The sequence below is a fragment of the Schistocerca serialis genome, chromosome 1 (genome assembly GCF_023864345.2).
Source record: "Schistocerca serialis cubense isolate TAMUIC-IGC-003099 chromosome 1, iqSchSeri2.2, whole genome shotgun sequence".
Classification (NCBI taxonomy): Eukaryota; Metazoa; Arthropoda; class Insecta; order Orthoptera; family Acrididae; genus Schistocerca; species Schistocerca serialis.
In genome coordinates this window covers 141,633,596-141,705,684 of record NC_064638.1, presented here as the reverse complement: position 1 = coordinate 141,705,684, position 72,089 = coordinate 141,633,596, and positions in this window count along the sequence as shown.

Genomic DNA, 72,089 nt, shown 5'->3' with positions numbered 1-72,089 from the left:
CATATTCACCTACTACGTTTCCTTCTCTCCCTTTTCCTACACTCGAATTCCAGTCACCCATGACTATTAAATTTTCGTCTCCCTTCACTATCTGAATAATTTCTTTTATTTCATCATACATTTCTTCAATTTCTTCGTCATCTGCAGAGCTAGTTGGCATATAAACTTGTACTACTGTAGTAGGTGTGGGTTTGGTATCTATCTTGGCCACAATAATGCGTTCACTATGCTGTTTGTAGTAGCTTACCCGCATTCCTATTTTCCTATTCATTATTAAACCTACTCCTGCATTACCCCTATTTGACTTTGTGTTTATAACCCTGTAGTCATCTGACCAGAAGTCTTGTTCCTCCTGCCACCGAACTTCACTAATTCCCACAATATCTAACTTTAACCTATCCATTTCCCTTTTTAAATTTTCTAACCTACCTGCCCGATTAAGGGATCTGACATTCCACGCTCCGATCCGTAGAACGCCAGTTTTCTTTCTCCTGATAACGACATCCTCTTGAGTAGTCCCCGCCCGGAGATCCGAATGGGGGACTATTTTACCTCCGGAATACTTTACCCAAGAGGACGCCATCATCATTTAATCATACAGTAAAGCTGCATGCCCTCGGGAAAAATTACGGCCGTAGTTGCCCCTTGCTTTCAGCCGTTCGCAGTACCAGCACAGCAAGGCCGTTTTGGTTATTGTTACAAGGCCAGATCAGTCAATCATTCAGACTGTTGCCCTTGCAACTACTGAAAAGGCTGCTGCCCCTCTTCAGGAACTACACGTTTATCTGGCCTCTCAACAGATACCCCTCCGTTGTGGTTGTACCTACGGTACGGCTATCTGTATCGCTGAGGCACGCAAGCCTCCCCACCAACGGCAAGGTCCATGGTTCATGGGGAAGGATGACGTGCTACAGACGCGAAATTTAACCAACAGGAAGAAACTGCTGTGATATGCAAATCATTAGCTTTTCACAGCATTCACACAAGGTTGGCGCCGGTGGCGACACCTACAACGTGCTGACATGAGAAAAGTTTCCAACCGATTTCTCATACACAAACAGCAGTTGACCGGCGTTACCTGGTGAAACGTTGTTGTGATGTCTCGTGTAAGGAGGAGAAATGCGTACCATCACGTTTCCGACTTTGATAAAGGCCGAATAGTAGCCTATCGCGATTGCAGTTTATCGTATCGCGACATTGCTGCTCGCGTTGGTCGAGATCCAATGACTGTTAGGAGGATCGCTGGAGGGTAATACGGAACGCCGTGCTGGATCCCAACGGCCTCGTGTCGCTAGCGTGACAGGCATCTTATGCGCATGGCTGTAACGGATCGTGCAGCCACGTCTCGGTCCTTGGGCCAACAGATGGCGACGTTTGCAAGACAACAACCATCTGCACGAACAGTTCGACGACGTTTGCAGCAGCATGGACTATCACCTCGGAGACCATGGCAGCGGTTACTCTTGACGCTCCATCACAGACAGGAGCGCCTGCGATGGTGTAAACGAGTAACCTGGGTGCACGAATGGCAAAACGTGATTTTTTCGGATGAATCCAGGTTCTGTTTACAGCATCATGTTGGTCGCATCCGTGTTTGGCGACATCGCGGTGAATGCACATTGGAAGCATGTATTCGTCATCGCCATACTGGCATATCACCCGGCGTGATGGTATGGGGTGGCTTTGGTTACACGTCTCGGTCACCTCTTGTTCGCATTGACGGCACTTTGAACATTGGACGTTGCATTTCAGATGTGTTACGACCTGTGGTTCTACCCTTCATTCGATCCCTGCGAAACCTTACATTTCAGCAGAATAATGCACGACCGCATGTTGCAGGTTCTGTACGAGCATTTCTGGGTACAGAAAATGTTCGACTGCTGCCCTGGCCAGCACATTCTCCAGATCTCTCACCAACTGACGTCTCGTCAATGGTGGCCGAGCAACTGGCTCGTCACAATACGCCAGTCACTACTCTTGATGAACTGTGGTATCGTGTTGAAGCTGCATGGGCAGCTGTACCTGTACACGCCATCCAAGTTCTGTTTGACTCAATGCCCACGCGTATGAAGGCCGTTATTACGGCCAGAGGTGGTTGTTCTGGGTACTGATTTATCAGGATCTATGCAACCAAATTGCGTGAAAATGTAATCACATGTCAGTTCTAGTATAATATATTCGTCCAATGAATACCCGCTTATCATCTGCGTTTCTTCTTGGTGTAGCAAATATAATGGCCAGTAGTGTAGAAGGTTAGTAAATACGAGTGATTGTCAAATATAGATGCAGCGCACTAAATAGTATATCTATTTATAAAAAATTAATGTTATTAACATACAAAAGCGGCGCAGAGACTTCCTCCGCTGCCAATACCCCCATTCAGCTGGGTCATCTCCCAATCATTGACGAAATCTCTGGTCAACTGCCGAGTCGTGGCGCCAAGTTGTCGCAGCGTTTCGACATGTTCCCTTCTCGCTATCGTCAGGAAAACGTAACGAACAGGAAACTCTTTCAAACGTTGCGGTAACACAAAGTCACGACTTGGCTGATGAACCGAGAAGATTTCAACAATGAAATTCGTCGAGGAAAAAAGCATACTCCGTATCTTATAAGGGAGAGAAGATTACCTCTCAGTACTTTATCAGTCTTGACTTCGGGTGTCCTTAATGGTTGGTTCACAATGTCGAACACAGGGAGCTTGCTCGTGAGCTATTTGCCCAAGACTCTTATTTTTCTCAGGTGATTATCTATTGACACAACACCGTTACTGAAGGAAGTAATTTTCAAGATACTCTCAGATTAGTTGTCGTTTGGGTCGCTTCATAGTCTATCTACAGTATTATTCCGGGGTCGATAATCTTCAGCAGTGAATTACCAGTATTTACATTGCAAGTGACACACCCTGTTATTTGGCGTAAGTTACATTCTTCAATAATGCGGTTAGCTGTTAGATTCCTTCCTCAAATTTCCCACGGAACAGTTTGGCAATGCATACAGTATTAGTCGCACTCTCAAAATTGTCAGCTGGTCCAGCCCAGGGCTCGTATCCACTACGGGCTCCGTCGACTTCGATGAATATATTAATCAATTTTCGTCAGTAAGACGGAATTATTTTTAACGTCATGCGACGCCACTGCGCTAGCGGGGGACACGCCCCGGTGAGGAACTGGCTCCCATAGCCATCCATCTGGCGCGCTATAACTCGGGAATTAGTCGCGCACGGCCGGCCCGCTTTTTTCATGGAAACTGCTCCGCGTCCGGAGAGTTACGCGCCTTAATGACACCAATCGGCTGCCACGGCGAGGCGCACCGCTCCTGGAGTTACCGGCGCAGCGGCCGGCGGGCCTTCAGGTTTTACTGCGGGTTTGACTGATGTGCGGCGGCCGGCAGCAAGTATTCCCTCGGATTAAACATGCATACTCCTTTTCGCGTCCGACGTCCATCAAAGTTTTTCTCGCTTACGGCTCCACTTACGCGTGACGTGTTTACCGACGGAGGACAAGCGGTTGCGGTGTCCTTCGCGTTCCGAGCGTTGTCGGCGCCGGTGAACCTAAATTCTGAAAAGTTATGAAATGCGAAAACTGTATCGAAAATAATGTAAAACCGATCGTATCTTGTTTACTGACAGGCGTAAATTGCTCAAATTTCGTTGACTGTTGGATCGACTCTCTGTGTAGGTAATGTCACCAGACAAAGTATTTTTAGATTTCCAGAAGGCTTTAGACACCGTTCCTCACAAGCATCTTCTAACCAAACTGCGTGCCTATGGAATATTGCCTCAGTTGTGCGACTGGATTCGTGATTTGCTGTCAGAAAGGTCACAGTTCGTAATAATAAACAGAATGGCATCCAGTAAAACAGGAGTAACATCCTGTATTCCCCACGAAAGTGTTATAGGTCCTATATTGTTCCTGATCTATATTAACAACATAGGAGACAGTGTGAGTAGCCCTCTTAGATTATCTGCAGATGATGCTGTCATTTACCGTCTTGTAAAGTCATCAGATGACCAAAACAGATTGCAAAATGATTTAGATAGGACATTTGTGTGGTGCGAAAAGTGGCAATTGACTCTGAATAAAGAAAAGTGTGAAGTTATTCACATGAGTACTAAAAGATATCCGCTAAATTTCGATTACACGATGTCACACAAATCTGAAGGCTGTAAATTCAACTAAATACTTAGGCAATACGGTTAGAAATAAACTAAATTGGAAAGATCACATAGGTAATGTTGTGGGTAGAGCAAATCAAAGACTGCGATTCATTGGCAGAACACTTAGAAGGTGCAACAGGTCTACTAAAGAGACTGCTTACACCACGCTTGTCCGCCCTGTTCTGGAGTATTGCTGTGCGGTGTGGGATCCACATCAGGTGAGACTGACGGATGACATCTAAAAAGTTCAAAGAAGGGCAGCTCGTTTTGTATTATCACAGAATAGGGCAGATAGTTCCACAGCCGGCCGTTGGTGGCCGAGCGGTTCTAGGCGCTTCAGTCTGGAACCGCGCGACCGCTACGGTCGCAGGTTCGAATCCTGCCTCGGGCATGGATGTGTGTGATGTCCTTAGGTTAGTTAGGTTTAAGTAGTTCTAAGTTCTAGGGGACTGATGACCTGAGATGTGCTCAGAGGCATTTGAACCATAGTTACACAGATATGATACGTGAATTGGAGTGGCAATCATTAAAACAAAGGAGTCTTTCGTAGCGACAAGATCTTATCATGAAATTTCAATCACCCGTTTTCTCCTCCGATTGCGAAAACATTCTGTTGGGACCCACCTACATAGGGAGAAATGATTATCACGATAACATAAGAGGAATCAGGGCTCGCACTGAAAAATTTAAGTGGTCGTTTTTCCTTCACGCCATTCGAGAGTGGAATGGTAGAGAGACAGCCTGAAGGTGGTTTATTGAACCCTCTGCCAGGCATTTAATTGTGAATAGCGGAGTAATCACGTAGATCTAGCTGTACCACTCTTTTAAGCTGATCACATTGGTCGCTTTGGAGCGCTGTTGATAATAACAGAACTCCGTGAACCACCCTCCCCCCAATCGCTGACGTAACTAATGGTAGCGAAGTTGTATAAAGGTGTGTTCAAAAAATTCTAGAACATTCGTAATTTCGCGCCAGTAGTGTGTTGGAGCGAAATGCGGTTCGCATCCCTGTACACGCCTGTGTTGAATGTGTAACTGCCCGAAATTTCATTGTTGTATGTGTGTGAGTTATTGTTCAGTACTGTGTCGCACAGTTTGCGAATTTTGAGATGTGCAGAGTTAGAGGAGCAACGCGTCTGCATTAAAATTTTGGGCGAAACTCAAGAAAGCCTTTACAGAGACGCATCAAATGATGCAGAAAGCCTTTAAAAATGACGCTCTTTCATGGCGCCCTTCGACGTCTAGCGACGACGCTCATGTCAGAAACGTCAATGAAATTGTGCGTGCGAATCGAAGACTGACTGTCAGTGAGATTGCAGAAGAATGTAACATTTCAGATGAATCATGTCATGAAATCTTGATACAGCATCTTGGAATGCATCGTGTTGCCGCCCGCCCCACGACACATGAGTCAATACCAGAAATACCTTCGCCTCAAGGTCTGTGAAGAGCTTTTGGATCGTAGAAATGAGAACCATATGTGCCTTAAGAGAATCACAACTAGTGATGCGACGTGGGTCTACGGTCATGATGCTGAGACTAAGGTTCAATCTTCACAGTGGGTCGGAAAAGGTTCTCCAAAACCGAAAAAAATGCTCGTCAGGTCAGGTAAAATGTCAAAGCCATGCTGATAGTTTTTCTTGACTTTGAGAGATTAGTTCATTATGAATTCGTGTCTCAGGGACAAACCGTTAGTAGATGGTACTATTGGGATGTATTGCGAAGCTTGTCAAAAAACTAGAGAAAGAAACGGCCTGAAATGTGACAATTCATGGCTCATGCATCACTATAACGCACCCGAACTTTCATCTCTGTTGGTGCGTGAGTGTTGCACGAAAAACGAAATCACTGTGCTGCCTCATCCTCTGTTTCTCCAGACCTTGTCCCTGCGTACTTCTTTTTAACTCCAAATTTAAAAACCCCTTTGAAAGAACAAAGATTTGCAACGATAGACGAGATAAAAGAAAATTCGCAGACTGCGCTTCGCGCGATCCAGCACGGGGCGTACCAAGACTGCTTCCGCAAGTGGAAACGGCGTTAGGAGCGGTGTATCAACTGTAGTGGAGAGAATTTCGAAAGAGACCGTGCACAATAAGTGAAAGGTAAGCGCAGACAAATTTTGTAAACAAAATTCCGGAATTTTTTGAACAGACCTCGTATAAGTATGTAGAAATAATGGCTACAAAAATTTGTGGTAAGGTCTTATGGGACCAAACTACTGAGGTCATCGGTACCTAAGCTTACCCACTGCTTAATCTTAAACTAAATTACGCTAAAGACGACACACACGCCCATGACCGAGGGAGGACTCGAACCTCCGACGGGGGGAGCCGCGGGGATAATGGCTACAGTATAATACAGTAGTTTAATGGGGTTGTTTGAGTTTTCGCCCCAGATGATAATTAGGCGAAATATTTGTCAGGATTTGTAAGTGGTGGGTCCTTGAGGTACGGCAATGTGCTAACACGAGAGGTAAGTTCAGTTTTATTAACAAAGGCGGATTATAAACACGCACGCTACGCGCACCCATCATCACTGTGTCTGACTTCCTAACGCCGGCTAATTACAATCGTATCGAAAGGCTCCATGGTGAGCTAAGAAAAGAGATATATTCACGCCCGAGGCCACTCCAGTTAACACGGCGCGCTGCGGACGTCGACCAGCGACGTACTTAGGGTCGCAGTGCGGCGAGACGCGCATCTACTGACCAAGCAAATTGTCACCATTCCAGACAGGTCGGCTGGCGAGCGCACGTACCGTATGGCTGCACGCAATCCATACACCCTTACAGCAGGCAGTTGACAAAAATGCTCAACAAGATGCACTTTATTCAAAGACAGTAATTGCACTGAGGTCACCGCGATTCATTATGGTTCGATTGACGTAACGAAAGGTAGTACATGGTTCTTGGTACAGTGTGTGGCCTCCACGGACGGCACTGCTAGCTCTCAAACTTGCTTCCTTGCTAGCCATAAAGTTGGTAAGGAGTTTTTGTCGTAGGGCGTACCATTCCTCCACCATCGCGGCTGACAGTTGTTCGATCATCGTCGATGTATGAGGACGGGTTGCGTGGCTCCGCAACACATCCCACACTTACTCGATGGCATTTAAGTTTGACGAACGGGCAGACCAGTCCTTGAGCCGAATACCCTCTTGTTCCATGAGTTCCTCCAATTACACTGTTCCATGCAGTCCCGCACTGTCTTCCATAAAAATGCACTCCAAAAAAGATCCACACGTGGTAGGAGTACAGGGTCACAATAACGTTGACCGACGAGTGGAACTAAGTCTAAACATTTGTAGGCCAGTACGCCCAGGCGACATTCGTGGGCCATCAAAAAGAACGTGTTTTACAATGTTCCTGGATCCATTTCTTGTTCCCAGCTCTCGCGGTGCGATGGTACGTAACGCACCTGGAACACTATCGAACGTGTTTGTTTTGCTGATAAAGGTCTTATGGTGTGGGGAGGCATAATATTGATGGGCCTACTGACATCCAAATCTTTCAAGAACATGCACTCACCGGTCAGCTTTATTCTGAAACTGAACTCCTTCTCCATGAGCGTCTTTTCAGGAGTGCATTCACATGACTTCACTTTTACGAATGACAGTTCACCACCGTATCGAACAGTGCTGGTGGAGCACCTCTTCGAACGAGAGGGTATTCGGCGAATCCACTTGCGCCCACGACTTAAATTCCAGCTAGTACGGGTGGGACGTGTTGGGGTACGTATTATAACACGTTAATAGGCAGCAACGGCTATGTATCTGCGGTGAACCAAAGAGGTGAAGCAACGGGACTCTCTGCCACAAGAAGCTTGTGGCCAGCATGGGAACACGTTGCAGAACATGCACTGCGTCCATGGTGATCACACACGCTATTAAGAACCAAGTGCGATGTTTTGTAACGTCCAGGGGACTATTATGAATTGCGGTGACTTCTCTTTGAGTATTGTCTTTGCATAAACGTGCCATTTATAATCGTCTCATCACGTGTTTCTTTCAGAGTACCTTCTTTACTATTCTGTATAATTTCTTTCTGTGTATGGTCCAAGTTTCATCGAGTACATTGCTTGGCAGTGACTCATCATAGGAAAGTGCTTCCATCCTTAAATTTTGCCCACCAGTGTACGAGTCCATTGTGGTGACTCACTGCAGTAAGACGGATGGACATGAAGATGAGACAGAATGGCAGAAAGGAACTATCGTGTTTGATCCACATTATCAGTTAAATTGCCTGATCTGTCGCTGTAACATCGTGGACTGTCCATTTGGCTACAAGGTATAGCGTAGGTCTACCACTTGCAGCCATGTAACACGGCGTAAGAACGGTGTCATAATATACTTATGGCAAAAATCGCAACACCAAAAAATAATTAATGTAGAGTGATGAAATTCCGGGAATACATTTATCTAGGTAACATATTTGGTCATAACATATTTAGGGAAAAATCACAACACCAAAAAATAATTAATGTAGATTGACGAAATTTCGGGAATACATTTATCTTCTAGGCAACAAATTTAAGTGATTAATACTGGAATATCAGAGCTTAATGTAAGGTTTGACTGGAATACTCTCTTTCAAATTCTGAAGGTGGCAGGGGTAAAATAAAGAGAGCGAAGGCTATTTACAATTTGTACAGAAACCAGATGGCGGTTATAAGAGTCGAGGGACATGAAAGGGAAGCAGTGGTTGGGAAGGGAGTGAGATAGGGTTGTAGAATATCCCCGATGTTATTCAATCTGTATATTGAGCAAGCAGTAAAGGAAACAAAAGAAAATTTCGGAGTTGGAATTGAAATCCACGGAGAAGGAATAAAAACTTTAAGGTTCGCCGATAACATTGTAATTCTGTCAAACATAGCAAGAACAGTTGAACAGAATGGACAGTGTCTTGAAAGGAGGATATAAGATGAACATCAACAAAAGCAAAACGAGGATAATGGAATGTAGTCGAACTAAATCAGGTGATGCTGAGGGAATTAGATTAGGAAATGAAACACTTAAAGTAGTAAAGGAGTTTTGCTATTTAGGGAGCAAAATAACTGATGATTGTCGAAGTAGAGAGGATATAAAATGTAGACTGGCAATGGGAAGGAAAGCGTTTCTGAAGAAGAGAAATTTGTTAACATCGAGTATAGATTTAAGCGTCAGGAAGTCGTTTCTGAAAGTATTTGTATGGAGTGTAGCCATGTATGGAACTGAAACATGGACGATAACTAGTTTGGACAAGAAGAGAATAGAAGCTTTCGAAATGTCGTGCTACAGAATAATGCTGAAGAATAGATGGGTAGATCACATAACTAATGAGGAGGTATTGAACAGAACTGGGGAGAAGAGAAATTTGTGGCACAACTTGACTAGAAGCAGGGATCGGTTGGTAGGACAAGCTCTGAGACATCAAGGGATCACCAATTTAGAACTGGAAGGTACCAGAGAGTAAAAATCGTTGAGGGAGACCAAGAGATGAATACACTAAGCAGATTCAGAAGGATGTAGGTTGCAGTAGGTACTGGGAGATGAAGAAGCTTGCATAGGATAGAGTAGCATGGAGAGCTGCATCAAATCAGTCTCAGGGCTGAAGACCACAACAACAGTGTAAGGTGAGATAAGCCATTGTAAATGTGAAATGCTGGTACATTAATGACCCATGTAACCGACTGAACATTAGAACGTGCATGCATTGTGTTGTACAGATGCCAAACCTCTGTTTGTTGGTTGGAGTCCCACGCCTGCAGCAATTGGTCGGTCAGTGCAGGGACGATCAATGCTCGTTGTGGATGAAGCTGGAGTTGTCCGATGATGCGTCATATGTGCTCGATCGGAGACAGATTTGGTGATCGAGCATGGCAACATGTCAACACTCTGTAGAGCATGTTGAGTTACAAGAGCGGTATGTGGGCGATCGTTAGCCTGTTGGAAAACGGTCTCTCGTATGGTGTTCATGAATGACGGCACAACAGGTCGAATCACCAGACTGACGTACAATTTTTCAGTCAGGGTGCGTGGGATAGCCACGAAAGTGCTTTTCCTGTAATCCGAAATCTCACCCCGGACCATAGCTCCAGGTGTATGTCCAGTATGTCTAACGCGCAGATAGGCCCTCTATTGACCTCCTTGTGACCAACACACGGCCATCACTGGCACCGAAGCAGAACCGGCTTTCATTAGGAAACACAGCAGACTTCCACCCTTCTCTCCAAAGAGCTCTCACTTGACACCACTGAAGCCGCAAATGGTGGTAGTGTAATGTCAGTGTAAAGCGTGCTGTAGGGCATCTGGGTTAAAGCTGTCGTTGAAGTAACCGATTTGTAACAGTTCGTTGTGTCACTGAGGTGCCAACTGCTGCTCAAACTGCTGCTACAGATGCATTCCAATACGCCAGTCATACACTGAACCCAGTGGTCTTACCTCTCGATAATGCCACATGGCCATCTCGAGTCTGGGCTTCTTGCGACCATACATTCTCCTGACCACCGCTTCCTGCAGTCGCATACAGCGGCTACATTCCTGTCAAGTCTTTCTACATTATCGCAGAACGAACATCCAGGTGTTGATAATGGAATCTTTGTCTACTTAAAGGCATTCTTGACTAACATCAACTCACCACATCTGACTCAAAGGCAACTAACGCTCAAGACAGATGCAGCGTGTATTTAAAGTAAAGCTGAGTTGCATCCTCATAGTGGCGGTACTAACGCCTCTCTATGGGACTAGAGGGAAATCTGAACAGACATCGTCTTTCAGATGTAGAAACACGGCTACCACCTTTCGTTTACATCAAAAAACTCTTCTTGATGTTACGATTTTCTTTTTCCATCAGGATATATTGAAAGATTCCTACTATGTTCCTGGCAGGGTAAACTAAATGAAAGATATCTATTATTAATGGATATGGGGCTAAAATTCTGGTATGGTCACCAAATGATGGATACCCATTATGAACCTGACAGGGTCGCCAGACCAAAGATACCTACTATGATCATGGCAGAGTGAGCTAAATAAAAGGCATCTATTATTAATGAGTATTTGCTCAACATACTGGTAAAGTAAGATAGATGAAAGGTACCTATTATTATCCTGGAAGGTGTGTTAAATTAAACGAGTGTGCTAGTATATTGGGAGGAAGCAAGTAAGCTATTGCTGTTACATTATACTAATAATCAATGCAAGGATCGCCAAGTGCCTGAGCATAGTTAGCAGTGGGGCTATGTTCATGTCACCCCAAGTACTGTTATCCAAGATGGTGGCGATGACGTCATCCAATATGGCGGCGATGACGTCATCCAATATTGTGGCCATGACGTCATCCAAGATGGCGGATTTTGCGGGAAGTATGAATTTTGGCGGGAAGATAGGACAATTGGGCTACGTCCACTAACCTAACCCCCCTCCTCTCCCCTTCCCCAGAAAAATGGCGGGAAGTTCAAATTCGATCAGGATAATGCATCACACCATGGTAACCTCTACTAACCTACGAAAATTGTGGGAAAATAGGTCACCTGGACTACCTCCACTAACCTAACTCACCCGACTGCCACCTCTTCCTAGGAATTGGTGGGAAAAGGACTCAGCCTGTGCTGGGCTGCTGGAGAGAGGAAGGAGTGTACTTTATTTATTTTGGAAAAAGTTATTTATGGATGAAGTATACTTATTACACTGATACAAAACACATGTTATGACATGATTGGAGTCACGCCACACTGCCTACAGACATGCAAACCACTAAAAGACTCTGCAAACATGCCTGCTAATTGTCAACTGTCGAAATCATGCACAAGTCTTTATTTAAACAATTTGAGCCACTACCACCATCCATTGTGTTCGCCACAAGGCCCATAACCCAACTGACCTATTACACAGTACCAACGCCAGAGGGCACTCTCAACCCCCCAGGGACGTAATCCAAGATGGTTGGGGGCAAATGGAGGAAAACGGTGTCCTCGCCATGGGGTCTGGACTCCAACTGACCTAGTACACAGTACTGCCGCCAAAGGGCGCTCTCATCTGTGACATAATCCAAGATGGCTGCCAGCTTTCAGTGCTTATAGCGATTTGAGCATCACTGCTTTCAATTAGCACTTGGAGCTCTGATACTTTCCCAAGACCCCTACGACAATCTTCAACTGTTACATCAATAGTTTCTTTATCTACCTTCTTCCAATATTCGACCTGCACATTTTGAGACTCTAGCGCTTTTTGTGTTTCCCCGAGACACTCTAACCTAAAAAACTGCCCAGTCTACATTATACCACGTGGCCTCCACTACCAAAGTAGCCGCCTCAGCGGGTAATAGATTCCTGGCCTATTTAGCAGAACCCTGAACACCACCACCATGTGATGCAAATCGTGGAATCTGCAACCTACACGGTCGCAGAATCGTCTGAGCCTCTGATTCAGACTCTCCACTCGGTTCCATACCAGAGGTCTGCAGTTGATCATGTCGACTATGCTGCATGTGGTGAGCTCTGCTTTCATCTCGCAAGCACGACTGGCAGCCTTTACATTTCAGATAGCCGCTCTAAACCAGACGGAACCTCTCTCTATCCAAAGCGACATCATTGGTACCGACGTGAGCCACTACCTGCAGATGGCTGTATCCTGTGCTCATCGTGGCATCCGGAAGGACCCGCTCCACGTCTTGAATGACTCCACGCGTTATGTACACGGAGTACGCACAAACGTTTATGGATGTTCACTGCGCTTTCTTTTTTTGCAACCAAGAATTCGTTGCATCTAACGAATTTATTGTCCCTCGTACATTGCACAGTGAGACTAATGTGATCACAGTGCTTTTAATGTCGATGATTCGTGGCTTGTGAAGTGTGGTATCGATAGCTGCGATGCCACGGCGTAGGTGCAAGTTCTTAGGTTGGCACTACGACACCGACACAGACGACAGCGCCCTCTAGCCGGCGTTGTGCAGCTCTACGAGCGCCGCTCCGGATTCTGCCCAGTTGATTCCGAGGAGACGACCAAGCAACATTGTTTCTATTTCATAGAGGGCGAGCCACTACAGATTTTGCCTTTGTAGCTTCTAGCCGATGTTAGATTTGATGGATGAACGGCTTCGGACATACGTGCTCATCTTTACGCAAAGTAAAAGAGTTATAACCTAATTACAGTACCAAGTGTTCTACCTCTACTGCTCCTCCTACCTTCCTACATTCGGCCTACCCTTCAGTTTTCAGGAGCAGACCCACGCGCCGCCTTCCAGGCGGGATACAAAATGAAGGACATTTTCTCAACTACATTAGCTGTTGTGAAGCGTAAGCATCTAAAGGAATATTGCCGTGATTTAGTGGCATTCGGGATAGTTAGTCACTCCCCACTCTCCAGTTGGCGCAAGGCTGGCGACGCATTCCTGGCCCGGCAGAGAGCGCTCGAAGCAAAAAGAGTAAGCCACCACAGCGCCAACGCGATTCGACGAGCTGAACAGAGTAACAGCAGGAAGGAATTTGGTGTGTGACAGCGGAGCAGCCACTACTTGAAGACGGCGCCAGGGCCGTGTGCAGCAGCTACCGGGAAATACTTTGGGCGGATGGGTGGATGCGCCGTCTGGTGTTGTCTTCATCCCGAAATGGCTGCTTCCTGGTTGGTTTAGCCGGCAAGCAGAAATACTGCCCGGTCTTCGGGCGTACGCGAGACGAATCACGGTCAGCAAGTTGGCAACGCAAGGGACGGCCCTGCATGGGAGGAGGATGGGCAGGCCGGTGTTGTTTCTCGGTCCAGCAGTTGGCAGAACAGCAGCGAGATAGGGAGCGTATGCCTCGAATGGCCAGTCGTGACTGACTGCTAGCAACCTGTGATTGTGGCCCCGTATGAATGACGGGGCGGCCGTCGTTGTCGTGGGGAGGTCGGTGTAGTGTGAAGCAGTGGAACAGCATCAACTGGGAGAGGCGTCCGAGGAAGTGAGGGCTGGTTGGCGGCTGATGGGTGAGCGATACCGAGGGCGAGAAGTACAGGACGTCCGTTGTTGCCCTCGTGTCTGGAAGTCTGTTCATTGCCGTCCCTGGAGAACACGGGGTCGATTGTCGTCCTGGACTGTGTGTGGCCCTAGCAAACAGCGCTTCACAAGGACGAGTGCAAGTTGTCAAGATTGTCCGCTATATGGCCGAGCTTGTACAGGAAACAGAGCAGGCACTAACGCTACTTGGCGTGGATGGGCAGTGGGTCTGTACAATGTTGACCATATTTTACACTGCCTTTGACTGATTTCGTGTGTGATTTGTTATGCCTGATAGTGAATCTCCTGGGAAATGATGATTAAATAGAAACCCTTAGCTGCCGACAGGTGTTGTTATACATCAATCGGGACAGTTGAAAAGGTGTGCCCCGACCGGGACTCGAACCCGGGATCTCCTGCTTACATGGCAGACGGTCTCTCCATCTGAGCCACCGAGGGCACAGAGGATAGCGCGACTGCAGGTACTTATCCCTTGCACGTTTCCCGTGAGACTCACATTCCAAACTGTCCACAACCTACATTCGTAGTGCTCCTAATAGATATTTACCCATTCACTCATTACTCGCAGCTGACTAAGCTCCGAGTCCGGTAAGAGTTCGGGCACAGCGTGTGCATTGGGAAATATGATTTCGTGCAGTCCTTGCAGCAGAATAGGGCGAAGCAAAATTTATTCATGTGCTTTACATTTGCACTTACAAGATAAAAAAATTGTGGCGCAGATTAGTAGTGATGATTATGTTGTTAATTTTGATGCTCATTTCATTGTTTCATTTTGTGGGGCTTCTGAGCACGACAGATTATCCTTTGCATTTGATTGTTAGGCACTAACGTAATTAAATTCGCTTTTCTGATATCATTAAGGTTGATCATTTAATAAAAATGGTTCAAATGGCTCTGAGCACTATGGGACTTAACATCTATGGTCATCAGTCCCCTAGAACTTAGAACTACTTAAACCTAACCAACCTAAGGACATCACACAACACCCAGTCATCACGAGGCAGAGAAAATCCCTGACCCCGCCGGGAATCGGACCCAGAAACCCGGGCGCGATCATTTAATATAAAATTTTACTTCATCATTGTGAATTGTAATTCTGTGGTTTAGTCTAATGTCATTAAATTTTGTTGTCTTTAGTATTATTAGTATTGTCCTTTGCTTCTCTAGATCTTGACCTTTAGTTGTAGGTTTTAATTATTTAAGGACTAGTTGTTGTTGCTCTGTATTATTTGGGAAGCCTGCAGTGATATTCTTGAATACCCGACTTGAAATTTGCTATGCTCTGTGTTGCTTAAGTATTTCTACATCTACATCTACATCCATACTCCGCAAGCCACCTGACAGTGTGTGGCGGAGGGTACTTTGAGTACCTCTATCTGTTCTCCCTTCTATTCCAGTCTCGTATTGTTCGTGGAAAGAAAGATTGTCTATATGTCTGTGTGGGCTCTAATCTCTCCGACCATGAGGATGGTCTCTTCGCGGTGAAGGTATGTTCTCGAAACTTCAACAAAAGCCCGTACCGAGCTACGGAGCGTCTCTCCTGCGGAGTCTTCCACTGGAGTTTATCTATCATCTCCGTAACGCTTTCGCGATTACTAAATGATCCTGTAACGAAGCGCGCTGCTCTCCGTTGGATCTTCTCTATCTCTTCTATCATACCTATCTGGTACAGATCCCACACCGGTGAGCAGTAAAATTACTTTCAAGGTCCTATATTTACAGTAAACTATATTACTGGCTGCAAGTGTTTATTATGATTCTATTGTGAATAAATTGCGTCGTCCAATAAAAGAGGTATACACACCCACAACTCCAACACACGTGCACTCCTCAGTCTGTGCTGTTGCTAATCCTAACGTACGAGGTGATTACTCTTTCTTTTAGTGAAACCGGAATCAACAAAAAAAAGAAAGATACCTTATTTTACCAGTGCTGACGTTGCATGATGTTTTCTCGTACACCGGTGGCTTCTCCTTTCTTCTTGGCACAACAGATGAGAGCAGGAAGTTACATCAGGAGCAACTGAAGTTGAAGGAATTATGCAGTAGGAATTTTGCGCCGAAGGAAGACAAAATTAGTGCAGATCAAAGCCTGAGACAAGTGCACGAATTCACCCTATCTCCATGGCGTCAGATCCACAATAGCGTCAGCGTCCCCTCCAAATACATGCAAACCAAACTGTTGTCCTACCTGCTAAGGAACAGATTTTCATAAATCGCCCACGAGCAACGAAACCATTTGCGGTCATCACATTAGCATAATCTACTGGTATTTGTTGTGAGACTGCTATCCTGGACACTTTGAAGACCCAGAATTGTTTAGAGCTAATGAGAGTTGCATCTTCTGGATACAATTTTCAGTTCATGCTTTATGGCACTTTAATGGTCGCTGCAATTACATGACTATATTCTCCTACTGGACTATACAGAGGGATCGATGTCAGTTCGTCAACACATTCATTATACTGGTTTCCATCACCGCAAATTTTCAAGAAAACAAGCCATTACATCTCGTTATTGAGAAACTCGCAAGGTGACCTGTCTTCAGTACCTCCAAGTTGGCAAAGACTTACGAGATTTTGTCCAATGAAAACCTTTTCTTACCATTTTTTCGTTGTAGGATGGTCGAATGTCTTTATGGAGACCCAATAGCTCTCGATACATTCTAGATCTGTTTGTTGACACAGCACACGAAGTGGAAGGATAAATTTGGCTATCTGTGGTTGGATGGCTGCAATTGGAGTGGGAGAAGTGGTTGGGGCTTCATTCAGAATGGACTCGGAGGAATGTGTTCGCGTTTTAGAAGAACGCATGTTGATACTGCCAACAGTTTCATCTCTTTATGCAGTAGAAGAGATAACTATCACTCATTTCATGTACGTTAACTGCAATGTCCAAACATCAAAAACATCCAAATACGTCTGAACAGACGATGTTGAAGTTAGAGTAGCCCAGAACTAAATTCAGTCGAGATGTTTGGATACTGATTGTCAGAGACAGTGATATGCGACTGGTAAGTACTAGACAGAGTCTTGGAGTACACGTTTTTGCCGTGTGAGGAGCATTAAGCCGACGGTGGCATTTTTGTAGATCCCTCCTCTCCTAGGTTTCTCAAAACTTCAGCGAAGTGTTGGAGAATGAGAGGTGGTAGTCCTCGTATTAAAAAAAGTGTAACTAACTTTTAAATTTCATCAATAACATAGTTATTTGTTCCTATTTTTATATACTTCATTTCTAAATTCTAGCGATGTAACAGTCTTTTAAAATCTCCTATAAAATGCGAACTGGAATACGGGGATTATCTACAACAGTGGCATATAGTGCGTTTCGTCCCCAAATTAGATGTCCAAGCCTGTAGCTGCGCGGTCTATGGGCACATTGCCACGGTTCGCTCGGCTTCCCCCCGTCGGAGGTTCGAGTCCACCCTCGGGCATGGGTGTGTGTGTTCTCCTTACCGTAAGTTAGGTTAAGTAGTGTGTAAGCCTACGGACCGATGACCTCAGCAGTTCGGTCCCATAGGAACTTATCACAAATTTCCAAAGTTTTCCTTTCCTTATGAAAGTTCTTTTGAAAGTGATCCAGTCTCGTATATCGCATTTCATCTTACTCTAGGAAAATATGTCCGAGAAATCTATATGTTACTAAGAATGTAAAACTGCTTGAAAGTTTTCTCTGTATACACACTCATGCTCATAAATTAAGGATAATGCTGATACATGGTGAAACAAAGCTCTTATGGGTGGTTTGCGGTTGACATTACCGCGGGGTATGATCATGCAGTGCATTTGACCTACGGTCGTCGCACGGTGACACTGGCAGCAGTCCACGTATGCAGAGGTGTAATGGTGCTTGGCAGAGTACGATGGAGCGAGTAAGTGTGCAAAAGTTGCCAGACGTGCTAATGGTGACTGTGTGTTGAAAATGGCTCAAAGAACACATATTGATGACGTTATGAGGGGTAGAATACTAGAGCGACTAGAGGCTGATCAAACAAAGTAGGTCGTAGCACGGGACCTCTGTATGCCAAAAAGTGTGATCTCAGGATTATGGCAACGACTCCAGCAGACAGGAAATGTGTCCAGGTGCTACAGTACGGGACTTCCACAGTGTACAACACCACAAGAAGACCGATACCTCACCATCAGTGCCCGTAGACGGCCACGGAGTACTGCAGGTAGCCGTGCTCGGGACCTTACTACAGCCACTGGAATGTCCTGGAAAGGGACCTGTATGGAGGTCATGGTTTGATGGGGATTATGATTGGTGCACGTACACCCCTGCATGTCTTTGACAGAGGAACTGTAACAGGTCAGGTGTATACGGACGTCATTTTGCAACAGTATGTCCGCATTTTGAGGCGTGCAGTGGGTCCCACCTTCCTCCTGATGGAGCGGCCATCGCGGTGGAGTACCCTGAAACAGAAGATATCAGGCGAATGGAGTCGCCTGCCTGTTCTCCAGACATAAACTCCATCGAGCACGTCTGGCATGCTCTCGGTCGATGTATCGCTCTCGTCTTCAAACCCCTACGACACTTCAGGAGCTGATCCAGAGTATGCCAACCCGTTGTGCGGCCGGTGTACGTGTGCATGCTAATCATATCCCATATTGACGTCGGGGTACATGCGCAGGAAACAGTGGCGTTTTGTTTGCACATGTGTTTCGGGACGGTTTTTCTCAACTTATCACCAATACCGTGGACTTACAGATCTGTGTCGTGTGTGTTCCCTATGTGCCTATGCTATTTGCGCCAGTTTTGTGTAGTGTCACGTTGTGTGGCACCAGATTCTACAGTTATCCTTAATTTATGAACATGATTGTAGTATAACATCTTGAACTGTTAAAGAGGTCTTATAAAGCACTAGAGAAGAACTAGTGCGATACGCACACATAAAAATAAATATACATCTCGTTACCAGCGAATTCAATTCCTTTTGCACAAATTGAGTTGGCTGTGGTGAGCAGTTGATTGTGAAGGATGATGAAGCTCGCGGGGATGGGATGGGGGGTGGGGGGGTGGGGGGGTGGAGGGAGCAGTAGCAGACGATGACCCGGTGACAGGACGAGGAGTGGCTTCTCTCAAAGAGTAGTAACGAAGACTGATTTCTGCGGAGAGACAGCTGTTGACAGGCACGATCGTGTTGGTCTTCTTATTTTCATTCTGTGAACGATTTCGTCAGCTGCGCCGTTAGTACTTCACGACAGGCGACCGCCTTAAGCTAGAGACGTACATATCTTCAAAGTTTCTTTTTTATTTCCTACTCACTCATTGAGCTTTTTCCTCGGTAATGTTCACTCACTAGAAACATCCGAGTCTCCAAGAGAGCTACATTAACATTTTGGCTCTTCCTCTATACCGCAAATGTTTTATCGCTGCAGACGTAACAACGGTATTTTAACCGAGCGAGGTGGCGTAGTGGTTAGCACACTGGACTCGCATTCGGGAGGACGACGGTTCAATCCCGTCTCCAGCCGTCCTGATTTAGGTTTTCCGTGATTTCCCTAAATCGTTTCAGGCAAATGCCGGGATGGTTCCTTTGAAAGGGCACTGCCGATTTCCTTCCCAAACCTTCCCTAACCCGAGCTTGCGCTCCGTCTCTAATGACCTCGTTGTTGACGGGACGTTAAACACTAACCACCACCACGAACTGTATTTTAAATCCAAAATCGACTTAGGATTGCGTTTATGAAATAGTGCATATCGCTGTAAGAGCATAGCGAAATCAAACACGCTTTCATACTCAAACTTCTTTACCTCATCTTAGCAATTTGTCTTCTATTTTGCAGCTTTGTGATTTTTTCTGGAAATGTTTTATAATTCAACTTTTCGACCCACTGTGTGCATCTTGGCACTTCTTCTCGCTTGCAAAAAGCGTTTGGTTCCACCTTTTCGTTGAATTTCTGATCTGTTTTTATGTTTTGCGCTGGAATATTTTCATGAAATGTTGATGCTTAACGTTCAACTTACTTGTCACTGTTGTAAATTTGTTTTAACGAACACATTAATTACGTTCACTCAAAATAAGCTACATCATGATTTGTGGTCAGAGCAGTTCTAGCGTATTTTCTGTATCATACCACTCCTGAAGATACCCTTTGAGACTCTCTTTCCAAAGGTCTTGAAGCAGTAACACGGTCTTTAGGAAACGTAAAACTCCTGTCTAAAGACCAAAATGTTTCCTTGTAATCTCAGGCGTCGTTTGTGGGTGTCGCACTGTTTTCAGCTTCCTTATACCTTTTACCCCATCACTGTACGATACGAGTTCACTTTAATAAACAGTTAATATGATTAAGGAAAACTGAGATTTATGGAAATCAGGAGCATAGACAAAAGGAGAAAGAAGAAATTCATTGTCAGGAAGGAACGTTCTCGACAGAACGTATCACCGGGTCGTCGTCTGCTACTCCTCCCTCCCCCCCCCCCCCCCCCCCCAACACCCATCCCATCCCCGCGAGCTTCATCATCCTTCACAATCAACTGCTCACCACAGCCAACTCAATTTGTTTGTATATAGTTACACGAAAGGCAGCCCAAGGTAAAGGGAGTTATGTAACAAGTACCTGTGCACTTCTGAGTTTTTGATTTCTGCGGGCAAAGACAGTTTCTTTGGCAGTTTTCATATCATAAGATAAGCCTTCTCTACGAGGCCAATGTAGCACTGTATGTTCCTACTACGAATTTGGTGTCCAACCCCCCCCCCCCCCCCACCCCGCCACGGTAGCTGAGTGGTCAGCGCGGCAGAATGTCAATAATGTCAATCCTAAGGGCCCGGGTTCGATTCCCGGCAGCGTCAGAGACTTTCTCCGCTCAGGGACTGGGTGTTATGTTGTCCTAATCATCGTCATTTCATCTCCATCGACGCGCAAGTCGCCGAAGTGGCGTCAAATCGAAAGACTTGCACCCGACGAACGGGCTACACGACGGGAGGCCCTAGTCACACGACATTTACTGCTTTCGTTACATCAGCGGAAAAGAACAGTATTACATCAGTACACTTACTTTTAATCTGAAAATGAGAATTTTTTATAAAAACGCTTTCTGCTTCGAAAACCCCATGTGTCATGTGTCATATTCATTAAATCTTTCTTCATAATTTTGTGTGTAAGAATATACAAACACACAGGTTCGGAATAATTCTTTAAGAATTATTTGAGTTAACGTAATCTTTTTTGAACAGATATTTTCTAAGCTGCCCGATCTATTACTTATTTAAAGTGATCTCATCCATTTTATTTTCAACCATTTCACAAAAACTCTGAAAGACAGAGGATGGTGCACTCAGCAATGTAAACGTGTCCATTTTACATCTCGTTTATCATGTTTCAAATTGATCAGTCACACTGTTCAGTTCGTCTCAGAAGTGAAATGCTATTGCAATACGGCGATGCGTATGTGGAACCAAGAGAAATGAGTCATTACTGTTTCAAAATGTATACAGTAAATGATTCTGTACCCAGTTACCGCTTGCGAACAACGTAGATGACCTTTGGGTCAATCTGCGAGGTTTTCAGGAAGTACTCTTTGCATTCCGAATGAGGTGAAAATCAGGTCACATCCCACCCCGCGGCAAGTTCTGGGCCGCATGTCTGGAGACGTGTTCTGGCGAGCTTACAACTAGTGGGCGGTTTCGTTTGGGGTCTGGTGGCGCGGTTAGCAGTTTGCAAAATGTTCAAATGTGTGTGAATTCCTAAGGGACCAAACTGCTGAGTTTATCGGCCCCTAGACTTACACACTACTTAAACTAACTTATACTAATAACAACACACACACCCATGCCCGAGGGAGGACTCGAACTCCGGCGGGAGGGGCAGCCAAATCCGTGAGATGGCACCCTAAACCGCGCGATCACGCCGCGCAGCTAGCAGTTTGCAGCCCTGCGTGTTGTTGAGATGCAGTTTGCTGTGTGCAGGAAAGGCACACTTCCGACGTGACTTTTTTTTAATCGTTCGTAGTGAGCGTGTCGTGCACGCGTAACTACACTACTGGCCATTAAAATTGGTACACGAAGAAGAAATACAGATGACAAACGGGTATTCATTTGACAAACATATTATACTAGAACTCACATGTGATTACATTTTCACGCAATTTGGGTGCATAGATCCTGAGAAATCAGTACCCAGAACAACCACCTCTGGCCGTAATAACGGCCTTCATACGCCAGGGCATTGAGTGAAACAGAGTTTGGATGGCATGTACATGTACAGCTGCCCATGCAGCTTCAACACGATACCACAGTTCATCAAGACTAGTGACTGGCGTATTGTGGCGAGCCAGTTGCTCGGCCACCATTGACCAGACGTTTTCAATTGGTGAGAGATCTGGAGAATGTGCTGGCCAGGGCAGCAGTCGAACATTTTCTGTATCCAGAAAGGCCCGTACAGGACCTGCAACATGCGGTCGTGCATTATCCTGCTGAAATGTAGGGTTTCGCAGGGATCGAATGAAGGATAAGGCCACGGGTCGTAACACATATGAAATGTAACGTCCACAGTTCAAAGTGCCGTCAATGCGAACAAGAGGTGACCGAGACGTGTAACCAATGGCACCCCATACCATCACGCCGGGTGATACTCCAGTATGGCGAAGACGAATACACGCTTCCAATGTGCGTTCACCGCGATGTCGCCAAACACGGATGCGACCATCATGATGCTGCAAACAGAACCTGGATTCATCTGAAAAAATGACGTTTTGCCATTAGTGCACCCAGGTTCGTCGTTGAGCACACCATCGCAGGTTCTCCTGTCTGTGATTCAGCGTCAAGAGCAACCGCAGCCATGGTCTCCGAGCTGATTGTCCATGCTGCTGCAAACGTTGTCGAACTGTTCGTGCAGATGGTTGTTGTCTTGCAAACGTCCCCATCTGTTGTCTCAGGGATCGAGACATGGCTGCACGATCCGTTACAGCCATGCGGAGAAGATGGCTGTCATCTCGACTGCTAGTGTTACGAGGCCGTTGGGATCCAGCACGGCGTTCCGTATTACCCTCCTGAACCCACCGATTCCATATTCTGCTAACAGTCATTGGATCTCGACCAACGCGAGCAGAAATTACGCGATACGATAAACCGCAATCGCTACAATCCGACCTTTATCAAAGTGGGAAACGTGATGGTACGCATTTCTCCTCCTTACACGAGGCATCGCAACAACGTTTCACCAGGCAACGCCTATCAACTGCTGTTTGTGTATGAGAAATCGGTTGGAAACTTTCCTCATGTCAGCACGTTGTAGGTGTCGCCACCGGCGCCAGCCTTATGGTAATGCTCTGAAAAGCTAATAATTTCCACATCACAGCATCTTTTTCCTGTCGGTTAAATTTCGCGTCTGCAGCACGTCATCTTCGTGGTGTAGCAATTTTATTGGCCAGTAGTGTATTTTCTGAGACTTTGATGACATGGAAGAGTGTGTCCCACATGGACGTTTGGTCTTCGGACTTTCGTAAGGAGAGTCGATTTGGATACTCGGTACAGAACTTGTTTGTTACTAAGACATCTGGACACCATAACTTTTTAGTTTCATCACACTTCCTGTCAATGTTTTGGGACTTGTATGGATTTTGTTTTCTTTAATTTTCTCCTTTGTTGCAACTCCATGTGCCATGTGTTTTCTGAGCATTCATCTTACATGTGATATTGTGATTTAACCACTGTAGGGGACAATTATACAAATTTGTATTCAAACATTCTCTTAAATCCATTTTTCGTTGCCCTCACGTTCCTATCATGACAAGTTTATTCCGACTTGTGCCTAGCAGTACTATGCTATCACTCCATGCAATCCGTATTAATTGAATTTTTATAGAATTCTTACTGCGGTTAATATCAAATATCACTATGTACAATATACATCGCGATTCTGTGCGTAATTTTCCAGCAAAAAAATGTGGGTGTTGGGGTTGACATATGTGACCAAAGTAATGTTTATTATTCGATGCTTGTATTTGTGACCTGTCGTAACAGGCTAGGTTCCCATATCCATCGCACGACGCGTTGATTTCAAATCTGCACACATGGTGAGATATTTGTTACAACTACTCAGGTTCAAGTAAATAGTTACATTTTGATGTGCTCGCTGTAAATTGTTTCGCAAAATAAATGTTTCTGTATAGAAAATATTCTACAAATGTAGCAGTCAGATCGCATTGCTAGTTTCATTCATGGATTTAAGTATTGTATATGCGAGGGCGTCTTTTTAATTCAGGGCATATTCGAACTTACTTCCAGAGGTAATTCGATTTTCAAAACCTAGCAGCAACCTTGTAGACTAACAGGAAGTGTTGAATGTGCACAAAGAAGGGTAGCACGAATGGTCATATCTTTGCCCGACTCACGAGAGAGCGTCGCGGAAATGGAAAAACTGAAATAGTGTACTGCGCGAAAGCCTACACTTACATGCCGATGGAAAACAAATCGCAACACCAAGAAGGAGTTGGGCGACAAAAACGAAAGTTGGTAGGTGAGTTTGTACATCTGAAAGATGATGTTAAAATTACTAAAGAAAAACTGTTTTGCATCCTCATAGTGGCGCTATAAGGATACAAAATAGTTTTTCTTTAAACACACGGTGTGACGGTCGTGAGCGGCAGTGTGACGGTACGTCACATAAATTGACATTTTAAAAAAAGAAAATGGTTTTTGGTTGTGTGACGTGTGAAGTTTAAATTATTTAAAGACTGCGTACGTGTGCGCGATCTATAATAAATATTAAAAAGTGTAATTATTACCACGAAAGCTTACAAACAACGATGTGATTAACAAAGAACAGTTTTTAGTCTAGAATCTGTGTAATGAAAATGATCATGACCAGAGACTATTGTTTTATTGAACTCTCTCCTATTTTGTTTCGTCTATCGGGAGGCCGCCATTGTATAACCGTCTGGTATTTAATGTAAGTTTGGCTGTAATTTAGCAAAATATACTTGTAATTGTTATGAGAAATTGTGTATTATTGGTTTAGTGGGCACCTCTCATGGTAGTAATCATTAGTTATAATTAACAAATTTATTTTCAGAACTTCGTGTTGTAGGGAGCTCATCTCCCCTAGCAGCATTTGGTCGGCCATTACGCTGACGATATTTTATAATTAGAAATTAATGTCATAATATTAAATGTAAATGTGAGAGATTTCTCTATTTTGCTCTTCCAATAGTTTCAGAGTTAACAGAGTAAAAATAGATTTCATTTATTAATATTTAGACTACTGAATGAGTTCAGTATGTTTTGAGTTCGGCCACTAAACCCCAATGAGATTCTATCCAGTTTTGCCTTGCAAATAAATAATAATAAATAATGAAAAATATTCCATTCCACGAGCAAAACATCATCTGAGTTTCTTTATGGAGTTTGGTGCATAATGACCAGTAGCCCCTTGAGAACCAAATTAATTATTACAGGTTGCGTAAAAGCACGCACCTTTTCTTTTAAAAATAGCAGCGCTCACGCGAACTATCTATTAGAAGGCGGTGAGTCACGCGTTGTGTTTAAAATATTATTTCGCATGTACTTCGGAATAGCCAAGGTCCGTAAGTAAGTTATCGTTGTATTGGGTTCTTTCAAAGCCTGATGCTAGCCCACAATATTTAAGGGGCTCCGGAACGCCCTATACTTGCAATGTTAAAATAACGCTTATAAATTACATCTTTCCTCACAAAGTATTTGAGGTAGGAAGTTGAACTTTTTACAGATTATTTATTGGAATATGGGCTACAACTTAACACAGGGATTTTACAAAATTTTAGTTCAGTTATTAAAGATGATTTTTTTTTCAATTGTAATGAAAATTCACAACATTTTTTTGCAATTTTTTATTTATATATTCAAAAATATACAGTTTTTTGGAAAAAGGCTGTGTTAAATTATGCAGAAGGTACTGTGTAACATTTACTGAAAGTTTGAAACAAATATGTTTGGAAGATCCTTAGAAAACATGTAATTAGTATGAGAAAATAAAAGTTTTGGGAATCGAGCGACAAAGATTGGATTAACTTTTTAGTGCATTCCAGGCCCATAGGATGGATTATCTTCATCCTCTCCAAACTCCTCCTCCAGCTTCCTCTTGTTCCTCCTCCTGTTTACTCTTGGTTGTATTTCTAGATCTTTACAGCCCTGTCTGCAGCCCGAAGGCGTTCCTTGTCTAAAGCAAGCATCGCTCGTTGTTGTGTTCGTAGATTTTGCTACCATTTTCTTCAGTTGCAGTTACTGCAACACTGTTCCAAAAGGTGGTCATGTATGAACACTTATCACATTTCAGTTGTATTTCACTAGCAAGTCCTACGTGCTTTATTATGGAGAGTTCCAGACCAACTTCACTACAATGAATACATCTTACACAGTTTGAAAAAATTCCTTTGAGAACCGACATATCAAATATTTCATTCACATCCGATTCGCCCATAAAACATTCATAGTTTTCACTCATTGAACCAAGCTTCTTCTGTGAAGTATTTTCTTTCCCACTTTGACTGCTATGGGCAGGTGTACTTGAGAGGTTAGGTTCACTCACTTGGTTATCGTCTTTATTGTTTACAGTAATAACACATACCTTTGGCTTTCCAACATTTCTCCTTTTCTTAAAAGCCTTCAGAGGATTTCTAATAACTTTACTTTTACTCATTATTATACTTCAACAAAACAGAGACTCAAGAAACAGAATTAATTGCGAATATTTTCGAGATAACGACAGAGTAAATAAACATGAAACAATCGACAATCACACCAGCGATATATATTGAACCATCACAGGTTAGCCACAACACATACTAAATCTCACATCACTAAAATGTACCTGATGAACACGGACGTTAATAATAACACCATTTGACAGCAGTTTAACAGCGCCACAGTGGGTCACGCCCATGTAGAACACATTTCAAAAAAAATTTAAAAGTAGTTGTAGTCTTCGGAATTGAATAAATTATATATCTATTAAAAGGTAATAGTCTGCAGATTCAGAAAACGCAAAAAAGTAAAAATTGAACTTTTCATGATTTTGAGCCTTTCCGGAGCCCCTTAACAAAATAAATGATATTGCAGTATTTAATAGATATTTATTTTTATTAAATACACGATAAGGAAAAGAACCAAAACTACCCGTGTACCGCGGTAGTAGTTACCTTTGAGACTGATGTTAGTCGAGAATGCCTTTAAGGCGACAAGACGCTGTTATTAACACCTCACTGCGTTTGAACGAGATCGTGTAATTCGAGCCAAGTCTTTCTGCAGTATCGCAGAAGCTGGATGTTCCTTCTGCGATACTGTAGAAAGACTTGGTAGGAATGTAGCAACTGTACATTATTGCTGGCAGCGTTGGTCAGGAGAATGTACGGTCACAAGAAGACAGGTCTCGAGACAGCCACTACCGAGAGGAAAGACCGTGGTGTTCGGCGTATGGATCTGGCGCATCGTAGCGCATCTACAGCAGCAAATTGAGCAGCAGTTGGCACCACAGTGACACAACGAACTGTTAGAAATCGGTTCTTCAAGGACAGCTCCGAACCAGACTCCCTGTAGCGTGAATTCCGCTGATGACAAACCGTCGCCATTTGCGACTTCAGTGGTGGCAAGCGAGAGCTCACTGGAGGGCAGGATGGAGATGTGTTGTTTTTTCTGATGAAAGCGGGCTCTTTCTCGGAACCAGCGATGAGCGTGTGTTGGTTAGAAGGAGACCAGGAGAGGCCCTAGAGCCAATCCGTTTGCATGTTAGACACGCTGGACCTGGAGTTACGGTCTAGGATGCGAGGTCTTATGACAGCAGGAGCACTCTCTTTGTTATGCCACGCACTAACTGCGAAACTGTCTGTCAGTCTCGCGATTCGACCTGTTGTACTGCCATTGATGAACAGCATTCCAGGGTGTGATTTCCAGCAGGATAAAGCTCGCCCATACCCCTGTTGTAACCCAGCATCCTCTACAGTGTCGACATGTGGCCTTGACCGACTCGATCATGAGATTTATCTCCAATCGAACAGATATGGGGCATCATCTGACGACAACTCCAGCGTCATCCACAAACACCATCGACGGTTCTTGTATTGACCGACTGGTGCAACAGGTATGGAACTCCGTCTCACAAACTGACATCCGGCGCCTGTACAGCACAATACATAAACGTTTGCAAGCCGCATTTGACAATTTTGGGCCTACACCGTTTCTTACTGTACCAGCATTTCACATTTGCAATGTTTTAACTCGCGCTGTGATCTCGCAATGTTACTCAGACAAATGTACTCCAGAAATTTCATTTCTATACATTGATGATGGTGAGGTCCCATATTCCGAGGAGCTTAGGAGACGATGCGGGAGACCCGTACCGCCGACTAGGCAAGGTCCTAACGGAGGTGGTTTGCCATTGCTTCCTCATTACCTACTATACATTAATTACTCTTATTTTTTGATGTGACAATTTGTTTCCCGTCAATGGAGTTTCAAGACCCAGTTTTGAGTAATCTAGGAACAGAATACGACGCCGTACGTGTCATTATGATGCAAAGATAAGAGTAGACGGACTGAAGTGCATACTTACTCCTTCAGGCGTTTCATACGAAGATGGAACGAGAAGGTATCCTAATATCTGGTGCTATGATATGTCCCCCCGTCATACGCGACCCAGTGGTTTTCCGAAGTCGGGTTTAAATTTAGATATAAATACAGATTATAAGCACTTCATAACATACGGAAATTTCGGAGTCGCAGACAATGTACCGTTCCGCAATCCTAATTATTTGTGCGCTCTCATGTACCGAATCCGCGATACGTAGTTCATGACAGTGACATGTACGCTTCTTGCGGATGCGATTTTAACATCTTGTATTGTATTTCTTCTACACAATGATAAATCATATATCCGTCGAGTTTTAGCGAAAAAAAAACGAGAAAGTGCTGATGCAAATGGACCCTTGAAAAGGATGAGTGTTTTATTGTCTTTCTCATTCATCCTGGATGCGTTGAACTGCCATCTCACAGAATGCTTACGTTAACGATTTGGTCTTACTGCCCCATATTCGGTGAGTCAGTTTATTTCCTTTTGAGGTTGCACTCGTCCGGAAGTCTCCACTGATTCACAGTATTTTGCCAACCTGTGCAGAAAAAGGTAAAAAAAAAACAAAAAACTTATCCTTATTATCAGACAGTGTATCAGTGTCAACGGTGATCCTATCTTGGAGTGTTGACAACAGCCGCTGTTGAGCTTTGTCTATCCTTGGTGTCCTTCAGTACCCTGTATTCTTTTACTCCAAACCGATCCATAAAAGTAGAACATTACACTATATCACCATTCATCACAGTTATACATACAATACAGACTTGTGCAGAAAATGTGACACAGACATTTATATTTCTAATATGGTTAACATTATTAAGAATTTAATAGAGACCGTGATACGTAATGAGGCCTAAATAACGAGGATATGCGGAAACTCATACTGAGGGGAACTTTAAATGAGTAACCTCACGTTTAGAGTGTTTAGGCACCAGATTGCAGAGTAGAATTTAGATTCTTGAATGGGTACGGTTTAGCATAGTAGCACGCTCAACTCGCGACCTTTGCCTTCAGCGGGCAAGTGCTTTTACCGATTGAGCTACCCAAGCACGACAGACGATCCCTCCTCACAGCTTTACTTCACCCATTTCCTCATTTCCTACCTTTCAAGCTGCACACAATTCTCCTGAGAATCTTGCAGGACTAGCACTGCTGGAAGAATGAATATCCTGCATACATGGCCTAGCCATAGATTGCTGGATGTTTCCATAATGAAATGTTCACGCTGCAGCGGAGTGTGTGCTGATATGAAAATTCCTGGCAAGTTAAAGCTGTGTGCCGGACCGAGAATCGAATTCTTCCAGGAATGCTAGTCCTGAAAGTTTTGCAGGAATAAGTCTTCGCAGTTTGGAAGGTAGGAGATACGGTACTGCCGGTACTAGAGCCATGAGAACTGGTCGTTAGTCGTGACTGGGTACCTCAGTCGGTAGAGCACTTGTCCGCAGAAGGCAGAGGTCCCGTATTCGAGTCTCGGTCCGACACATTATCTTAATCCGCCAGGAACTTTCAAGAAGAAACCCCATCTCAATGTTTTAGGGAGGTCCAGAAATACACATGAGAGTGGATTATAATGGTTTGTATACAAGCTAACGTCTTGGCAATCATGTCGCTAGATCATATGTAAGGACTACACATTAAACCCTAATATCCAGTGCGTCTGATGTTTTATTGTCATATATACACTCATGCTCATAAACTAAGGATAATGCTAATACATGGTGAAACAACGCTCTGGCGGGCAGTTTGCAGGTTAAAATCACCTCAGGGCATGGCCATGAGGTGCATTTGACATGCGGTCGTCGCACGGTGGCGATGGCAGCAGTCCACATACGCAGTGGTGTGTTGGTGCATGTCAGAGGACGGTGCAGCGAGTAAGTGTGCACACGTTTTCAGACGTACTAATAGTGACTGTGTGTTGAAAATGGCTCAAAGAACAGATATCGATGACGTTATGAGTGATAGAATACTAGAGCGACTGGAGACTGGCCAAACACAGCAGGTCGTAGCACGGGCCCTCCGTGTGCCACAAGGTGTGCTCTCAAGATTGTGGCAGCAATTCAAGCAAACACAGCAGGTCGTAACACGGGCCCTCCGTGTGCCACAAAGTGTGATCTCTAGATTATGGCAACGATTCCATCAGACAGGAAACGTGTTCAGGCGCTGCAGTACGGGACGTCCACAGTGTACAATACCACAAGAAGGCCGATATCTCACCAGCAGTTCCCCGCAGAAGGCCACCGAGTACTGCAGGTAGCCTTCCTTGCTCCGAACCCTACCGCAGCCACTGGAACAGTTGTCTCCAGACACACTGTCTACAGACGAATGAACAGACATGGTTTATTCGCCCGGAGACCTGCAAGGTGCATTCCACTGACCCCTGGTCACAGGAGAGCCCGTAAAGCCTGGTGTCAAGACCACAGTACTTGGTCATTGGAACAGTGGTCCCAGTTTATGTTCACGGGCGAGTCCAGGTATAGTCTGAACAGTCATTCTCGCCGGGTTTTCATCTGGCGTAAACCATGAACCAGATGCCAACGCCTTAATGTCCTTGAAAGGGACGTGTATGGAGGTCGTGGTTTGATTGTGTGGGGTGGGATTATGATTGGTGCACGTACACCCCTGCATGTCATTGACAAAAGAACTGAAACAGATCAGGTGTATCGGAATGTCATTTTGCACCAGTATGTCAGCGTTTTCAGGGGTGCAGTTGGTCCCACCTTCCTCCTGATGGATGATAACGCACTGCCCCACCGACCTGCCACCGTGGAGGAGTACCTTGAAACAGAAGATGTCAGGCGAATGGAGTGGCCTGCCTGTTCTGCAGACCTAAACCCCATCGAGCACGTCTGGGATGCTCTTGGTCGACGTATCGTTGCACGTCTTCACACGGCGCTTCAGGAGCTCCGACAGGCACTGGTGCAAGAATGGGAGGGTGTACCCCAGCAGCTGCTCGACCACCTGATCCAGAGTATGCCAACCCGTTGTGCGGCATGTGTACGTGTGCATGATGATCATATCCCGTATTGATGTCGGGGTACATGCGCAGGAAACAATAGCGTTTAGTAGCACATGTGTTTCGGGACGGTTTTTCTCAACTTATCATCAATACCGTGGAGTTACAGATGTGTGTCTGTGTGTACCTTAAGTTCCAATGCTATTAGCGCCAGTTTTGTGCAGTGCCGCGTTGTGTGCGACCACATTCTGCGATTATCCTTATTTATGAGCATGAGTGTAGCTTTAAGTTAATGTATATTCCTCTGTGGCCACATTCCTTTGCTTTCAGATGCGAAATATGCTAGTTCTCCTTCGACTGTATGTGAGTGGCACTGTCCAGTCACATTACTGTGACCACCGCCTATGTTCGTCATCAACATGCTACAGCCACCCACAGACGGCAAGTAGTTAGCACTAGCAGTGAAGGGTACATAGTGCGTGCTTGGGGGACGCGGAAAACAGTGCAGCCGTTGTCATAGTGCAGAAACGGAGCCATTTATAGGACGTCGCCCAAAACGGTGTGATGTTTGGCTTTCGGGTCAAGGGTGGAAGCATGTCCTAAACGGGGAAGTATCTAAACTGTTTGCTTGCCGCCGTGGTTAAAGAATACTATGCACGGCAAAACGGCAGTACCACCTCACGACCGTCCAGCGAACGTTACTGCTTATGGACCTCTGCAGCATGTGCCTACTTCATGCACCCATGCCGACTGCTGGACGTCCACTAAGTAGCGATAGGCGGCCTTTTCAGAGGAATCACGTTTTATGCTCCATAGGACGGATGGCTGTTGGCGTGTACGGAGCGAAACGTCTGAAAGCGAACACCCTGAAACAACCGACGGAAGTGTCCAGGCCTCAGGGGGAAGCGTTATGGTCTGGGGAATTTTTTCCTGCAATTGCCTGGGTGAGCTCATCAATCTGGAATGCACAGTGGATCAACATAAGTGTGTATCTATTCGTGGGTACCATGTCCAACCCTTTATGCAGTTTGTTTTTCTTCGGGAAGATGTCATCTACCAACAGGACAATGCAACGAGTCACACAGCTCGCAGTGTGCGTGAGTGGTTCCAAGAGCACCAGCATGAGTTTACCGTACTCCCATAACCACCAAACTCTCCGCATTTAAACGCCATCGAGAACCTGTGGGACCATCTCGACAGAACTGTTCGCGACATGGATCCTCAAGGGCTGGAGTCGGCATGTCTCCACCACATACCTGTCGCTGCCTTCCAGAATCTCACTGATTCTCTTCCTGCGCGTCTCGCAGTGGTCCGCGCTGTAAAAGGTGGTTATTCAGGCTGTTGACAGGTAGTCACATGGATATGACCGGACAAGGTGTTTCTGTTGAAGCTGCCATTAGTCTGTATTGTCAGCAGTATACAGTAAACACTACTGATTCACGCAGATCGTAACAAAAACCAGCTAACAATGTTCAAATGGCTCTGAGCATTATGGGACATAACATCTGAGGTCATCAGTCCCCTAGACTTAGAACTACTTAAACCTAACTAATCTAAGGACATCACACACATCCATGCCCGAGGTAGGATTCGAAACTGCGACCGTAGCAGCAGCGCGGTTAGGGACTGAAGCGCCTAGAACCGCTCGGCCACAGCAGCCGGCAGCTAACAAGGGCATAAAGTAATGTTTTAACGACTGCGGTATTTGGATACGGACGAGGAGGTTCGATAAACTCTAAATGAATAAGTACTGACATTTTAAGCGGTAAAATACGAATATGTCCCTTACTTATCAGCGTATCGTGCATTTGTGATTCGTCACGCTATAGATTACACAATGTTCAGTGAAGCTTCAAAAGCATATAGTAGAATGCCATTTATTAATTTCCGTTGAGCCTCGTGTTAATAAAAACGACAAGTAAAGCCTATCTCACTTTAGATGTGTGTCCCGAAAGAAAAAAATTACGTAACTGTTTTATGTACTGCTGTTTCACAACCACACGTATTACCCATCCAAGCATTTCCTACTTGCGACAGTCACAGACATTTAAGTGGTTTTAGCTGTTTCAGCTGTGGCCGTAATTATCTGTGCCCTAAATCTCCGCCTTGTCCACTACTGACCGTTGCCCCTGCGGAGACGTAAAAGTAAAGAACACGCCGTGTACCTCTGTCTCATTTCTGTCGCAGGCACAACCAGCAGCGCTGACTCTGAGGAGGGACGCTGCAGATTTTATCGGGACATTTTTCCGCGAGCGCTTTAAAAAACGGGTACAAGCTACCGCGAAACTGCCGCAGCTGTTCGCAGAGATGGGAGTTGGAAACAGCCGTTTGTACCCCAAACGTCCGAGTGAGATAAACTCCTGTGACGCGGATGTAACGGTAGGGGGGAGACAAGAACTGTGAGTAAAATGTAAGTGATGAAACTGCAGTGAAAATTTAACCATCTACTTGGGTATCTTCATACTTGTACAGGTTTCGCGAGTTCCTCCAGAGAGAAAAGACGCCTACCATACAGAATAATAAAACTTGGAAACATGCAGAACATATGAATACATTACTTTAAGAGGTCGCTGAAGTAAATACCGGAACTTGGTCCTACTAAAACAGACGTAAGTTGTAAGTGTGAGTATGAATAAGTCGCCAGCAATTACCATCATAACTGCGTTGATAGAAAGAAGTACACAGATTACGCAGTAGTTTAAATTACACGTCGCAGAACGCGAAAAAGAAAATTAGTAGATAATTACAGATCATAATTCCGTAATATAAGACCAGAGGAGAGGAGTAATTATGAGAAAATTTGGATTTGGAAGAAGAATCGGAGAATCATGATCCCCTATATGAATATTAAAAAAAAATGTCATTCAGTGTGAGAAAGCTGAGACGGAGCGTGGTCGATGCGTCGGGAATAGCATAGGGCGCACATAACAAAAAAGGCACAGAAAAAATGTGTACGGGCTACATTAAATATAGAAAAGAAATGAGAAGACAGATACATTTAAGGAAACTGTCCCATGGGTCCTGCAGCATGTTATAGCCCCAGCATAATGCTAAGCAAGAAATAGTTCGCTGAGGTTAAACATTATAAAAAAAATTAAAAATAAAAAACTGAAAAGCCGCGCAACTAACCATCTGAAGAGCAGATGAAGATCAAGCAATGAGGTTTCCAACAGCGTAATGCACTCAACTGAACAAAAGAAAAACAGTTTACTCACGATTTCTGTATCACAACATCAAATACACTACACGTATAAAATATAAAGTAGATGGATGTTTAGTACGCCGGTTGCTCATCAAAATCATGAAAAATTTTCTGGTGACTGGTTAGTAACGACCACCAGACATAAACGTAATGCGCCCCTCATCACACCAGAACTTACATCAAACAAGGTGATTTTTAGGTACAGATAACCCAAAAGCATTTTTCCTCCGCAGATACACCAAAACACTGTGTACAGCTAACGATACACAAGAGCGCAGCGGAGTTACAACCAAGTCCAAATCTCGAACTTTGACAGAAAGTACAATAATGCCAAGCTTGTCGTGAACCAGCGTGAACAGAGAGATGATATCTGATGCGAAATACAAATGCACATGCAGGGTCGATCTATTAGATTTCATAAATGACATCGACCCTATCTGAACAGCGTGGTACACTGGCTTTTAACTATACGGGCTCCACCAATTTCAAGCACGTGTTGCGAGACCAGCAGGTGGGGACCAATCGCGCGAGTCGATACGCAGTATACATTATCTGTATCGGCTGCACTGTCCATAACAGTGTCGTTATCAGGCGGAGATACAAGACACTCGCTACAAGAACCCCGATCAAAGTTACTGTTCCCTCCCTCAACTGTACAAACGCTGATATACGCAGTTTCCCAGGTATTCTTCCCTCTTAGTATCGCTCATTATATGATAACGAATAATTCCAAGAAATTATTTCCACATGTTGTCCACATAGCAAGTGAGTACCCACAAGACAGCGTTGCTGGTTTATTGTTCCGTAATAACGTGAACCAAGCTACTGCACTTATCACACTAATCTGAGGGCTAGTGTCACACCTTTAGTTCTGAATGAATAGATGGGCAATGTAACAGTAGATTATTGCCGCTTTCTTACAGTAACCCTTATTAATGTTTGGCCTCTTCACATGGCTGAAATATGGTTTAGATCGCATTGCCCTGTTCTGTCGGTAGTCTGCTACATTTTCACGATAAAATGCTAGAAGAGATATTAAGCCGGGTAATTTTAGTAGGGCTGAAGTCTCTCGCCTAGATGACTTACTGCAGTGGCATCCAGCCATTTCACGACTTTGCACTCCATAGAAATGACTTTGACATTACTGCAACTCTGCCTCTCGTATCGGATGATTTCCACGTGCTTTGGATAATGTGGTGTAGCATCTCTATCTAAGTGGACAAGTTGCACGTGTCCGGAAAGTTGTCCAGCAGGTAGAACCAATCGCGCTGATTTAAAGATGACTGAACATGGTATCTGCGGCGTCATACCACCTCCTTCAAACTGACGATACTTTACGCCACTATCCAGTGCTCAACAATCAATTTCTTCACACCCTGTTGCATAGTAAGATTTCCTTCGGTTTTGGCTTACGTAGAATGTTGTCAACAGATTCTTGGCCGTCTGCTCATAGTGTTTTATTGCTGCCTCCATGTTGTCCTTGTTAGGGATTTCCCTTGTTTCCCGTCGTATGCTCTAATATGGTTACGACTGCTCTCTTTGTAGCTAATGAGAAGTTATCGAATTTTGGCATATCAGTGTGCCTACGCTTAAGTTAAAAAAAAAATAATGGTTCAAATGGCTCTGAGCACTATGGGACTTAACATCTGAGGTCATCAGTCTCCTAGAGCTTAGAACTACTTAAACCTAACTAACCTAAGGACATCGCACACATCCATGCCCGAGGCAGGATTCGAACCTGTGACCGTAGCGGTCGCGCGGTTCCAGACTGAAGTGCCTAGAACCGCTCATCCACTCCGGCCGGCTACGCTTAAGTCATACAGCGAAAGGAAATCGGCAACTTCCTTTATCACTCTCTAGCGTGATCCGAAGTGTTCAGCACCATCACTATGCTTTAGAGAAATATTTTCAATTAGGATGAAGCAGATGACGATGGGCTTCGAGGATGAGGGCTAGGACTGTTGCGAATCGGATATATTCCCTATTGTGTAACTGGTATTCCACAAGACTTGGAGTACCGATTCGTTATTTCCTAATACGTTTCGTTCCTCTGGTATTCTTTCCCGCCGAGCAATTTGCGTCCGAAACAAAGCAGCTGGGCGTCTTTCACATTTCAAATTGTTACTTTCGGTTTAGCAAATCTGTATTGACACGGAGTGTGTTGACACTGTAGCGGAGTATGGGAGAAAGATAAGAGAGGGTGAAATTTTTACGTGCTTATGATAAATCCCTTTCATCAAAAATATTTCTCTTCTTCATGCCTCCTCTGTGTTACCACAAACGACGTGTTACTGACGTCTTTTGTTCCAAGATAGCAGTACACGCGAGGTGCTTATTTGCTTCTACCGCCCTGAGTGGAATGCGTAAGTTATAACAAATGGTCACCAACCTGCAGTCTTCTATAGTTGTTGTCCCCTGCGCAGAAAACAACACGTAGGTCGTGAATCCGCGTAATCTTGAGGCTGTAGGAAACTCTTAACGAGGAACTGTTGTTTTATAAACGATTAATTTACAATCAGTTTGTTTCTATGGGATGCCATTCGCTTTTTAATTAGAACACCAGAAACCACACAATTACATTCCACTTCAGAGTCACAAGTACTTGCGATTCATCAACAAAATAATTAACTGCGTATTTCTGCAGTTACAATCACGCTGTTCTCGACTAGACATTGCAAGTTAAGTCGTAACTGATACCGTGGCAGACAACATGTCTGTCCTCCGAGGTTTCCCAACTACACTCCTGGAAATGGAAAAAGAACACATTGACACCGGTGTGTCAGACCCACCATACTTGCTCCGGACACTGCTAGAGGGCTGTACAAGCAATGATCACACGCACGGCACAGCGGACACACCAGGAACCGCGGTGTTGGCCGTCGAATGGCGCTAGCTGCGCAGCATTTGTGCACCGCCGCCGTCAGTGTCAGCCAGTTTGCCGTGGCATACGGAGCTCCATCGCAGTCTTTAACAATGGTAGCATGCCGCGACAGCGTGGACGTGAACCGTATGTGCAGTTGACGGACTTTGAGCGAGGGCGTATAGTGGGCATGCGGGAGGCCGGGTGGACGTACCGCCGAATTGCTCAACACGTGGGGCGTGAGGTCTCCACAGTACATCGATGTTGTCGCCAGTGGTCGGCGGAAGGTGCACGTGCCCGTCGACCTGGGACCGGACCGCAGCGACGTACGGATGCACGCCAAGACCGTAGGATCCTACGCAGTGCCGTAGGGGACCGCACCGCCACTTCCCAGCAAATTAGGGACACTGTTGCTCCTGGGGTATCGGCGAGGACCATTCGCAACCGTCTCCATGAAGCTGGGCTACGGTCCCGCACACCGTTAGGCCGTCTTCCGCTCACGCCCCAACATCGTGCAGCCCGCCTCCAGTGGTGTCGCGACAGGCGTGAATGGAGGGACGAATGGAGATGTGTCGTCTTCAGCGATGAGAGTCGCTTCTGCCTTGGTGCCAATGATGGTCGTATGCGTGTTTGGCGCCGTGCAGGTGAGCGCCACAATCAGGACTGCATACGACCGAGGCACACAGGGCCAACACCCGGCATCATGGTGTGGGGAGCGATCTCCTACACTGGCCGTACACCACTGGTGATCGTCGAGGGGACACTGAGTAGTGCACGGTACATCCAAACCGTCATCGAACCCATCGTTCTACCATTCCTAGACCGGCAAGGGAACTTGCTGTTCCAATAGGACAATGCACGTCCGCATATATCCCGTGTCACCCAACGTGCTCTAGAAGGTGTACGTCAACAACCCTGGCCAGCAAGATCTCCGGATCTGTCCCGCATTGAGCATGTTTGGGACTGGATGAAGTGTCGTCTCACGCGGTCTGCACGTCCAGCACGAACGCTGGTCCAACTGAGGCGCCAGGTGGAAATGGAATGGCAAGCCGTTCCACAGGACTACATCCAGCATCTCTACGATCGTCTCCATGGGAGAATAGCAGCCTGCATTGCTGCGAAAGGTGGATATACACTGTACTAGTGCCGACATTGTGCATGCTCTGTTGCCTGTGTCTATGTGCCTGTGGTTCTGTCAGTGTGATCATGTGATGTATCTGACCCCAGGAATGTGTCAATAAAGTTTCCCCTTCCTGGGACAATGAATTCACGGTGTTCTTATTTCAATTTCCAGGAGTGTAGTTTTCACATTTACAAACCATCGAAAATTAAGTCTCAACTGATAATGAGGCTGACATGTCCGTACTCCGAGACTGCGGAACGAGCTCTGATCTTACAGCCGAACCACCCTTCGCACGCCATCCAAGTTAGGCGCGATCCGAAGATCGCCGAAGTGCTTCGTCTGCCTTTTCGTTTTGCAGTTGTTTATTGTTCTGCTGGTTATTAATACTTGTGAAATAACGGAATGACAGCACGCTATTGAGAGATGCTTTCATTTGACATCTTCGACTAATATTAGTAACAGAGGATTGTCATTTTGGCGAGCAACTTCCGAATCCAGGAGCCAATCGCGGAGAAGAATAACAATTTAGGCGGTCTTTCTCACCATACCCGTACCGAGCAAACCGTCTGTCATCGGTACCTCAGACCACATGACGTCATCTTGCCACAGCTGCCTTCCAAACTGCTCTAAAAAGAGCTTCCTGTAGCCGAATATGATGACTGTAAATCCAGATATATTACAAGCGTAATAAGATGAAACTAAAAGGTAAAAAAATGTGGATTCAGTATTTTACATTCGTGAGTATGATTCACAGTGAGTAAATTAAAGTGCTAGTATTCATTTAATAAATACGGAGTTTTCCATGCTTTCAGTATTGTCCTTCATATTTGTTTACTGTATAAATATCAGTATGAGTTTCTGCTGAAAATAAAAACTACACGACTCAGTATTCTTTAAAATGCAGCTTTAGCGTTTATCTTATAAAGACTCCCACGTGTAAAGTGTTTTATTTGATTTTTGTGTTTTTTTTTGTATTTCCGTTTTTATCCCTTTTCTGCTATGGAAACAGCGTAGAAGGCATACTCCTGGTCAGGATCAAGTTACAGTTCCTTACTTAAGGTGCAGAACGCTATTGTAACGTAGACAGCTGTCATACGCTAGGGGAAGTCAACTGAGCCTATCTCCATGCTCTCACTTACTAAAACTGTCATAAATTACTTTCGAAATCGTCATCAGTGTACGGTCTTGTTAGTATTTTAAATAACTGTCTCCTAGTTATGTTTCTATAATGAAATATAGTGCGGTACTAGTCTTAAACGCCGGCCGCTGTGGCCGAGCGGTTCTAGGGGCTTCAGTCCGGAACCGCGCTGCTGCTACGATCGCAGGTTCGAATCCTGCCTCGGGCGTGGATGTGTAGTTAGCCTTAAGTATTTCTAAGTCTAGGGGACTGATGACCTTAGATATTAAGTCCCATACTGCTTAGAGCCATTTGAACCATTTAGGCTTAAACACCGGAAGTGCATAATTGACTCGAATTACTGAACTACACATAATCGCACTTTGAGATTTCATTGCGGTGTGAGAAACACACGCGCTGTAATCAGAGCTTCTAAGGCGCACTAAATCTATGGGTAAGAGTCTCCTGAATAGACAAGCTCAGCCTCCTGAATGAAGGATCCCAGTGAAGTGCGAGTGGTTGGACGTAATGTGTCTGATTGTGTTTCGTATCTTATTGGACACAATAGGGTATGCAAGACAAGACGTATGGCCAACGTGACGTTCAAGGAAAGCTAGGGTCGAGGACAAAAGAGTGAGAGGTATATGATGACGCTACTCACAAGTTAGAAAAAAAGTCAGATTTATTGAATATCGGTAGTTGATCTAGTTTCTCACGAAACCAGTACAAGTAAACGTTGCATAAAGTGTATATTTAAGGCTGTCATAAAATATATATATATATAAAATATAAATAAAATTAAATAAAAAGTGAAAAGAACGTTTGTAGTATGTAATTGAAGAGAAAAATTGAGATTAGTGTCAACAACAATCCTGGTTACGTAAAGGGTATATCCGGGGCCATTAAATACTTTGTAGTTAGCGATTTGCAATATTTCTCTACTGGTACCGAGTCTCTGAAAGCTTTTAGTTTCGTAACTATATGCTCGGCAGCTGTCAGGGTATACTGAAGGCATTTCCATAGTCAATCTGTAGCAAGAAGTAGAATACTTTACCGCTGGCTCTCTTCGGCTCTTCACATAGATGATGCAGTTCTCCTAGTCTCATGTTTGATGTTGTTAGTCTGTGTAGCCTCACTTGTCAGCTAAATTATATTAATGTATTTATGCAGACTCGCTAGCCAAATAAATTATATTAAAGTGTTGTAGCTAATGTCTGCCTATGTGCAACCAAATAGGAGCAAATTTCGTTTCATCAGGCGCATTTTGCCTCAATCTTCAGTGGTACTGATATTGTGGACAGGTACGTGAGCAGCTTGCGTGCTGTGCTGACAAGAATTATTAGCGGCGTAAGCAAATAAATTGCTTAACAAGTGCAACAGCGAATCACACATGTTAAGAATTCCAACGCATACTGCCACTAAAGACGCCTGAAAAAAGTTGGGTGAAAAGCGCCTCTGAAAACGAAAATTATATTTTTTCAGTTGCTCATCGACATGACTTGAAGATGACTAACATGAAATTTTGTTAATCTGCTTCATTTGGATAGTACGGAACTGACCACGTAGTCCCTTTGTTTCCGATGCGTTTATTGTATCATACGGTACACACTGTCTAGAACAGGGGTTCCCAATAAAACTTTCTCGAGGACCACCTCATCGAGCATGATTGGTACCTTGTCATATCACAGTATCAAGTACCTAAAAAAGCCAAATTAAGAGTCTTTTAATACGTTTTCTATTTTTGGTACTTAGAAAAAACATTGGCATTTTCATTGTTGAAAAAATATTGAGCTTAAAACTTTTTCAATTTAGCCATCATTGTTATTGTTAAATTTTTGATTACTGCTCAAAATCTTTGTCTTCAAATCTGGGTGTTTAGTATAACAAACTCCTTAAAAAACACTGAGTATGAACTGAAAATGATAGGAAAAAATTAAAACTGAATGACTTACTTGCTTGAACATCAAATGCATTATCTTCCTCTTCATCTGTAGGCCTTCCTCGTTTTAACGAACCACTTTTTAACGAACGGTCCCCTTTTAATTACGTGAACTGTAGCTTCCGCGAAAAACAACGCTTTACAAACACTACTGTTTTATTACAGAATGTTGAATATGTAAACAACACGGTCTGTGAAAGCACTGGCAATAAATTAACAATGGCCAATTGTCGTCTGAAATGCGAGTTTCTGTGTAAAGTGACTGTCAGTTGTCAGGAGCAAAGAGGCACCGCGCGCAGTCTAGCGACATACAGCAGAACTATTTTCCTCTATCCAATTCTACACTCCTGGAAATGGAAAAAAGAACACATTGACACCGGTGTGTCAGACCCACCATACTTGCTCCGGACACTGCGAGAGGGCTGTACAAGCAATGATCACACGCACGGCACAGCGGACACACCAGGAACCGCGGTGTTGGCCGTCGAATGGCGCTAGCTGCGCAGCATTTGTGCACCGCCGCCGTCAGTGTCAGCCAGTTTGCCGTGGCATACGGAGCTCCATCGCAGTCTTTAACACTGGTAGCATGCCGCGACAGCGTGGACGTGAACCGTATGTGCAGTTGACGGACTTTGAGCGAGGGCGTATAGTGGGCATGCGGGAGGCCGGGTGGACGTACCGTCGAATTGCTCAACACGTGGGGCGTGAGGTCTCCACAGTACATCGATATTGTCGCCAGTGGTCGGCGGAAGGTGCACGTGCCCGTCGACCTGGGACCGGACCGCAGCGACGCACGGATGCACGCCAAGACCGTAGGATCCTACGCAGTGCCGTAGGGGACCGCACCGCCACTTCCCAGCAAATTAGGGACACTGTTGCTCCTGGGGTATCGGCGAGGACCATTCGCAACCGTCTCCATGAAGCTGGGCTACGGTCCCGCACACCGTTAGGCCGTCTTCCGCTCACGCCCCAACATCGTACAGCCCGCCTCCAGTGGTGTCGCGACAGGCGTGAATGGAGGGACGAATGGAGACGTGTCGTCTTCAGCGATGAGAGTCGCTTCTGCCTTGGTGCCAATGATGGTCGTATGCGTGTTTGGCGCCGTGCAGGTGAGCGCCACAATCAGGACTGCATACGACCGAGGCACACAGGGCCAACACCCGGCATCATGGTGTGGGGAGCGATCTCCTACACTGGCCGTACACCACTGGTGATCGTCGAGGGGACACTGAATAGTGCACGGTACATCCAAACCGTCATCGAACCCATCGTTCTACCATTCCTAGACCGGCAAGGGAACTTGCTGTTCCAACAGGACAATGCACGTCCGCATGTATCCCGTGCCACCCAACGTGCTCTAGAAGCTGTAAGTCAACTACCCTGGCCAGTAAGATCTCCGGATCTGTCCCCCATTGAGCGTGTTTGGGACTGGATGAAGCGTCGTCTCACGCGGTCTGCACGTCCAGCACGAACGCTGGTCCAACTGAGGCGCCAGGTGGAAATGGCATGGCAAGCCGTTCCACGGGACTACATCCAGCATCTCTACGATCGTCTCCATGGGAGAATAGCAGCCTGCATTGCTGCGAAAGGTGGATATACACTGTACTAGTGCCGACATTGTGCATGCTCTGTTGCCTGTGTCTATGTGCCTGTGGTTCTGTCAGTGTGATCATGTTATGTATCTGACCCCAGGAATGTGCAATAAAGTTTCCCCTTCCTGGGACAATGAATTCACGGTGTTCTTATTTCAATTTCTAGGAGTGTAGTTTTGCGCTAGAGTGTGCTAGTGTCAGTTGGCTCTAGAAAGACGTTAGACGCAGAAGTTAGCGTTCGCTAAAGCTCTGCTCATACAGAAAGCGGCCAAACAAACAATCTGTTATCATACGAAGTATATTTAATATACTTTTTATTGTAATAGCACCTTGCGGACGCCACTGGCATAGCTCCCGGACCCCTGGGGGTGCGCGGACCACCTATTGGGAACCACTGGTCTAGAAAGTAGAGCTCCACTGTCCGTAGTGTGATGCAGCAGTACACCTGTTCGACGCCCGACTGGCGGCTGACCGTGTGTCTGACGTCACTCGGATGCTGTGGGCGAAATTCAGCGACCGGTCGTATTCGATCGACGAAATGCCCGAGCAGTGAGTGCGTAAGGTAGAGTGCCAGTTGACATAAAGAGGGCCTGGAATTCATCAGCAGAGGTTGCTGGAGGACACGACGAATGAGTCAGGTAAATGACACGCCGGGCGAACGCACACCCCATGGAAGCAGTGGCACCGTTCAACCTCGATGTTCCTTGCTACATGTAGCCGGTCGTTGTCCTACTCAAATGTAGCAGTTGGTGTCGCTTGTTAGCGAGGCAACAGCTCGTCCTTTAAAATCTCCCTTCTGTAACGACTGCAGCTCAGAGTGACCTTAATATGTGGTGTATTGTATCAAATGCCAGACCAGGCGACCACACTCAACGTTTGTCCCCTCCATCGGTTCACAACGCCGGCAAGAGGACTGCGGCCACGACTTCGCCGCCTGACACGAATACGGCCGACACTGTAGGTCAGGCCGAAGTGGTACTCAGCAAAAAACTTCTCCCGCAGAGCGCTATAGCGACAGTGGCCGCGCACTCGTTACAGTAAGAGGTGATTGCGGCTTTTGTGTTACGGAGTCAAAAGCAATGAAAAGCGTCCTGCTTCTGAAGCCTGCAGCAAGCGTCGACGGGAAAGGTCAATACTCGTTTCATTGCTGCAACGTCCAGCCAGACGACGCTGAATGGACCGCAATGGCCAGGTGGACAGGACTGCGGTCATCCTACACTACGTGGTCCAGTGTCTGCTAACCGCTGTATTCGACCCTCTTCCATTCACTACGCAAGTCATTGTGACATTAGCAGTCCCTGAACAAATTGCAATACGGTTCTCTGTAATATCCATTTGCCAGAGGACTATGATTCTACACCGTCAGAACTCACTAACGTATTTCGCGCTTTGCTGGCGACAAGCATAGTCCAGTTTGCTATCACGATCCCAACTAGTGAATGATCTTCAACTACTGAGCTGGCCACAAGTAACGTCGCTCTGGACCGAGGTTTACTCTGCTCTCCCTGCAATATTAATTGCTGGAGCACTAGTGCAGCTATCTTTCGAGCGTCGGTTTACCCATTACGACTGGATGCAGAATTTTCACAACCACTAGCACTTTTTACAGCTGCTCAACATACAATGTTTTTGACATTTCTTGCATCAGCGGTTATCGAAACTTCCTGACAGATAAAAGCTGGGTGCTGAACCGGGAGTCGAACCCTAGCTCACCTTTCACGTGTAACAAAACACTGAATCGCAAGAGAAACTGTTATAGGCATGCGTATTCAAATACAGAGATATGTTAACTAAAAGAATACGGCGATGCGGTCGGCAACATGCAGGAATTTCAGAACCAGGTACACAGAACACCTCAGAGCACTGAAAAGCAATAGATCACTCTCAACATTTGCAGGCCACCTGATAGCACACAATCACCACCCAACAAACATTGAAGCTGACTTACATATCCTTAAAACCAGTAGCAGCTTGTACCAAAAATTAACCATAGAAGAAAACTATCACATCCAATAATCAGTAGCCCAAGGAAAGAAAGTACTCAATGAATACAAATCACTGTGAAATAAAACCCTCTTTCCCACAATAGATGAACTACACAAATAACACCCACACCTAAACAACCCAGGAAAAGAAAAATCTCCCTCCCTCCCTCTCTCAAGAAAACCAAACACCACAGATGCAAAATACACTTAAAACTGGCGCGCCTCACCGAGCCAATCACGCTACGAAACAAATGAACACCACACAGGCACAATAACACGTAATGGAGGCGAAAACTCTGCCAATGGTTTGAGAAATCGGAGAGAGTGCAGTTTCAAGCGACCATAAGCCATGAAATCTGCCTATTCACTTAACCAACAACACATGAGAAAGCACCACCATAATAAAACCGTAAGTTACACATGAAAAACGTGGTATATATTCATTTTAGTTTATAAATACATAATAAACAGAAAAATGAGAAATTCCTTTTGCTGTTTTGCAGATGAGAAGTTGTATATTGTGTAGCAGAATAGCTACCAAAACAAATGTCCAATAGTATTATGTAAGGTATGTAAACTAATCCATAAATCCACTCTTTTTGCCAATTAGCTATAAACAGAACTTTGGCATAATGTTATAAACAACACATAGTGCATCAGGTCGTTAATAAATATCTCAACTGTGAACTATGAACAAATGGTGTGTAATATTATACAACAATTATTCATTCACAATTGTAAATATTAGGTACCAAAAGTTTCGCTAAATGTTAATATGTAACAACAATTTTACAGTTAAAGAATGAAAAGAATCCACTGAAGATAGCAGAAAGTGTGGTGAAACATGTCTGGGCGAAACAAAAGAGAAAAAAGGTCTCTTACATAAGGCGGAATTCCTCTTCCCATTATTGAGCATATCTGGAGTGCCGTTTAACGTGCTGTTCAGTAGAGGTCTCCACCCCTTCGTACGCTTGTGGATTTATGGGCAGCCGTGCAGGATTCATGGTGTCAGTTCCCTCCAGCACTACTTCAGTGGTTAGTCGACTCCACGCCACGCCGTGTTGCTGAACTTCTGGGTGCTCGCGGGGGCCTTACATGATACCAGGCAGGTGTGTCAGTTTCTTTGCCTCTTCAGTGTATTACCGAGAAAGTTGCTGGAAGAACTGAAGCTGTGCCCACTGGTCGTGTTTCGCGCATTCCCTGCCAGTTCAATTCTTGTCCGCGGAACGGAAGGTTTCGCATTCGAGTCCCGGTTCAGCGCACAGTATTAATGTCATGACGTTTCAAAATAGCACATACTCCACTGCAGAACGAAAGAATCGCTCTGGAAATGATTTTTCATTGGTATATTTTTATTATAAATATACTTCATGCGTTGTTGCCGACCGTTTGTAGGCGCTTCAGTCTGGAGCCGCGCTGCTGCTACGGTCGCAGGTTCGAATCCTGCCTCGGGCATGAATGTTTGTGATGTCCTTAGGTTAGTTAGGTTTAAGTACTTCTAAGTTTAGGGGACTGATGACCTCAGATGTCAAGTCCCACAGTATATATATATATATATATATATATATATATATATATATATATCTATAGGGTGAGTCACCTAACGTTACCGCTGGATATATTACGTAAACCACATCAAATACTGACGAATCGATTCCACAGACCGAACGTGAGGAGAGGGGCTAGTGTAATTGGTTAATACAAACCATAAAAAAATGCACGGAAGTATGTCTTTTAACACAAACCTACGTTTTTTTAAATGAAACCCCGTTAGTTTTGTTAGCACATATGAACATATAAACAAATACGTAATCAGTGCCGTTTGTTGCATTCTAAAATGTTAATTACATCCGGAGATATTGTAACCTAAACTTGACGCTTGAGTACCACTCCTCCGCTGTTCGATCGTGTGTATCGGAGAGCACTGAATTACGTAGGGATCCAAAGGGAACGGTGATGGACCTTAGGTACAGAGCAGACTGGAACAGCACATTACGTCCACATGCTAACACCTTTTTATTGGTCTTTTTCACTGACGCACGTGTACATTACCATGAGGGGTGAGGCACACGTACACACGTGGTTTCCGTTTTCAATTACGGAGTGGAATAGAGTGTGTCCCGACATGTCAGGCCAATAAATGTTCAATGTGGTGGCCATCATTTGCTGCACACAATTGCAATCTCTGGCGTAATGAATGTCGTACACGAAGCAGTACATCTGGTGTAATGTCGCCGCAGGCTGCCACAACACGTTGTTTCATATCCTCGGGATTGTAGGCACATCACGGTACACATTCTCCTTCAACGTACCCCACAGAAAGAAGTCCAGAGGTATAAGATCAGGAGAACGGGCTGGCCAATTTATGCGTCCTCCACGTTATATGAAACGCCCGTCGAACGTGAACCTCACCCCTTATGGTAATGTACATGTGCGTCAGTGAAAAAGACCAATAAAAAGGTGTTAGCATGTGGACGTAATGTGCTGTTTTAGTCTCTTCTGTACCTAAGGTCCATCACCGTTCCCTTTGGATCCCTACGTAATTCTGTGCTCTCCGATACACACGATCCAACAGCGGAGGAGTGGTAGCCAAGCGTCAAGTTTAGGTTACAATATCTCCGGATGTAATTCACAGTTTACAATGCAACAAACGGCACTGATTACGTATTTGTTTATATGTTCAGATGTGCTAACAAAACTAACGGGGTTCCATTTAAAAAAACGTAGGTTTGTGTTAAAAAACATACTTCCGTGCATTTTTTTATGGTTTGCATTAACCAATTACACTAGCCCCTTTCCTCACGTTAGGTCTGTGGAATCGATTCGTCAGTATTTGATGTGGTTTACGAAATATATCCAGCGGTAATGTTAGGTGACTCACCCTGTATATACAGGGTGCTCCATTGATTGTGACTGGGCCAAATATCTCACGAAATAAGCGCTAAACGAAAAAACTACAAAGTCCTAAACGTGTTTAACTTGAAGGGGGAAATCAGATGACGCTATGGTTGGCCCGCTAGATGGCGCTGCTATAGGTCAAACAGATGTCAACTGCCTCTTTTTAAAGATTACCCCCCACTTTTCATTACATATTCGTGTAGTACGTAAAGAAATATGAATGTTTCAGTTGGACCACTTTTTTCGCTTTGTGATAGATGGCGCTGTAATAGTCACAAACATATGGCTCACAATATTAGACGAACAGTTGGTAACAGGTAGGTTTTTTAAATTAAAATACAGAGCGTAGGTACGTTTGAACATTTTATTTCGATTGTTCCAATGTGATACATGTACCTTTGTGAACTTATCATTTCTGGAAACGCATGCTGTTACAGCGCTATCACCTGTAAATACCACATTAATGCAATAAATGCTCAAAATGATGTCCGTCAACATCAGTACATTTGGCAATACGTGTAACGACATTCCTCTCAACAGCGAGTAGTTCGCCTTCCGTAATGTTCGCACATGCATTGTCAATACGCTGACGCATGTTGTCAGGCGTTGTCGGTGGATCACGATAGCAAATATCCTTCAACTTTCCCCACACAAAGAAATCCGGCGACGTCAGATCCGGTGAACGTGCGGGCCATGGTATGGTGCTTCGACGAGCAATCCACCTGTCATGAAATATGCTATTCAATACTGCTTCAACCGCACCCGAGCTATGTGCCGGACATCCATCATGTTGGAACTACATCGCCATTCTGTCATGCAGTGAAACATCTTGTAGTAACATCGGTAGAACATAACGTAGGAAATCAGCATACATTGCACCATTTAGATTGCCATCGATAAAATGGGGGCCAATTATCCATCCTCCCATAATGCCGCACCATACATTAACCCGCCAAGGTCGCTGATGTTCCACTTGTCGCAGCCATCGTGGATTTTCCGTTGCTCAGTAGTGCATATTGTAGTGACATAACAAGACTGTTACGCCACTTGAGGTAGCCGATTGAAAGGTACGCGTACACACACGCCGACTGGCGTCAATTCTGGAACAGGATAACTATTGAATGGTAGCAAGAAAAGTACGTAGCTGCTTTATACTTAACTTTTATTATGTGATGAATACAGCGTTCTTCTTGAGACATTTATACTATAACTCTCAAAGTAGGTAAGGCTAATGGCGCCTTGCTAGGTCGTAGCCATGGACTTAGCAGAAGGCTATTCTAACTGTCTCTCGGCAAATGAGAGGAAGGCTTCGTCCATCTAGTCGCTAGCTAGGTCGTCGTACAACTGGGGCGAGTGCTTGTTCGTATCACGAGACCTGCCTTGTGGTGGCGCTAGGTCTGCGATCACACAGTGGCGACACGCGGGTCCGACATGTACTAAATGGACCGCGGCCGATTTAAGCTACCACCTAGCAAGTGTGGGGTCTGGCGGTGACACCACACATATTATGCCGGTTTACGTTAGTGAATGACGCTTCGTCGCTAAATAGAACGCGTGCAAAGTATCTGTCATCGTCACGTAATTTCTCTTGTGCCCAGAGGCAGAACTGTTCACGACTTTCAAAGTCGTCGCCATGCTATCCCTGGTGCATAGAAATATGGAACGTGTGTAATAGATGTTGTTGTAGCATTCTCAACACCAACGTTTTGGAGATTCCCGATTCTCGCGCAATTTGTCTGCTACTGATGTGCGGATTAGCCGCGACAGCAGCTAAAAAACCTACTTGGGCATCATCATTTGTTGCAGGTCGTGGTTGACGTTTCACATGTGGCTGAACACTTCTTGTTTGCGTAAATAACGTATGTAACCGGACACTTAGATGATGTCGTCCAGGATACCGAGCAGCATACATAGCACACGCCCGTTGGTCATTTTGATCACAATAGCCATACATCAACACGATATCGACTTTTTCCGCAATTGGTAAACGGTTCATTTTAACACGGGTGTGGTATCACGAAGCAAATACCGTCCACCCTGGAGGAATGTTATGTGACACCACGTACTTATAAGTTTGTGACTATTACAGCACCATCTATCACAAAGCGAAAAAAGTGGTCCAACTAAAACAGTCATATTTGTTTACGTACTACACGAATATGTAATAAAAAATTGGGGTTCCTGTTTGAAAAAACGCAGTTGATATCGGTTTGACCTGTGGCAGCGCCATCTAGCGGGGCAACCATAGCGCCATGTGGTTTCCCCCTTCAAGCTACACGAGTTTCGTTCTTTGTAGTTTTTTCGTTTGATGCTTATTTCGTGAGATATTTGGCCCGGTCACTATCAATGGACCACCATGTGTACTTCATGGGTTTAGACTGGGACTATCACAGAAGGGAAATTTTACTGTCATACTACCTACCTTAAAATATGAGACTATTTGAGCTTCTGAAGCCTGTGTTTCAGTTCTCACAAACGTGGGAATAGGTTAATGGGCGGATGGTTAGAGGAAGAATGTTTTCCCGTTTATGTGCTTATCCGTTAACGGGTCTGACTTCCTCGCATTCTTCTCCACACAGCCGCCGGCGCGGCGCCCGGATCGACTGTATATGGTGTGCTGAACGTAGCGGCGTGTCGAGCCGCGGGTCACGCTGGCAAGTTGGCAGCTCGTTGCCATACGTCAGGCACCGCGGCTATGGCCGCCAAGGACAACCGCTTTCTCTCTCATTGAGCGCAGCTGCCCGTGGGACCGCCGCCACCCATTCATGCCTAGCTGCACGCCGGCCGCATTCGCTAATCAGTATATGAGAAAGTCGCCAACAACCTCCTAGTACGCCATCACTTGTTAACTTTCTGATTTGTGGACTTGTGTCTGTATTAAACGTAACTTTTAGTTCACGAAGGGGTGATGACCAAACAGTGAGACGCACCTATATTACTCACAAATACAATGACAGAAAAAAATTGCAGCACCAAGAAGACGTTGTGCGACATAAACGAAAGTTGGTAGGCGTGATTCTACATCTGAAAGATGATGTCTGTTCAAATTAAGCGCCAGTCGCCTTAGAATGGCGCTAGTAGTGCCACCATGAGAATGCAAATCAGGTTACTTTTAATAAAAGATGTAACGGTCCTGAGCGTTAATTGCTGTAATGATGGGACTTAGGGAAAGGCAGGATTCGGTGTGGATGGGGCCTTACTTAGTTACCGTTGGTTGCTATTATTTTCCCTTTAAATCATGTACACTTTATTTGGAACCAATTGCAAATAAGGTTGACAATAAGGAACAGTTATCAAATTTGACTGTTACGACACAATGCCTAAATAAAAAAATTCTTAAGCAAGTTGCACTCACAGCTGAAGGCCTTATTCACCAGAAATTCAAATTACACTCCTGGAAATGGAAAAAAGAACACATTGACACCGGTGTGTCAGACCCACCATACTTGCTCCTGACACTGCGAGAGGGCTGTACAAGCAATGATCACACGCACGGCACAGCGGACACACCAGGAACCGCGGTGTTGGCCGTCGAATGGCGCTAGCTGCGCAGCATTTGTGCACCGCCGCCGTCAGTGTCAGCCAGTTTGCCGTGGCATACGGAGCTCCATCGCAGTCTTTAACACTGGTAGCATGCCGCGACAGCGTGGACGTGAACCGTATGTGCAGTTGACGGACTTTGAGCGAGGGCGTATAGTGGGCATGCGGGAGGCCGGGTGGACGTACCGCCGAATTGCTCAACACGTGGGGCGTGAGGTCTCCACAGTACATCGATGTTGTCGCCAGTGGTCGGCGGAAGGTGCACGTGCCCGTCGACCTGGGACAGGACCGCAGCGACGCACGGATGCACGCCAAGACCGTAGGATCCTACGCAGTGCCGTAGGGGACCGCACCGCCACTTCCCAGCAAATTAGGGACACTGTTGCTCCTGGGGTATCGGCGAGGACCATTCGCAACCGTCTCCATGAAGCTGGGCTACGGTCCCGCACACCGTTAGGCCGTCTTCCGCTCACGCCCCAACATCGTGCAGCCCGTCTCCAGTGGTGTCGCGACAGGCGTGAATGGAGGGACGAATGGAGACGTGTCGTCTTCAGCGATGAGAGTCGCTTCTGCCTTGGTGCCAATGATGGTCGTATGCGTGTTTGGCGCCGTGCAGGTGAGCGCCACAATCAGGACTGCATACGACCGAGGCACACAGGGCCAACACCCGGCATCATGGTGTGGGGCGCGATCTCCTACACTGGCCGTACACCACTGGTGATCGTCGAGGGGACACTGAATAGTGCACGGTACTTCCAAACCGTCATCGAACCCATCGTTCTACCATTCCTAGACCGGCAAGGGAACTTGCTGTTCCAACAGGACAATGCACGTCCGCATGTATCCCGTGCCAACCAACGTGCTCTAGAAGGTGTAAGTCAACTACCCTGGCCAGCAAGATCTCCGGATCTGTCCCCCATTGAGCATGTTTGAGACTGGATGAAGCGTCGTCTCACGCGGTCTGCACGTCCAGCACGAACGCTGGTCCAACTGAGGCGCCTGGTGGAAATGGCATGGCAAGCCGTTCCACAGGACTACATCCAGCATCTCTACGATCGTCTCCATGGGAGAATAGCAGCCTGCATTGCTGCGAAAGGTGGATATACACTGTACTAGTGCCGACATTGTGCATGCTCTGTTGCCTGTGTCTATGTGCCTGTGGTTCTGTCAGTGTGATCATGTGATGTATCTGACCTCAGGAATGTGTCAATAAAGTTTCCCCTTCCTGGGACAATGAATTCACGGTGTTCTTATTTCAATTTCCAGGGGTGTATTTGTCGATTGAAGGCCCCAATAGTAATAACTCAAAATTACAATATTCTTTTTTTAAAAAAAAAGAGACAATCATCAGAATTTCAATATTAAGAGACAATATCTAATTCAAGATTCTTAAGACAAATTTCATTCACGGCTGGATGCCTTATTGACCAGAAATTAAAATTATTTGTCAGCTGAAGGCCCCAGTAGTGATAATTCAAAAACAATTTGACGACTGAAGGCCTGGATAGTAATTCTTAACAACAGTTCTCCAAGAGATACTAAACTATTTTTTTAAAAAGACAACATCAAAATTTCACTATTAAGAGACAAAATCTAATTAAAATTCTTAAGACCAATTGCATTCACGGCTGAAAGTCTTATCGACAAGAAATTCAAATTACGTGTCGGCTGAAGGCTCCAATATTAATAACTCAAAATTAAATTTTCTTTAAAAGAAATAATCACCACAATCTGATCAAACCAAGAGAGAAGTGGGCCTCAGACAGCGCTCCATGAGTCGGCCTCGGAAAGTCACTCAACTTCATAACCGATGAGACAGGCAGCCCATAGTTGCATTCACTTAATCGGATGGAAACTCAAACCAGTGGCAGTTTAAACGCAGACCAACACTCTTGCAAAATCTACCTAACGTCTGATAACCCATACAATGATGGAATAACCGAGGCAAGGCGGAACCGACGGACAGCACTGAGTCTTCAGAATCCGGCGTTTATAACATCCAGAAGTAGAAGGAACCACTACGACCAAAGCACTCCAACAGAAACAACATATCTGAATCACAATCAAGGAGGCTGTCTAACTACACGCCATACTAGGCAGCAGCTGTGAGGCGAGGAATGGTACGCTGTGACGAAAATACGCTAACCTCCAGGGCAGGTAACTGAGTCGTTTAGCGGCCACTAGGCAGAAAAATACTGCTGGTTGAACTTCATCAATAAATACAAGACATTCAATGATTAATAATAAGAAGTGGAGGATGGCTAACTAATTTCGACAGCTCCAAACACTCCACTAGTTGCTCTTCATCTTAGAGACCCTATGAGCAGCAACGGGCGACGAAATGGTGTGGTCTCAAAATAGTAAAGTGTTCACTACTGGGTTAGTGTTCACTCAACTCAAACGTCCTGGATACAGTGGACAACGAGGCTGTGACCCTCGCAACTACAGCCCCTCGATCCCGCAGTGCCTGCGTGCTGCCAGTGGTCCCGGCACGTCCTCGCACTGCCAGATCTCACTGCTGCTCCGTCCCAACCCAACTCCCGACACACGCAACCCGGAAAACACTTGATGTCCTTCCAAAGATAGTACCATGGTACTAGATATTGATAACCGCTGCTGCTGCCACTCGCAGACAGACAACACTAGCAAATGTAGTGGTGTCAGTAAACAGAAGACGAAAACGAGACGCCACTATCCGTATTACACGATGCGAACTTACCAACGGCACCAATGCAAGCCGCAACGTGGGTCAATTGCATTTGAGAATAGACGTGGTGAGTTGACATTAGTCAGGAATACCTCTTAGGCCACAAAGTCGCTTTTGTCAACACCTCACTGTTTTTCAATGAGGTCGTGTCATAGGCCTACGAGAATGTGGATCTTCCTGCTCAAATATCGCAGAAAGGGAATGTAAGATCGCAAGAAGAACGTGTTCCTGACGACCACGTGGGCTACCGAAAGGGAAAACAGTCCTGTATGGTGTTTGGCTTTGGTGCATTGTACTGTGTCTGCAGCAGCAATCTGGTCAGCATTTGGCACTACAGTGACTCAACGAACTACTGCAAATCGGGTACTTCGAGGACAGATCCGAGCCAGACGCCCTGCAGCGTGCATTCCAGTGACCACAAAACACCCCAGTTTGCGACTTCAGCGTATTAAGCGAGAGCTGATTGGAGGGTAGGGTGAAGGTCTATTGTGTTTCCTCGTAAAAGATGGCTCTCCCTGGATGCCAGTGATGGGCGTATCTCGGTTACAAGGAGGCCAGATGAGGGCTGCAGCGAGACTGTCTGCTTACCAGACACACTGGAGCTACACCTGGAGTTATGGTCTGGGGTGCCATTTCGTATAGCAGCAGGAGCACTCTCGTGGTTATCCCACGCGCTGACTGCAAATTTGTATGTCAGTTTGCGATTCTGATTGTTGTGCTGTCATTCACGAACAGCATTACAGGAGTATTTTCCAACAGGATAACGCTCGGTCACATACCGCTGTTACTACCCAACATACTCTACAGAGTGTCGACATGTTGCCTTCGTCCGATCAATCACCAGATCTGTCTCCAGTGGCGTACATATGGGTCATCATAGGACGATGACTCCATGCATGCTTGCATTTAACTTTCTGGCGGTTACATCGATTATTAATGTACCTCCATGTCACATTTTCTATGGCTTATATCGCGCTTATATTAACTTGTGTCCTTGCAACGCTAATCATTTAAATATTTTACCTAGACAAATATATTCTCGAAATTTCATTAGTCTAAGTTAATTATTTTTCGGTTTTGTGATTTTTTCCGCTAGTGTATATAAAACGGTGACTGGGAATGAGGCACTCGGTCCGCCTCGGTAGCTGAGTGGTCAGCGCGACAGAATGTCAACCCTAAGGGCCCGGGTTCGATTCCCGGCTGGGTCGGAGATTTTCTCCGCTGAGGGACTGGGTGTTGCGTTGTCCTTATGATCATCATTTCATCCCCATCGACGCGAAAGTAGCCGAAGTGGCGTCAAGTCGAAAGACTTGCACCCCGCGAACGGTCTACCCGACGGAAGGCCCTAGTCACACAACATACTTCTTAGCAGATCATGGGCCTTACACCTTACTACAAAAACCTCCAAATGTGGTCGACGTTGTTGATAAGGGTAGGCAGCAACTGTATCGACATAGTGGACTCGATGTCAAGGAGATACTACGTTGTGAGACAAGATGCCAGATCCTGGACAATGTCGCCGACGCTATATGATGAGAGGCTTGAGCAGTGGGCTACCTTACTTGACACTAAAGCACCTCTACTTAACTACAGAATGTTCAAAATTGGTTCAAATGGCTCTTAGCCCTATGGAATTTAACATCTGAGGTCATCAGTCCCCTAGAATTTCGAACTACTTAAACCTAACTAACCTAAGGACATCACACACATCAATGCCCGAGGCAGGATTAGAACCTGCGACCGTAGCGACCACGCTGTTCCAGACTGAAGCGCCTAGAATTTCTCGGCCACAGCAGCCGGGCCGGAATGTTGTGACAGAAGATCTAGAAGCAAAGCCCCTAAGACAACTGAGATCAACAGGTGCGGCATACGAACGGCGAGCAGCGTTTTTTTTTTGGTCATCAGTCTACTGACTGGTTTGATGCAGCCCGCCACGAATTCCTTTCCTGTGCTAACCTCTTCATCTCAGAGTAGCACTTGCAACCTACATCCTCAATTATTTGCTTGACGTATTCCAATCTCTGTCTTCCTCTACAGTTTTTGCCCTCTACAGCTCCCTCTAGTACCATGGAAGTCATTCCCTCATGTCTTAGCAGATGTCCTATCATCCTGCCCCTCCTCCTTATCAGTGTTTTCCACATATTCCTTTCCTCTCCGATTCTGCGTAGAACCTCCTCATTTTACCTTATCAGACCACCTAATTTTCAACATTCGTCTATAGCACCACATTCTCTTCTGTTCCGGTTTTCCCAGTCCATGTTCCACTACCATACAATGTTGTACTCCAGACGTACATCCTCCGAAATTTCTTCCTCAAATTAAGGCCGGTATTTGATATTAGAAGACTTCTCTTGGCCAGAAATGCCTTTTTTGCCATAGCGAGTCTGCTTTTGATGTCCTCCTTGCTCCGTCCGTCATTGGTTATTTTACTGCCTAGGTAGCAGAATTCCTTAACTTCATTGACTTCGTGACCATCAATCCTGATGTTAAGTTTCTCGCTGTTCTTATTTCTACTACTTCTCATTACCTTCGTCTTTCTCCGACTTACTCTCAAACCATACTGTGTACTCATTAGACTGTTCATCCCGTGCAGCAGATCATTTAATTCTTCTTCACTTTCACTCAGGATAGCAATGTCATAAGCGAATCGTATCATTGGTATCCTTTCACCTTGTATTTCAATTCCACTCCTGAACCTTTCTTTTATTTCCATCATTGCTTCCTCGATGTACAGATTGAAGAGTAGGGGCGAAAGGCTACAGCCTTGTCTTACATCCTTCTTAATACGAGCTCTTCGTTCTTGATCGTCCACTCTTATTATTCCCTCTTGGTTGTTGTACATATTGCATATGACCCGTCTCTCCCTATAGCTTACCCCTACTTTATTCAGAATCTCGAACAGCTTGCACCATTTTATATTGTCGAACGCTTTTTCCAGGTCGACAAATCCTATGAAAGTGTCTTGATTTTTCTTTAGCCTTGCTTCCATTATTAGCCGTAACGTCAGAATTGCCTCTCTCGCCCCTTTGCTTTTCCTAAAGCCAAACTGATCTTCACCTAGCGCATTTTCAATTTTCTTTTCCATTCTTCTGTATATTACTCTTGTAAGCAGCTTCGATGCATGAGGTATTAAGCTGATTGTGTGATAGTTCTCGCACCTGTCAGCTCTTGCCGTCTTCGGAATTGTGTGGATGATGCTTTTCCGAAAGTCAGATGGTATATCGCCAGACTCATATATTCTACACACCAACGTGAATATTCGTTTTGTTGCCACTTCCCCCAATGATTTTAGAAATTCTGATGGAATGTTATCTATCCCCTCCAAAGCTCTTTTAAATTCCGATTCTAATACTGGATCCCCTATCTCTTCTAAATCGACTCCTGTTTCTTCTTCTATCACATCAGACAAATCTTCACCCTTATAGAGGCTTTCAATGTATTCTTTCCACCTATCTGCTCTCTCCTCTGCATTTAACAGTGGAATTCCCCTTGCACTCTTAATGTTACCACCGTTGCTTTTAATGTCACCAAAGGTTGTTTTGACTTTCCTGTATGCTGAGTCTGTCCTTCCGACAATCATATCTTTTTCGATGTCTTCACATTTTTCCTGCAGCCATTTCGTCTTAGCTTCCCTGCACTTCCTATTTATTTCATTCCTCAGCGACTTGTATTTCTGTATTCCTGATTTTCCCGGAACATGTTTGTACTTCCTCCTTTCATCAATCAACTGAAGTATTTCTTCCGATACCCATGGTTTCTTGGCACCTACCTTCTTTGTACCTATGTTTTCCGCCGGATCTAAGAACAAAACCAGAATAGAAGCGCATTCGTGGGCCGTGTCTCGGTACACAAACAACGAGATCCGAGATGCCTTGGGCCAGCGGGTGGCTGCGCTCGTCACCGGCAACAGCGATGCTCCTCGGTAGAGGGAAGTCGTTCCCTGCAAGCCGGGAGCAGACAGACAACGGAAGAGGTGTATGCTTCCACAACGCCCTCCGCGGCGCCCAGGACACTGGCTGGATGCGACAGTGGAGCGACGGGGTGATTCGTGGAATGTGGTGTTATTACTGTTTATGATCTGTTTCAATTAGCTTTATTGTATTTAGTAACAGATAGGGGGGTGTACACTGATATGAAAACAGTCGTAGGATCGCTATATGCACGTATAGAAATGGCCATTGTATCGTGTACACAAGGTATAAAAGGGCAGCGCATTAGCGACGCCGTATTTCTCTTCGGATGATTCATGTGAAAAGGTTTCCGACAAGAGTATGAACGCACGACGGGATTTAACAGATTCTGGAAGCGGAATTGTAGTTCGAGCGAGACGCGGGACATTCCACTGCGGAAATCCTTGGGGAATTCAATGCTCCGAGACCCAGACTATCAACAGTGTGCCGAGAAAACCAAATTTCAGACATTACCTCTCATCACGGAGAAGGCAGTGGGCGACGGCTTACATTTAACAACAGAGAGCAGTGGCCTTTGCGCAAAGTTGCCAGTGTTTATAGACAAACAACACTGCGTGAAATAACCGCAGAAATCAATGTGGGGCGCACGACGAACGGATCCGTTAGGACGGTGCCTTTGCTAACAACACGACATCACCTGCAGTACCTGTGTAAGGCTCGTGACCATTTCAGTTCGAACTTGAACGACTGGAAAACCGTGGCCTCATCGGATGAGCCCCGATTTCATTTGGTAAGATGTGGTGGTAGTGTTCGAGTGGAAAACCGTGGCCTCGTCGGATGAGTCCCGATTTCATTTGGTAAGAGCTGGCGGTAGTGTTCGAGTGTGGTATATATCCCACGGAGCCATGGACCCAAACTGTCAACAAGGCACTGTCCACGCTGGTGGTGACTCCACAATGGTGTGTGCCGGCCGCTGTGACCGAGCGGTTCTAGGATCTTCAGTCCGGAACCACGCGGCTGCTAAAGTCGCAGGTTCGAATCCTGCCTCAGGCATGGATGTGTGTGATGTCCTTAGGTTACTTAGGTTTCAGTAGTTCTAAGTCTAGGTGACTGATGACCTCAGATGTTAAGTCCCATAGCGCTCAGAGCCATTTTAGCCACAATGGTGTGGACTTTGTTTACACGGAATGGACTAGGTCTTCTGGTCCAGATGAACCAATCATTGACTGGAAACGGTTATTTTGGATACTTGGAGACCATTTGCTGCCATTCACGAATTTAATGTTGCCAAGCAACGATGGAATTTTTATATATGACAAAGCCTGTTTTACCGGGTCGCAGTTGTTCAGGATTGGTTTGAAGAATATTCTGGACAGTTCGAGGGAATGATTTAGCCACACAGACTGCCCAGGATTAATGCGATCGAACATTTATGTGACGTATAATTGAGAGGTCAGTTAGTGCACAAAATCCTGCTCTGGCAACACTTTCCCAATTTTGGACGGCAGTAGGGGCAGCACGGCTCAATATTTCTGCAGGGGACCTCCAATGAGCTTGTTGAGTTCACGCCACGTCGAGACGCTGTACTAAACCGTGAAAAAGGACACGATATTAGGAGGTATCTCGTGACTTTTATAACCTCAATATACAGACGGTGGACAAAAATATAGAAACACCAATAATCACGTTAGTGTGCCTAATACCATGTAGGAAAACCATACGTAATCATAAAAGCTTCCAGTCGCGTCGGATAGGATAAATGCAGGTCCTGTACGGTTTCCAAGGGAATTTTATACCATTCTTTCTGCAAAATAGCGGCAAGTTAAGGTAACGATGATGGATGTGCATAGCTATAACGAGCCCTTCTGTTCGTGGTACACAATAAAGGCTCCATCATATTTATTCATTTAATCGTATGGCTAGGGCCCCCCGTAGGGCAGGCCGGTCTTTCAATATGGCGCCACTTCGGTGACCTGCAGTCGATGAGAATGATAGGATGATGATGACGACAGCAAAACATTCGCTCCCCGGGGCGGAGAAAATTCCCCGACCCAGACGTGAATCGAACCCGGGCCCAGAGGATTCGTCACGCTTACCATTCACCTACTGGGGGCGGACTCCATCACATTGACATCTGCGGTGGCCAGCGGAGATGCGTGTTCAAAAAACATGTATTGAACGGTGAGTGTGTGTGAACAGGGGCTCTCGCGTCTTGGGACACAGCATCACCATTGGGGAAAAAGTGTTGTACAATAGGACGGAAAATGTTCACACAGCCCTTGGCAGTAATGTGATCTTGCAGAGCAACCACAGAGCTCATTGCATGCCACGATCCCCAGCCGTGTTTCACTCTTGGAAAAATGACACTATTTCATTGCTCCATAGTCCAGGTTTTGTGGTCTTGGCATCACGGTTTCCTGTTGCGTGCATTTGCACCCCAGATGAGTGGCTTTGATTATCCATCTCACCCTGCAATTCCCTGCTTATGAGCTCCCTTCGTGTTGTTTTGGTGCTGACAGGGTTCGCGAGTGCGACATTCAGTTCCGTAGCGACTTCTGCAGCTGTCTTCCTCTTCAACGACTGTCTGTCGCGATCAGTCAACACACGCTTTTGTCTGCGTTCTGACATAGCGGATGATATTTTTCCGCCTTCCCTGTACGCGGCATAAATCTTCGATACGGCACCTCGTGAAACACCCAACACTTCGGCCCCTTAGTTACGGCAGCTCCTCCCATACCTACTCCAACGGTTGGACCAGGTTGGAATTCACGTAACTCCTACATAATTCATTCACGACTACGCAGAACAGTCTTCTGGCCACGATTGACACAATGTATCGAGGGCATTGTGGTAGAATACGGCAGTGCTACCTGGAGGCTTGGCTAGCGTCTGAATTTATGTTCAAGCACCCATTTCTCGGGGTGCCTCCATGTTTCCGTTCAACTCCTGTAGATATTGCACCAGGTGTAGTCTTCATTAACAGTAAAACTAGTTGTGGTGACGGCATGTAGTATTACGTTCGATGTAATAATGTACATGATATCATTAGTTGCAATGTATAAGGAAAAAAAGCATGTTGTTGATAGCAATAATTGCTTAAGAATGAATATATGTATGCAGACCACAAATGAACCCAACAATGGCTTTGCAACATGACCAATATGTTCTTCGATGGTGTAGGTTGAGCTTAATGTAGAAAATGATTATTTGTCAGCTTTTAGGTATTTTAGTTTCAAGAAACTTAGTAATCAAGAAATAAGTCAAAGAACAGAAGGAATTTTGGAGTACCATTAGCAAGATGAAAACATACGTAATTGCCGTTATTCATGAATATTCGTTTTAGAGAAATTAGTGAATGATGATCAAAAATGGTTGCTTCTTCGGCCTTCACGTCGTGGAAAATTGCAGGCTGAATGGTACAGATTACGTAAGATATAGTTCCGGGAAAAAATGTAGCGCGAATGCGTTCCCTCAAAACAAATACACTCCTGGAAATAGAAAAAAGAACACATTGACACCGGTGTGTCAGACCCACCATACTTGCTCCGGACACTGCGAGAGGGCTGTACAAGCAATGATCACACGCACGGCACAGCGGACACACCAGGAACCGCGGTGTTGGCCGTCGAATGGCGCTAGCTGCGCAGCATTTGTGCACCGCCGCCGTCAGTGTCAGCCAGTTTGCCGTGGCATACGGATCTCCATCGCAGTCTTTAACACTGGTAGCATGCCGCGACAGCGTGGACGTGAACCGTATGTGCAGTTGACGGACTTTGAGCGAGGGCGTATAGTGGGCATGCGGGAGGCCGGGTGGACGTACCGCCGAATTGCTCAACACGTGGGGCGTGAGGTCTCCACAGTACATCGATGTTGTCGCCAGTGGTCGGCGGAAGGTGCATGTGCCCGTCGACCTGGGACCGGACCGCAGCGACGCACGGATGCACGCCAAGACCGTAGGATCCTACGCAGTGCCGTAGGGGACCGCACCGCTACTTCCCAGCAAATTAGGGACACTGTTGCTCCTGGGGTATCGGCGAGGACCATTCGCAACCGTCTCCATGAAGCTGGGCTCGGTCCCGCACACCGTTAGGCCGTCTTCCGCTCACGCCCCAACATCGTGCAGCCCGCCTCCAGTGGTGTTGCGACAGGCGTGAATGGAGGGACGAATGGAGACGTGTCGTCTTCAGCGATGAGAGTCGCTTCTGCCTTGGTGCCAATGATGGTCGTATGCGTGTTTGGCGCCGTGCAGGTGAGCGCCACAATCAGGACTGCATACGACCGAGGCACACAGGGCCAACACCGGCATCATGGTGTGGGGAGCGATCTCCTACATTGGCCGTACACCACTGGTGATCGTCGAGGGGACACTGAATAGTGCACGGTACATCCAAACCGTCATCGAACCCATCGTTCTACCATTCCTAGACCAGCAAGGGAACTTGCTGTTCCAACAGGACAATGCACGTCCGCATGTATCCCGTGCCACCCAACGTGCTCTAGAAGGTGTAAGTCAACTACCCTGGCCAGCAAGATCTCCGGATCTGTCCCCCATTGAGCATGTTTGGGACTGGATGAAGCGTCGTCTCACGCGGTCTGCACGTCCAGCACGAACGCTGGTCCAACTGAGGCGCCAGGTGGAAATGGCATGGCAAGCCGTTCCACAGGACTACATCCAGCATCTCTACGATCGTCTCCATGGGAGAATAGCAGCCTGCATTGCTGCGAAAGGTGGATATACACTGTACTAGTGCCGACATTGTGCATGCTCTGTTGCCTGTGTCTATGTGCCTGTGGTTCTGTCAGTGTGATCATGTGATGTATCTGACCCCAGGAATGTGTCAATAAAGTTTCCCCTTCCTGGGACAATGAATTCACGGTGTTCTTATTTCAATTTCCAGGAGTGTATTTGTAAATTATACGTTTTCGATGTTCTCCAGTATCTCGTTAACTTGGTACACTACATTCAGGATAAATTACTATTATACAGTTCGTAATAAGAAGAGGGAAGAAAGCTAGGCTTTCTTAGTCGTGAAGGAGTTTGTCTCAAGATAACAGGTGTCAAGTGAGCCTGTGCAACGTCTTCCGGGTAACTGATAGATTTATGATTAGCAAGAAAAGCCCTCTCGTTGAAATATACGTGAGAAAAACGATGCAGAAAATTTATGGTTTTCCGGCAATCATTTTGCAATTCCTTTGGCGCTTATAGCGCAATCTTTGATAATGTCGCTGAGAATCTGTTTCTTTCCCCTATTTTTCCCGTGGTATTTTAGAAGTAAATTTCTTCCACACCCGCTTCTGAGACGTGAAAGTGAGGGGGTGATCATGCAATTGTGGAGTGCTACTAAAATTAACCACCTGTTTGTCTGTTGAAAAAAAAAAACAGTCTGCTCTATTGAATTCATGAGCGAATTAACAGTCAAGTATTAGTTACGTTTTGAGACAGAAATTCATTAGATCAGTTACTCGCTTCTTTTCTGTGCCGCTGCGATAGAGAGTAATCCGCAAGACGACCACTCACTGCAGCAGGCCAACTTGCGTGAGGTATCAGCAGCACGTCAGATCAGAGCGCCACGTACCTGATACGAAGGCGCTTTCCCAGGTAAACGAAGAAGAGCCCAGACAGAGTAAACACCGCTGGAAATTGCTACCACACGTGTTAGTAACGGTGTTACATACTTGTTAGTCATGTTGTCCGCTTACAATTATCGGTTCTTGCTTTAAGCGCTACTTGTTGTATGTCGATGTTGTGTCAAAAACTATTTTTTGATTTTGTCTTAAAAATTATATGTAATTTTCTGAACAAGAAAAATTTACTTTGGGGAAATTATACTGAATAAAGCTCCAAAACTAGAGGAATTTAAAAGTGTTTGCACACATGACGACGCCCCCATGTCACGCAGACAGTTTCTAACGCCTTAGTGACAAAAGATTATTAGAGAAATAGTTACAAAAACTATTGTGGTAGGAATATATACTTTGAAAATAAGTGCGTTCCATGATCTGCTATGTTTCAATGAAGGTGCAGCGTCAAGGTTTAAGGTTTTGGAACTGATGGGAATGGCTGGTGGACTAAATAAGCAAAGATCTTTAATTGCCGTTGACCGCAGGTGATTCCTCAAAGTAGAGAAATCAGTGTTGGTAGCCACCAAATAAGCAAGAATAAGTTCACTCTTTTGATGTTCTGGTAAATAACAGTTAAAAACTATTAGAGGGCTGAAATGTTGTATACTGTCTCAAAACGTACTTAATTAGGATGTAGATTATTCTTAAGACTTAAATTTTAAAATCAAACGCATTTTTAAAGAAAAACTATGAGTTAGTTACTGAAATTTTCGATAATCATTACAAAAAAATTTTTTTAACCATAATTTATGACAGCAACATCTTTTTAAAAATCTAAACATAATGGTGTAAAGAATTTACAGAAAAATCAAGCTTCTTCGTTTTTTTTTATTTCGAGATATCTATACCTATGCTGTTCATAAATAAATAACATGTATTATTTCACTTGCAAAATAAAGTACAATTCAGAAAAGGTCTGTGCTTCATACATCAAATAGTGCCCAAAGATCTGTTGAGTGATGGTAAGCATTTAATTGGCTTACAACTATTGTACTTGGAGATACACCATTTAAAAAATTGAGGAATTTTCCAAGGTTTCCCCTCGTGTTCACGAACCAGTCCCCTCAATATGAAATGTGGCGTGCAATAGCCGCTTCGTGATCCCCCATCAGTCACTCGTACAGAGAAGTGTGGCGACAGTGAAGACACTGATCTGATGTCCGAGAACTGCATGGTTAGTATCCCTATCTGTTCACTGAGTTTTATGCTTCTCTGGTCATCGAGATGAAAATTTTAGGCCGACATAGTGCTGAGCTTATAACAACCTCGATGCTGACGACTCACTGAACTCTAACCTTCCTACTTCCCGTCACATTTAGCCACCACTCATAAGAGTGGAAGCATTAAATGGAACAACAGGCTTGATTTATCTTTTGACGAAATTGTTCGTATCTATTTTAATGGTTACTAGTTACATTTTATACAGGGTGCCGGACGGAGTGGCAGAGCGGTTCTAGGCGCTACAGTCTGGAACCGCGCGACCGCTACGGTACCAGGTTCGAATCCTGCCTCGGGCATGGATGTGTGTGATGTCCTTAGGTTAGTTAGGTTTAAGTAGTTCTAAGTTCTAGGGGTCTGATGACCTCAGCAATTAAGTCCCATAGTGCTCAGAGCCATTTGAACCACATACAGGGCGATCGAAGAAGAAGTGTCGAATACTTTGAGAGATGGTAGTACTCATCAAAACGAGAAAAATATGTCCAATATACATGGGTCTGGACATGCAAACTTTTTGCTATATACACGTGTTAACATGAGGTGTTCAGCGAGGCATCCATTCATGACAATGCACCCATCTGTCCTTCGGCACAAGTAATGACGCATCCTTTGAAGTATACTCGGTTGTTGTTGTACCAGCTGGCGCACATTGAAGACGCGACCCCGTGGGGTCATCACATAGTTGACTGGCGTGGTGTAGATTGGTTCAAATGGCTCTGAGCACTATGGGACTTAACATCTGAAGTCCTCAGTCCTCTAGAACTTAGAACTACTTAAACCTAACTAACCTAAGGACATCACACACATCCATGCCCGAGGCAAGATTCGAACCTGCGACCGTAGCGGTCGCGCGGTTCCAGACTGAAACGCCTAGAACCGCTCGGCCACACCGGCCGGCCGTGGTGTAGACCAGTTCCTTCTAGCGTCACTATGTCACTATAACCAAACATCTAGGGGATTGAGGTCTGGCAAACGAGTAGGCCTAGACGTGGTGACCCCCCCCCCCCCCCCTCCCACACACACAGCCCGCGTCCACCGACCAATTCAGCCGTCCTGAAATGTCTGCGTCAGATTTTCACTCACATTGTGACGAACATGTGCTGGTGCACCATAATGCATGAAACGTATTGTATTCGTTGCTCCAGTGGGACAGCCTCCAGCAAGATAGGCAACACATTAATGAGAAATTTCAATTAATAAGGCCCAGTTAACCTTTGAGGTAACACGTATGGCCTTATTAATCTGTCGCCAAGTACGGCTGTCCATACATTTATTGAGAACGATGTTGATGCCGTCTTTCCTGAATTTCTTGTGGTTTTACATCTGCCCATACACGCTGGTTATCGAAATTCACACCACCCTCTCTAGTGAACCCTTCCTCATAGGTAAATAAAATCTTGAATGTGTACAGCCTTTGACAGAACCGTCTGCCACGATGATCCTGTTGTCTTAAGGTCTGAACTCACTGTAGATGATATGGGTTCAGTAACTGTTCACTAAGTACCCTCCCCTCCCCGCCCTCCCCCCCCCCCCCCCCACCCAGATAGGAGAGTGAGTCACGCCATCTGCTACTGCTAATCGTCGCACGCCGGTCCCAGGGGTTTCTTCTACTGAATGTAGCACACGCCCCTCCACCTCAGGTGTGCAGATTGTTCGGGCCCTTCCACTGTCAGCCGTCCGAGGCGCATAGGGTAGATGTGACCCTCGGACCCTTGTAAAGTCTGCCGAACAGCTTATTAGAGGGTACTCTGTACTGTGGATATTTTTCAGCGTAGAGGGCACTGGCTCACATGCTACGTTCATTTGCTAAAGCACGGCAGAATATCACATCCCCCATTTCATTTGTCGAATAGTAGGCTTCCATTGCTAACAAGTGGAGGAAGAGAGAAAATGTAAATTTACTTACAAACAGCGCAATAACAATAAACAAATAAATGGATCCACGTTCGCAAGATGGTAAAACACCATGATACCTACCCAGGGTTGACAGTGCTGTACAATAAGGCACACAAATACGACGAAAACAAACGTAGCCTATAGTACGACTCGAACCACACAACTGATAGCACACCACCTAATGGTAGGTAGAGTACTGTGAGTAAGACATCATAATACCCTGCCCACACATTTGACGGAGCGCCAACGCAATGACTGTGCAAAAATCCGAACGAAGCGTCGCGCAGCCCCTCCTGTAAACACGTGTTTATCAAATGGTTCAAATGGCTCTGAGCACTATGGGACTTGACATCTGAGGTCATCAGTCCCCTAGAACTTAGAACTACTTAAACCTAACTAACCTAAGGACATCACACACATCCATGCCCGAGGCAGGTTCGAACCTGCGACCGTAGCAGTCGCGCGGTTCCGGACTGAAGCGTCTAGAATCACTCGGCCACCGCGGCCGGCTATCGGTAGCGATACTGACAATATAGCGGTCTGGGGAATCTCGTGATCTTCGAGAACGCCAAAAAAATCGTATGATTTTGATTACACATTAGCAGTTCTCTCATTTTTCCTTTAATTGTACTGTGAGACCATGCATCATCTTAAATTTCATGATTGTAGGTCAACGGTTAGTACCCTACACGTTTTGATGAGTGATGTTGCGAGTGTCAAAATATGTGACGTAAATGGCCATATCTTGTGATTGCATTGACTTAAAAGTTTATTATACCGCCAAGGGGTGACAATGATGATGATTTTGGTTCGTGGAGAACGTAGTCAAATTAAGTCAAATTGTGCTAAGAGAATTGGATCAGGAAATAATACACTGGAAGAAGTACAACAGTTCTGCTCTTCTGACAGGAAAAAACCTGACTATGATCAAAGTAAAGAGGAAATCAATAGCAAACTCTCTACCATACAAACACCTATTTTGAAAAAGAGAATTTTGTTAACATGTACCACACATTCCGCGCTCTTTTCTGATATCATTTGTCTGTACTGTAGCCTATAGGGACGTAAATCATGAAGAATGAATAGAATAGAAAACAATGGAATACAAATTTATGAAGTGTCGTACTACAGAGGAGTGCTGAAGATTAGACTGATAGATCTAGTTACTACTGAAGGGGTACTGAATCGAATTGAAGACCATAGGAATTTATGGCACACCTTGACTGGAAGAAGGATTCTGTTGATAAGAGACACAGTGCGTCACCAAGTAAGGGTCAGTTTAGCAATCGAGTCCAATTGTAGAAAGGTGAGTGGGAGCAGCGACTATTTTAGAGCGAGGCCTGGGATTGAATTCAGTATGTAGGTTCAAGTGACTGCTGGTTTCAGATGAAAAGACTTCCACAGGATAAACTGGCTTTAAGAGGTACATTAAACCAGTCTTTGGAGTGACGACCATGGTAAAAAAGCAGAAAAAACAGCTGTAACTTAGAAATTGAAACGTTTCGTGAATTTTGCGCGGAAATTAATGCACCGCATTTTTTTCTTCAACCATACTTTATTGGACACAATGACAATTACACACACGAAAGAACGGCGTTTTATCTGTCCATCCTATTTTTCCACTTCTATTCTATGGCTTTCCCCCAGCGCGAAACAAGGGCGTGTATGCCATGTCGGTACCAATCCTTGCCCTGATGGCGGAGCCAGTGCTTCACTGTGTGAATCACCTCCTCATCGTCCACAAAATGTTTTCCACGAATGGAATCCTTTAATGGCCCAAACAAGTGAAAATCCGAGGGGGCTAGGCCAGGGCTGAAGGGGAGACTGGGTAACTCTGTCCAGCCTTGTTTTTCGATGTCTTCAACAGACTTGTGTGGGGACCAACGTTATTGTGTTGCAGCAAAACATCTCCTGGGTTGCTGTGGCGCCGAAGTCGCCGGAAGCGCGTCTTCAGTTTTGTTACGGTGCTGACATATACTTCTGAATTAATGGTACCGCCTCTTGGCATCACAACAATGAGGATCATACATTCACAGTCCCGGAACACGGTGATCTTGGCCTTACCGGCGGAAGCAGTTGCTTTGAATTTTTTCTTCTGTGGGGAATAGGAATGGCGCCATTCCATAGACTATCGTTTTGTCGATTGCTGATTGACAGATGCAGCGCCAAATGCTGAGTCGCACCTGTCCACGCAAATGACATCAACTCGCTGCAACATGTCGGGTGTGACAACCGTGGATGGTCTCCCCCACCTCTGCAAATAGTGGATCTCCGCCGAACCGCCTTCTGAATACATCATCCGTGCCCAGTGACTAACTGTACTTCTGTCGACATCACATGTTCCATAGACTTTGCGCAAGCGTTTGTGAATATTCCCAGTTTCTTTCTCTGCAGTGAGAAATTCAATGACGGCACATTGCTGGTAACGTGCATCACTTACAGACGCCATTTTGAAACTGTCCTGCAGCAACGCTATCTGTCGGAAGCGACGAAAGCTTGGCACGCTCGCTCAGGAGACTGCAGATAATGCATACATAACGTTTCGCATTCGTAGCATTGTCTTCGGCTAAGAAAAAAAAAATGCGGTGTATTACTTTCTGGGTAACCGTCGTATCCCCCAGGCCGTGGCTAAGCCACGTCTCCGCAATATCCTTTCTTGCAGGAGTGCTAGTTCTGCAAGTTTCGCAGGAGAGCTTCTGTGAAGTTTGGAAGGTAGGAGACGAGGTACTGGCGGAATTAAAGCTGTGAGGAACGGGCGTGAGACGTGCTTGGGCAGCTCAGTTGGTAGAGCACTTGCCCGCGAAAGGCAAAGGTCCCGAGTTCGAGTCTCGGTCCGGCACACAGTTTTAATCTGCCAGGAAGTTTCAACCGTCGTATGTTTAGAAATTTGTACATTCCTGTATGGAGTTCGTACTGTATGATAACTTCTGTAGAAGTCCATTGTTTTCTAACGTGAAGCTGCCAGTATTCTGAGAAGTTTTATAGTGACCGGTGCTGAGCGCAGTTGATTCGACATTTTCATAAATCGGTGAATATTTAGCGTCTCTCTTAGCTCAGAGATGTATTTATCGAGTCGAAACACGGTTGTAAAATTATCGCTTGACAGACCAACATCGTAAGGAAAGGTGTACCGCCAATAAACATCTGCAGCAGCACATTAGTGGCCTAAAAACCTGTAAGGCAAATGGCGTCCGACCGTGGCTGAGTGGAAAGGGCTGTTAGCCGCTTCGCAGCGGTATACCATTTTGTGGCCGGGAGAACCAGTCCGGCGAGGCGGCGAAAGATTGTGTGAACGCTGTTAAGCCAATTACAATAATTTGTACAGCCGCGACACGCAGATGTTAGCAACTGGACTGTTTTTAACCTGGAAGAACTAGTATCTAAACACAATAAGAGCTTTTACGTAAATCGACCAGAATGATCTTCTGCAGATGACGGAATCGACAAGCACGCTGCCCTAGCGGGGAGGCACTTGCTTTTATTTCTGTAGGACTAACCGGAGTAAGATGACTTTGTTGTGGCTACTGAGAGTTGAAATGTGAAATATTTGTGTGGTAAAAGCAGCTAAAATTAAAAAAAGTCATATTCATTGGTTAGCAACCGATCAAACAATGGTACATGAAACTGACGTTAAACAGATCCAGAAAAATAACCAAAAAATTGAGACTGGAAATGATCGCGTTAAAACTGCATAAAAAGGTAAAGTAGAAAAGATTTACAGCCAACGGCCTTGCCGCAGCTGGCTGGTTCCCGTCAGATCACCGAAGTTAAGCGCTGTCGGGCTGGGGTAGCACTTGGATGGGTGACCATCCGCTCTGCCGAGCACTGTTGACAAGCGAGGTGCACTCAGCCCTTGTGAGGCAAACTGAGGAGGTACTTGACTGAGGAGTAGCGGCTCCGGTCTCGTAGACTGACGTACGGCCGGGAGAGCGGTGTCCTGACCACATGCCCCTCCATATCCGCATCCAGTGACGCCTGTGGTCTGAGGATGACACGGCGGCCGGTCGGTACCTTTGGGCCTTCATGGCCTGTGCGGGAGGAGTTTGGTTTTAGTTTAATTAGGAAAGATTTACGGTCGTGTTACATCATTTACCATCCACATTAAATCTATAGCAAGTGTTATGAGAAGAACCAAGTAAAGGAACAAGTTAGCCTTAGAAGTGGTTACAGCTTAATGGACGACTTGCAAACCGACAAGTATTAACTACCACCTTGCCTGTAATTAATAGATTTTGGAAGAGCTTTTGATTACGAATCAACATAATCTGCACTAATCATCAGCCGCGCGGTTTGAGGCGTCTTGTCACAGTCCAGGCGGCTCTGCTCCCCCCCCCCCCCCTCCGTCGAAGGAGGTTCGAGTCCTCCCTCGGGCATAGGTGTGTGTGTTGGTGTGTTGTGCTTAGCGTATGTTAGTTTAAGTTAGATTAAGTAGAGCGTAAGCTTAGGGACCGATGACCTCAGCAGTTTAGTCCCGTAAGATCCTGCCACAAATTTCCAAATTTTCCACTAATCATCTACGAAAACTACGGTTCTGAGTCAACCTATTTTAACAGAGTGAGGTGATAAAAGTCATGGATTAGCGATGTGCACATATACATATGACGGTAGTATCGCTTACGCAAGATATAAAAGGGCGGTGCATGAGCGGAGCTGTTGTTTGTACTTAGTTGATTCACGTGAAAAGGTTTTCGATGTGATTATGGTCGCACGCCGAGAATTAACAGACATTGAACACGGTTTGGTAGTTGGAGCTAGACGCATGGGACATTCCAATTTCGGAAATCGTTAGGGAATTCAATGTTCCGAGATCCACAGTGTCAAGAGTGTGCCGAGAATACTACATTTCAGGCATTACCATTCA